Here is a 72,089-nt window from a genome sequence, read left to right on the forward strand (position 1 = left end):
CTTCGAGGGAAGTAAAACCCAAATTTATTGATTCGACACAAGGGGAGGTAAAGAATACTTATAAGCCTTAACAACCGAGTTGTCAATTCAGCTGCACCTGGAAAAGCACTAGTAACAGGGGTGATGTGAAAGTAGCAGTAATATGAGAGCAATAGTAACAGTAACACAACAACAGTAACAGTAACACAGAGGCAATGGCACCATAAAATAGTTGATACTACTTCCAATGACATGTAGAACGAGTATATGATGATGAGAGATGGACCGGGGTTCCCAGCTATCTACACTAGTGGTAACTCTCCAATAACAAGTGTTGGGTGAACAAATTACAGTTGGGCAATTGATAGGATTGAAATAGCATTAAGACAGAACATCAAGATTATTAATCATGTAGGCATGTTTTCCATATATAGTCATACGTGCTCGCAATGAGAAACTTGTACAACATCTTTTGTCCAACCAGCCGGTGGCAGCCGGGCCTCAAGGGAATCTACTCGGCAATTAAGGTACTCCTTTTAATAGAGCACCGGAGCAAAGCATTAACACTTGGTGAAAACATGTGATCCTCATACCTAAGCCTTCCCCTCCAGCTTATCCCGCTTCGTTGTCACTCTGGGGCCTTGGGTTCCGGACATAGACATGTGCAAACAACTTATAGATACAATCTAAGCAATAACTATAGAGCTTAAATCTAAGACCATGCCACTCGGGCCCTAGTGACAAGCATTAAACACAACAAGATTGCAGCAACAATAACTTCATAAACTTTATAGATAGACTAATCATAATGTAACAATCCATCGGATCCCAACAAACACAACACCGATTACATCAGATGAATCTCAATCATGTAAGGCAGCTCATGAGATCATTGTATTGAAGTACATGGAGGAGAGAGTACCAACTAGCTACAGCTAGAACCCGTAGTCCATGGAGGAACTACTCACGTAGCATGATGGAGGCGGTGGCGTTGATGGAGATGGCTTCCGGGGGCACTTCCCCGTCCCGGCAGGGTGCCGGAACAGAGACTTCTGTCCCCCGAAACGGAGTTTCGCGATGGCGGCGGCGCCCCTGGATACTTTCTGGAGTTTCGTCAATTCGTGTCGCGTTTTTAGGTCTAAAGGGGTCTTATAGGCGAAGAGGCGACGCAGGGAGGTGCCTGGGGCCTCCTCACCATAGGCTGGCGCGGTGATACGTCTCAAACGTATCTATAATTTCTTATGTTCCATGCTACTTTTATGATGATACTCACATGTTTTATACACATTATATGTCATTATTATGCATTTTACGGCACTAATCTATTGACGAGATGCCGAAGAGCCGCTCATCGTTTTCTGCTGTTTTTGGTTTCAGAAATCCTAGTAAGGAAATATTCTCGAATTGGACGAAATCAACGCCCGGGTCTTATTTTTCCACGAAGCTTCCAGAAGACCGAGGGAGATACGAAGTGGGGCCACGAGGTGGCGACACACTAGGGCGGCGCGGCCCAGGCCCTGGCCGCGCGGCCCTAGCGTGTGGGGCCCCCGTGCCTCTCTCGACTCTGCCCTTCCGCCTACTTAAAGCCTTCGTCGCGAAAACCCCAGTACCGAGAGCCACGATACGGAAAACCTTCCAAAGACGCCGCCGCCGCCAATCCCATCTCGGGGGATTCAGGAGATCGCCTCCGGCACCCTGCCGGAGAGGGGAATCATCTCCCGGAGGTATCTTCATCACCATGATCGCCTCCGGATCGATGTGTGAGTAGTTCACCCCTGGACTATGGGTCCATAGCAGTAGCTAGATGGTTGTCTTCTCCTCTTGTGCTATCATGTTAGATCTTGTGAGCTGCCTATCATGATCAAGATCATCTATTTGTAATGCTACATGTTGTGTTTGTTGGGATCCGATGAATATTGAATACTATGTCAAGTTGATTATCAATCTATCATATATGTTGTTTATGTTCTTGCATGCTCTCCGTTGCTAGTAGAGGCTCTGGCCAAGTTGATACTTGTGACTCCAAGAGGGAGTATTTATGCTCGATAGTGGGTTCATGCCTCCATTGAATCTGGGACAGTGATAGAAAGTTCTAAGGTTGTGGATGTGCTGTTACCACTAGGGATAAAACATCGATGCTTTGTCTAAGGATATTTGTGTTGATTACATTACGCACCATACTTAATGCAATTGTCTGTTGTTTGCAACTTAATACTGGAAGGGGTTCGGATGATAACCTGAAGGTGGACTTTTTAGGCATAGATGCATGCTCGGATAGCGGTCTATGTACTTTGTCGTAATGCCCTGATTAAGTCTCATAGTACTCATCATGATATATGTATGTGCATTGTTATGCCTTCTTTATTTGTCAATTTCCCAACTGTAATTTGTTCACCCAACATCCATTTATCTTATGGGAGAGACACCACTAGTGAACTGTGGACCCCGGTCCATTCTTTACATCTGAAATACAATCTACTGCAATTGTTCTTTACTGTTCTTCGCAAACAACCATCATCTTCCACACTATACATCTAATCCTTTGTTTACAGCAAGCCGGTGAGATTGACAACCTCACTGTTACGTTGGGGCAAAGTACTTTGATTGTGTTGTGCAGGTTCCACGTTGGCGCCGGAATCCCTGGTGTTGCGCCGCACTACACTCCGTCACCAACAACCTTCACGTGTTCCTTGACTCCTACCGGTTCGATAACCTTGGTTTCATACTGAGGGAAAACTCGCTGCTGTACGCATCACACCTTCCTCTTGGGGTTCCCAACGGACGTGTGTTAACTACTACCACGCCAACAGCAAGGATTTTTCTGGCGCCGTTGCGGGTGATCTGAAGAAAAGTTACTCCATAAAGATTTCTAACTCCCACGTCAACTGCACGCCAGCAGGATTTTTTTGGCGCCGTTGCCGGGGAGATCAAGACACGCTGCAAGGGGAGTCTCCCACATCCAATCTCTTTACTTTGTTTTTGTCTTGCTTTACTTTATTTTATTTACTGCTTTGTTTGCTCTCATATCAAAAACACAAAAAAATTAGTTGCTAGCTTTACTTTATTTACTGTCTTGTTCTCCATATTAAAAACACAAAAAAATTAGTTACTTGCATTTACTTTATTTTATTATCATGACTAGTCCTGTAGTTGTTACTCTATCACCTGAGGAATCGATCTTTACCTTTAAACAAGGTGGTGAAGAGAGTTTTAAAGAAGTTTGGTCTAGAATTTTTGATTCTTATAGTAAAACTGAACCTAAAATGACTTTAAGTTTGCTTCTTAGTAACTTTTATTTCGGGCTTATTCTTCGCTATAGATATGCCTTAGATGCTGTAGTGGGAGGAGATTTCCTTCACTATGATGGGGATCAAGATTTTAATGCCATAAAAAAATTGGTTACATCATCTAGCTCCGCTAATAATTTTGATCCATCTCTTGTTAGCATTTATAATAGATTAAACACTCTTGAGACAAATGTATCTTGTTTAAAAGAAGGTTATAGTCGGATTCGTGAGCATTTTGATTATGTTCCAATAAACTCTGAACCTTCAATGTGGGACCCTACTATTAAAGTTACTATTGATGGTAAAAAAAATTTATGCCCGTTGTGATATTATGACTGAATTTTGCCTTATGCCTAAAAGTATTTATGAATCTTTGACACTCTGGGGACTTACTGAAGGTGGAGAAGGAATAACTCTTACTGATAACTCTGTTATAATTCCTAAAGGAATAGCTGAAGGAGTGTTCACAACCCTTCTTGGAAGAACGGTATCCACTGATTATCTCGTTATTGAATGTATAGGGACAGGACAAATCACACTTGGAAGATCCCTGCTGAAACTCTTGGGAGCAATCATAGATGTGGGGAAAGGCACTCTAAATTCCTCGATACCTGGATGCGGGCACATATTACCTAAACCAAAGAGTAAGAATAAGAGTAAGAAAGGTAGGCGCAACGCCCCCGGTGTAATATCCCAGGTATTGGGGTTGCAAAAATAGAGGAAACAGATGTGTGCATTGCATTCATGCATAGAAAATCTGGGGAATTTTCACGCTTTAAAGTAAAACAGTCACAGTAACTGAAGTTTCACTTGACCCTGGTGGAATTGAAGTAGCTCATCAAGTCAAGTGCTATAAACCTCAATGTGACTTTGCTAAAACCTTGTTTTGGGTAGAGATAAGTTGATCTAAGGGGTTAGATCAAATGGAATTAAAACCAACACAAGAACATATGAATCAAGGATCAACTACTTGATCTTATTAAAGATCACAACATGGTACTCCTTGCCATAACATATGAACACCCATTTAAATGGAAATCAAGTAACAATAAATGAAGAAACCATTCTTCACTCATCTTTTCCATGTCCTAAGACTAATCTATGATCCTACCATGAAACCTCATGGTATTCATTCCACTTCAACATTGGAATTATAACAAGAAGATCCACCCCAGAAATAGATATTCTTCTCTATTCCAAGTTAATACACATCAAACCTAGAGAGGTGAGAGTTCTATAGTATTTATTAGAGAATCAATGGAAAACCTTAAGCTAAAACCTTGGATATATATCCAAGTATTCAAATCATCATCTTTAAGAGGAACATCAGAATATTATTCAAGACAATTCCTAGAGAGAGAACCTAATTATGTTAAACCTAGATATTGATGATCACATCAACCTCTAGGGAGCCTAACCTTAGGTTATCATTGAATTCCTTCCCAAATGAGAGAGACCATTCATACTAACCTTAGCTTTACCTACTTAAGAATCAAGGACACCATTGAACTAAAATATTGGGTTGTAAACCATTTCATCTCGGAGTGGTGAGATAACCAAATACCAAGTGGAATAGGACTATATCCATGAATTAGTGAAATAAGGGTTGGACTAATCCAACTAAGTTAGACAATTGAATCTTTAGCTCAGCAACCTAAATAAATATTAGGAGTACACCATAAACCCTAGAATAAAGCATTCCTATATGAGAGAACTCAAGCTATGGAGTTACACTCAAGATAGATGAGGCAACACCTGGATTTGAGGGAGAGAACTATTCTTATAACCAGATGACCATATCATCATTGTTGAGTAGAACCCTAACATAATATCTCAGGCATTCTCCTGGGATATAAACTTTAGAGGCAACCATAGTAGTCCCATCCAAGAAAGTAAAGCATAAGTACTATACCTTAGCTGATCAAGACAATGCTTGATCATGGAAGTGAGAACCCCATTTAATGAGAGATCCTTAGGAAGCCAAACCTTGATCATTATAAATTGAGTGATGATCATAAACCCTAAGAACTTGAGGTATTGAGAATAAACCCTAATAGGATAAGTAGATGTAACATCCGGATTTTTGTGAGCTGAAATTTTTTTTTAGGAACGGATGTTGCAGCAAAATAAAATAAAGAAATATTTTATTTGGAGTTCTTAAAATTGATCTTCTGAATTGAATTTCTATTCGAAGCCAGAGATTGTGTTGTCTTAAATACATATCTGAATCTTTGGTCAAATTGCCTATTTGTTTCTTATTGGTTCTTTTGGTTTTGGTCTTGCACTAAATACATGCACGCACGTGCATGCTTGGCTGTAGCCATGCACGATACATGCACGGCATGGTTTGGCCGGAAGCACGTTGGTCTCCATTCTATTCTCTTCTTTCTTTTCTATACTTCACAAGCCCATCAACTGACCTTCTCGCAGCCCAAACGCCCAGCCGAACCAGCGTAGGCAGCCCAGCAAGGCCAGCTCTCGTTTGTCGCACGCCAGGGGTCTGTGAATCGCACGTATAGCGTCGCGTATACGTTTTCTGTTTCGATTCTTTTGCAGCACGATACCGCCTCGCCCAGCTGCCTATAAAGCCTCAGGTTGGCGTCCCTGCCTCTCCTTTTCCACCCCACGCCGCCACCCAAAGCCCTAGCGGCTCAAACCGATCTAATCTCGCGAAGCTCCGCGAGGCCGCCGCCGAACGCCGCTCACGTTCCCGGCGATTCAGGGCACTAGAGGCGGAGCTGCTGCGCCAGGAGGATCACCGGGACGTGGGGAGTTCATCCACGGAGCTAGAAGGCCGAGTTGCTGACCACAGACGACACCCACAGCACCAACGCCAACTCTGGACACCGACTTCAACCACGAACTGCGTCGCGCTCGGTGAGCACCAGTAGAAATCCTTGCACACACGCGCTACACATCTATATGCCTACCTCCTAGACATGGTTTCCAGCCTTAGTTTTACAGTTTGTCGAGTTGCCGGTGAACCGAATGCCATCCGGTGGCATCATCAGTTTAACCCACCTAAAACGTGTTTTCTGTTTTGTTTCTAACACATGATACGTACCTGATACTAGTGTTGTTAGTTGGCAAATACATCTGATGTTTATCAAACTATTCGTGAAGATTAAGTTGAACTCGTTGCATTACTACGGGCATACATACATATACATGTAGTTGCATTTTTCTCATGTACTGCTAGTTCTGCTTGTCTAGTTGAACACGTACGATGCATTGTTTTGAACTGAACGCCATCTTCTAGTCGCATATGTTAGCTAGGTAGTAAATTTGCATGTTTGATTATGTATGTACGTACTCGGTAGAATCAGATGATATCGTTTCTGTATGGTTTACATTTGTTTACATATGCTAGCTATAGCTGTAATTTCTGAATTTAATTATTGCTTTACATGTACCTCTTCCAGGGTTAATAAACTAGTTTGGTTCTTATCAGTAAAAGATTGCCGGTCGTGGTAAATATTAAGATCATACTGTTGCTCGGCACGTTAGGTGTTGAATTAGCATATAGTTCTTTTGTTAGCTTAATATGGTCAATTGATAATTCCTTATTATGTTAATATCATTGTTACCTGCTGCAAGCATGCTGATTATTAGCTGTTGATCATTGTTGCACGTATAACATATTCTAATCTTAGATTACTCTTTAATTGTATATGTCTAGCTATTATAGTTTGTTTGTGCATTGCATACCAAAAATTATGCCGGTTACATATGTTGGCTTAATATGTTTTTCTAAAATATTTCGTTACCCGATATAGAGCGATCACCATGCGTTGTACCCTAGTTAACCCAAATCCCGCTCGAGCCATTTCAGTCTCTTTCTTGTACTATGTATTCCGAACGACCGACACACACTTTTTATTGGATCTTTTCATTTGGACTTTATTGGTGTTTATCCGAAGTTGGTATTTATTGTGGTTCATCGTTATGACGAGTAGGGAGTGACGGGTACGGGTCGAACCAAGACAACGAAGGAGGGTTTTTCGACGACAACGAAGGCATGCCCTCTCATCATATTTATCCCAGTTTTACAACTTGCATGTTATTTTATGTTTTACAAATATATGCTATTTTATTCCCGTAGCTAGCGTGTCGATTGACACACCAACTTGATCTGCTTGTCGCCTTTTACTTGATACCCTGAGTAGTGATTATATATAATCCTGATAGAGTAGAATGCTTAGTCATGCTAAATAATCTTTAGGAAACTTCATGTTGCCTCTCCGGAGGAATTGATCGACCTACGGGTCAAAACACCCCTTTGAACATTGTTGAGCTCGTTGAGCTGGGCTAGTTAGCCATTGTTGTTTCCTCTACTCTATGCTACTCTGGGTGAAACTTACCATCTAAACATGGCGCGGGCGACAGCTGGATCAGATGTTGAAGGAGCGGTTGGCTGCCCTTCATTTGTTGGAGGGGGCAATCCGTCGTCCGTGCCGCATAAGGGTCCTAACAAGTCTTGGATTTGAAGATTGTGACAACCGTACAACCACATGCTATATGGGCACTGGCTTGGTTGAGTATGTTAGTCAGCCTTAGGTGTCGATGTCGCCATACCGCTGATGAGGTGTCTGCCTACGGGGAAACCTTCGGCACAGATGGGGGGACCGGTTTGGGGACGTACTCTCAGTTCCGTGCGCCATACCCGGTGGGCATGTCACATCTTTGGGGGATCTAGCTAAAAGACCTCGTCACAGACTCCCTATTGCTATGCTAGCGACGGCTGGTTGCAACAAGGCGAGATTGTGACATGTGGTGAAAGTGTACCACCTCTGCAGAGTTAAACCTATTCGAATAGCCGTGTCCACGGTCATGGACGACACATGAATCCTTCTTGACATACAGGAACCTGTTTTGCTATTTCCCTCTTTGCTTCCATCCTTTCCTTGGAATCTGAATCCTATGATATATGTGAGTTGTCGTGGACAGTCACATTGATGAGAAATATTACACTGAATATAAAACATGTTTTCGTCTAAAACCGCTTTTATCAAATCTGGTGTAGTATTGCAAATAAAATTGGCTTTTCTGCAAAATAACCATATAGCCTTTCTTTGAAGCCTCATGTAGATTTAGTAGGTTTGCACGAGGGGGCATGTTGAGTACGAAATGTACTCATGGCAAAACTTTTGTTGATATTCAGAGTACTATGAAGATGGTGAAGACTATGGCGACTACGACGACGTCGAGGAGTGAGGCCTCGTGGACTACATCGATCGCCTGTGGCTGAGATGGAGCTACTTCGCATTTTATTATCCGCTGTGCTTTCTGGTTGTAATAAATGTCACAAGACATTACACTTTGTGGCTCAAACTTTGTAATAATTATTTTTTTTGCACGTTCTGCAATGATATTTATTTCGCTGTGTCGTCAAGTTAATCCTGGATTGACGAGTAACACAGGGGGGTCGGAATGTTAAGTTCCGGTTCTCACAGTAGATCTCATTCACCACATGAAATCATACGTCTCGAACGTATCTATAATTTCTTATGTTCCATGCTACTTTTATGATGATACTCACATGTTTTATACACATTATATGTCATTATTATGCATTTTCCGGCACTAACCTATTGACGAGATGCCGAAGAGCCAGTTGCTGTTTTCTGCTGTTTTTGGTTTCAGAAATCCTAGTAAGGAAATATTCTCGGAATTGGACGAAATCAACGCCCAGGGTCTTATTTTCCGGCATCTTGTTAATAGGTTAGTTCCGAAAAATGCATGAAATCATCATAAAGTGCGAGCAAAACATGTAGGTATTGTAATAAAACAAGCATGGAACATCAGAAATTATAGGTACATTGGAGACGTATCACCGGGGTGTAGGATGCTGGAGGCATTGAACTGGATCCCCTGCGCACAATGACCAGGACCGCCTCGGAGAATGGCTACCTACGATGGCGGAGTTCCCCAGTTAGATTGACTCATGGAATAGGCGAAGCAAGGGAAAGGTTTTGGTTGACCACCCTCTGCCGGCACACCAATTAAGGAAGTGTGTAACGTACGGCGCTAAGAGTCGGTCGGCGCGTGTGGGTAAACTTGTACACCCCTGCAGGGTAAATCTTTTCGAAAAGCCGTGTCCACGGTTACGGATGACTTGGTGATGGATTCTGTGATCATATACAACATGAACCTAATCGTAAAACTTGACAAATGTGTGATAAGGATCCCTTCTCAGGGTATCGAGGGGGTGATCCTAGTTGATAGGTTCAACATATGATGAAGATTTGGTGGATTCAATATGATGATCAGTAGAGCTAGTGATATCACTCTCTTATCCCCTTTTAAAATGATATGAATAGCCGAGATTATGCTCCCTCTTGTTTTACAAAGGAAAACTGGCTTTCCGCAAAATAAGCTCCACATAAAGCCTCGCATACGAGCTTTGCTAAAAGGTTGTACTAAGTCTTGCTGAGTCCCTGTACTCAGCTTTGCATGCTTTGTTTCAGACGAATACGCTCCAACAAATGGTGGTTTCTAGGTCGACATCGACGAGTAGCTTGGGATTCCTAGGTGGCAGCCTAGAATCTATGGGCTGGGACGTCACCGTTATGCTCCTGGCCTCTTAGACCTTTTGCTATCTTGCTATTAAGAATATCATAATTTTGCTTCCGTTGATTTGATGAATTGTTAGGTCAGTGACCTCTGCTTGTAATACTTTGGTTTTTCGCTCAGTTATGAGCTTGTTTTACTCTTTGAGTCGTAGAGTCACTGTTGTGTTACCGATTCTCACCCGACCTGTAGGCCCTAGAGATCTAGGTTAGGCTTATGCCAGATGGAGATCTTGGTTTGTCTAGCCGACGACCCCCGGGGTCGCCGACAGGGCCTCCCCTTCTGGCTTCCTCCATCATCTGGAAAATATGATTTTTTGTATCTTTGTTGGGAATTGTTGGTCTTCAGAAATATGGTCCCTTGACGGTCCTTTTTCCAGCAGATTCCTGGCTCTGGTGGTTAATTCTCCAATAATCATCATCCATGCAAAAATAGATGGAATGACATAAGTATCACCTCTAAATATGAAATATATCAATGAATAACAGTAAATTATGATATAAAATAGTGATGCAAATTGGACGTATCAGCGTGCAACTGTGAAGAAGACTAAGGCAAATAATGTAAAGAGTCTCCTCTGGTGGATGTTGGATTAAGAAGGCGCACTAGAGGTTCAGCAGCTAAAGAAGGTTACAGAGTTCCACCCATCACTGACATTGCACCAAAGCCAAGGAAGAGAGCAAGGAAAGTTGTCCCTACCACAAGAGGTGATCAAGGACAAGAGAAGAAGAATGATGCTGACCCAGCAATCACTCCACAAATCCCAGTAAAAATGATGCAGCTCATTAGTGAACTGCTAGATATTGAGCCTGAATTGTTGACAACTGACAAACTTACAACTGTGTTAGTGGATGAAGCTCCTACAAGTGGCTAGATTTTGTGCACTCAGATGTTGTCATGGGGAGGAAATGCCCCCTCTCATTTCCTTTATCTTAGGTGCTTTTGTTTTGGCTTTTGCTGTCAGTTGTCTCTGGATGTAGGCTGTGTCTGCATTGTTATGGTTAAACTCTATTTGTATTTTTATGGATTGTATTCGTAAGTTTAAATTTTTTGGAAGGTTCTGGATTGGAATATTCGTGGAATTAATTCAGAGGCTAAGCAGTTAGTGTGAAAAAATGGAAGAAACTGGCTGTGTTGTGATGTGCATACAGGAAACCAAGAAAGAATCATTTGACAACATATTCATTAGATCCTTTTGACCAAAGAACTTTGATAATTTTGCTTTCTCCCCGTCGGTTGGTGCATCTGGTGGCATCTTGGTTGTGTGGAATTCTTCAGTGTTCAAAGGAACTTTAATTCAAGGTAATAGATTTGCTGTTGTAATTAAATTTGAATCAGCCCACACTGACCAAAATGGACTCTGGTTTCTGCATATGGACCTTGTCAGGGTGATTTGAGTTATGAATTTATTCAATGAATTTTCAACTTAATAATACCTGATGATGAATTATGGCTGGTCGTGGGAGATTTCAATTTTATACGTTCACAAGAAAACATAAATTTACCTGGTGGTGACATGAATGATATTTTTATCTTTAATGAATTAATCAGTCACTTGGGCCTCTTGGAATTGCCTTTCAAAGGAAGGTCATACACATGGTCAAATATGGAGCAGAATCATTTGCTTGTACAACTTGATTGGTTCTTCACTACTCCAAATTAGACTTCTGTTTATCATAACACAATGGTGCTTCCTCTTGCTAAGCCCACCTTGGATCATGTGCCCCGTGTAGTAAATATTGATATTTTTATTCCTCATGCAAATATCTTTCGTTTTGATAATTATTGGGTGGATCAGAAGGGTTTTATGGAGTGTGTTTCAGTTGCTTGGAATCTAGATTGTTGGGGAAGAAATGCTGCTGCATTATTGTGAAGGAAAATAAAAAATACCGAGGGGAGCATTGAAGCTTTGGAAGACTGGTTTATCTAAATTTAAGCAGCAAATTGTCAGATGTAATATTGTTAGGGCCTTTCTGGATAATTTGGAGGAAGAAAGGCCTTTATCTATCACTGAGAGTAATTTTAGGAAAGTGGTCAAGAATCACTATGAGAAATTATTACATGCCCAGTATCTTTATTGGAAGAAAAGATGCACTGCAAGATGGATAAAGGTAGGAGAAGAAAATACCAAGTATTTCCATTCAATGGCAACAATAAGATATAAAGGAATTCAATTGTTAGTCTCATAACTGAAGATGGATGAACTGTGATAGAACATAATGAGATGGCTGCTGTTGCATGGAATTTCTACAGGCAAAGGATGGGTACACAGAGAGGAATTGAGATGTCTGGATTTACAGAATTTGCTGCACATAGTAGATGGGTTGAATGCCCATACAGATCCTTTCACCCATGAAGAAATGGACAAGATAATAGCAAAAATTCCCCCTGATAAAGCTCCAGGGCCTGATGGTTTTAATGGATTATTTCTCAAAAAATGCTAGCCTATTATTAAGGAGAGCTTCTATAAGTTGGCAGAAGATTTTCATGCAAATTTTACAAACTTGGAGAGTATAAATACTCCCTATATTACACTGGTGCCCAATGTCATAGCCTTGAGAAGATTAATGACTAGAGGCCAATATCCTTGACAAATTGTTGCCTGGAATTTCTTACAAAATTGGCAGCAGATAGATTGCAGGAGGTGATTATTCAGCGTATTCACAAGAACCAATATGGGTTTATCAAAAGCAGAACTATTCATGATTGTGTGGCATGGGCTTTTGAGTATATTTTTCAATGTAAATCATCTGGTGCACCTTGTATTATTTTGAATCTGGATTTTGAAAAAGCCTTTGATACTATTGAGCATGAAGCTTTATTAGAAATTTTTAAATATAAAGGTTTGAATGAGAAATGCATAAATTGGGACAAGGAATTCTTGAGCTCTGGTTCTTCTTCTGTTTTGCCTTTCACTTATCTGGGACTTCCATTGGGAACTACTAGGCCTAAAATTCAAGATTTAATGCCTCTGGTCGACAGATTGGAAAGAAGATTGGTCGCCACTTCACCATTTTTGGCTTATGGAGGAAGCTTACAGTTAATAAGATCTTGTCTGAGCTCCATGCCAATATTTTTCATGTGCTCTTGGGATATTCCTCCTAGTATCATAAAGCAACTCAATAGGATTATCAGACAATGTCTAAGGAGTGATAGAAAATCTGATTCAAAGGGAAAGTCCCTTGCTGCATGGGATATGATTTGTAAACCCAAACAGAAAGGTGGTTTGGGAATTCTGGATTTCATGAAACAAAATGAGGCTCTATTATGGAACATTTGCGTAAATTTTATAATAAGGAGAACCTCCCATGGGTGAAGCTAGTATGAAATTATTATCCTAATGGAGTACCACGAGCAACAAATCTGTGTGGATCTTTTTGGTGGAGGGATATCATGAAATTAGTGGATAAATATAGAGCAGTCTGTATTGCAACCGCTGGTTCTGGTGATACTATTCTTTTTTGGAATGACACTTGGAGTGGGATGCTTTTCTCAAAGCAATACCCAAGATTGCACTCTTTTGCATTGGATACTCTGCTCTCAGTCAAGGAGGTGGTTCAGTGTGAGGATAGGTCCACTCTATTTTATTTGCCTCTCTCACAACAAGCTTATGAGGGATATATTCATATGCAACATTTTCTAGAATATGTGCAACTTAATAATTCAGAGAAGGATGTGTGGGCAACAATATGGAAGGAGGGAATTTTTTCAGCTCAGCTTTATTATCACCACTGTTTCTCTCATCTGCCAAATATCACGCTTCATTCCTGGATTTGGAAAAGTAAGGTTGTGTTGAGGATCAAGATATTTGCATGGTTCCTAGTAAGTGACAGATTGAATACTAGAGACATGCTGCGAGAAGAAACTGGAATGCTATCAATGATTTCACATGTGTCTTATGCCCAACTCATCTGACTGAAGATTGGATACATCTTTTTTTTACTGCAACTTTAGCAGAAGAATTTGGGCTTATTTACAAGTGGACTGGACACAAGAGGATATGCTTATTAAAGCAAGGAAATCGTTCTCCAAGCCATTTTTTACTGACGTGGTTATTCTGGCATGCTGGCATATATGTAAGCAAAGAAATGGGGCAATTTTTGAAAATATCAGACCTTCCTTTGCATCTTCGAAAAGACAGTTTATGCATGTGGCCTCTTTGCATGTGCATAGAGTCAAGGATAAGCATACTGACATATTCAAATCATGAATTGACAACCTAATGTAATTTTTTCTCTCTTTTCTGTAAATAACCTTCTTTTTGTACAGTTTGTAAAGTTTTAATAAATTGTTGTGGGGGTTTTCCCTACAGTTTATGGTCAAAACAAAAGCATGCGATTCGCAAACACCTTGTTGGAGGGCATGACACCCAACAGGTTTGCTTAAAAATAAAAATCAACGCCTATCAACTATTATTGATGATCATGAGGCGTTGGCGGAGGTCTATTCGCTGTCTGCACAAAAAAATGATCTCAAAAGCCAAACTAATGCACAAGTACCAAGACAACTACGTGAAGAAGAGTTAAAATGATAGCGATGTTCGCCCAATTCATTTTCAAGGATATTTGAATACAAGATACTTTCATAGTATTGCCAATGGCAGACATAGGAATAAACTTATTTGTTCACTCCTTCAAGATGAGGGAACGATTGATGGCCATGAACAACTCAAAATGTATATTACAAATTAATATAAGAGTTTGTTCGGTGCGCCCGGGGAGAGCAACATTTCCTTGGATAAAACACAATAGACAATGTCCCCCAGGTTACTGTGGACGAGAATAACTTTCTCTCTACAGCTTACTCTGAGGAGGAAGTAAAAAGGGTTGTTTTCCTCATGGAACATAACACGGCCGTTGCCAGTTTTACCCAACTTCTAGGATGTCATTAAATCAGACCTTCTAGATTTGTTCGACTTTCTTCATAGCGGACAACTAGAATTGTTCCGCCTAAATTTTGGCGAGGTAATCTTATTACCTAAGGTTAATGGAGCATAAAGGATTCAACATGTCATATATGTCTTCTTAACGTTAGTCTTAAGATTTTCACTAAAGTTGCCACAATTAGGCCAAACACAGCGGCTGATCATGTGGTTCGTCCCTCTCATACTGTCCTTATGCAAGGTCGTAACATACTTGATGGAGTGGTTACTCTTCATGAAACAGTCCATGAACTACATAGGAAAAAGTTGAATGGTGTTATTTTAAAGATTGATTTAGAAAGCATATGACAAGGTCAAGTCGTATGTTCTTCAACAAACAATCAGAATGAAATACTTCTCGACTGAGTAGCGTGCTTTGATAGACAGCTTTGTGGCGGTGGTAGTGTTGACATTAAAGACAATGATAACATTGGTAAATACTTCTAGACAAAGAAATGGTTAATACAAGGTTGCCCTCTTTTCCCAATGCATTTTAATATTGTGGAAGTTATGCTCACTATCATGATTGAGTGTACGAAGTCCGATGACCAAATTGTAGGTGTGGTGTCGCATCTTGTTGATGGCGGTTTATCCATCATACAATATGCCAATGACACAGTTATATTTATGGAACATGGTGTCAAAAAGCTAGAAATCTGAAGTATATTCTCTTAGCATTCGAGCAACTTTTGGGTCTACAAATAAATTTCCATTAGAGAAAATTGTTGTGTTTCGTTTAGGCTCAAGACGACATTAATCAATACGCTGAGTTGTTTGGTTGTACCCAAGGCCAAATTCCGATTAGATATTTGGGTATCTTGATTTACTATCGGAGAATACAGATGGTTAGTGGAAATTGGTTGAGTAACGGTTACAACTATGTTTATCTAGCTGGAAAGGTAAACTATTATCCTCGGGAGGGGGGGGAGATTTGTACTTATTAATTCAATACTAACTAATATGGTACTATACATGATACCATTCTTCCAACTTTCGAAAGGAGTCTTAAAACCGGTCGATTATTTCTGATCTAGATTTTTTTGGCATAAGGATAGTGAGAAGAAGAAATATCGACTGGATAAATGGAGTGTGATTTTCCGTCCTAAGGTTAAGGAGGCATCGGTATTCATGACCTTCGGGCCAAGAACATGGCTCGTCTAGGTAAATGGCTGTACAACCTTCTGACCAAAGGATGGAATCTGGCAAACCCTCCTAAGGAGGAAATACATTAGTTCTCGTCCATTGTCTCGGGTTCTTTGGAAACTACGGGATTCACACTTTTGGGATGACCTTATGGCAGAAAAGAAATTCTTCTTCCAATATGGTTCTTTCTCCATTAGAGATGGCTCGGAGATAAGGTTTTGGGAGGACAAATGGGTGGTAAATGCCACACTCCATCATTCCAAGAACAATATCATACTCTGTACCATATTGTGCGTCACAAAGGCGATACACTCGCGGCGGTGCTGCAAACCTCACCACATGTGACGTTCATACGAGATCTTGCTGGTCCAAGGTTAGCATCTTGGAATGTTTTGCTACATTGTCTAGATTTGATCCATTTGACGCAAGGCAAAGACGAATTTTGATGGAATATTCAACAAAATGGTCTTTTCTCTATGGATTCTATGTACAAATTTTTAATTTAGCCTGAAGTGCCTATTAATAATAATAGTAAGATTTAGAAGATGAAGATTCCACTAAAAACTAAGGTTTTTGGCGTGGTATCTTCATCAAAGAGTAATCCTCACCGAAGACAACCTTGCTAGATGTAATTGGCATGGAAGTAAAAAGTGTGTGTTCTACCAGGATGAGACAACTAATCACTTGTTCTTCCAATGTCGTAAGTTTGCTAGAACTATATGATCAGGTTCTACCTTATATCCACCACGTACCGTTTTGAATATTTTTGGCAATTAGCTCAATGGTGTGAACCATAGGTTAAGCTACTTATTATGGTGGGAGAGATTGCCGTTATGACTATGTAGAAATGACAAAGTTTTTAATAACAAGATTCTTCTCTTATGCAGGTTATCTACCGGTGCATGGATACGCTTCATTCATGGTCGTCTATACATCGTGTGGAGCATTTTGATCTAATTAAGGAGGTGTATACATGGTTGGAGGATACATCGAAGAATTTTTCCTCACATGAATGACAACGTAATCTAAGGATTGGTATCAGCAGTGGTGATGTAGTTATCTTTGTTGCATCTTGTAATGCTTTGAGCTGCTTTTCCATCCTTCGTACTTATGGATTTTATGTGGTAATGCAGAGAACCATAACGAGTGTGATACTTAAATCTTTTAAAGTAACTAGGAAATTTGCCCGTGCGTTGCATCGGGTGAGAAAATAAAATTGAAAGCCATGCCCTAAATTTTGCTTGAAATCAATAGACCATTGTAAACTTGGCCAACGGAACTCCAACGGAAGCAAACTTGACTCTACATATCAAATTGAAGATCTCTCTAAAAATAATCACTTAACATTATGATGGATATAGTCCAATTGTCACACTCTAAATTTAACAATTGGTATGTATTGATTGAAAACCATACAACATTATTTTATGTTGCCAAAACCAACCACAAGTATGCCGATTTCTTGTCGAGTAGTCCCTTATCAATTGAAAAGATGCACCTTATACAACATTTCTTTTGGATGCTATTTTCCACCATATTTTATATATATATGCAATTATGATCTTAATATGCCAGATTAGTCAGATCTAATAAGTAAAGCATTCCTGTCTAAATAGGCAAATTATGCCGGTTTCAGTCGACAAGCATTAGCGCTTACTGGATCTGTACCTTTTTTAGATATTTTCCAGCACAAACTACAGTGCACGCAGATTGTATTAGGAAAAAAAGAGAAACCCGTTACACGAGTATAAATGTATGAAGGTTGTCTCCAGCTTAGTCTGAATGAACGTTGCAAGCAAAACTCGAGAAGTGTGAAGGCAACGAATGGAGTCACGTGTTCAAGGTCCATCAATTTCCACCGTTCTTCATTTTCTTTTTGGTCTTTGCTTTCTTTTCTTGTTTCTTCCATCTGAACCAAATATGCAGAGCATGAGCATGGGCAGCATTGCATATTTGCATGCCAATCTTCTTTTGAAGGATTTAAGACGCATAAGGAGTAAGGCTGGCCAGAGCTTGTAATCTCCGCTGCCTGGCCCTGGGGTGCCGTGACAGAAGGGCACTACTGCTTAGAGCAGCTGATCTCCTGTAGCTCGAGGATTCTGTGCTTGAGCAGCCTGAAGTCCCCAGGTCTCTACTGTTGGCTATTGCCGCCGCTCATCTGCCAGTCGTGCACTCCCTAATGCCCGTACACAGGCGGCCAAGTGAAGACGGGGAATTTTCCTTCGGCCGGCGGCAGTGATGATTGACCAGATCAGGGCAGGAGCGTCATGAGACTTTCCGGCCGTAACAGAAGGTGCATACGGAAACTGAACAACCGGACGCGCGAATTCAGGTGGAGTTTGGGGCTGGTAGGTTGGGACTGGCTCCTCGATGGGATCCGATCGGATCGGCCGCGAGCGCGGGAGGACATCGTAATGTGCCGAATATGCTTCTCGAAACTCTTGTTACCGGCGGCATAGCCGCCTCTCCGTGACAGCCCAAGGGAAAGAGGACAATGACACGGAGGAAGGACGCGAGTGCGAGCTTCGCGGATGAGCGGACGCCGTCTAGCTTCTTCGAGTGCTGGTCGTCCCCGCTGCTGCCCCGCCGCTGCAGGCGCATCATGTTTGGCGTCACCGATTGGGGTGCGATGATGGTTGCCGGTGGATGCATCGCTTTTTTCTTTCTACCATCGCATGATTCTTAACCCGCCGCGGCTAGCGATTTCGATGTCAGGTTTTGAGCGTCCCGCGTATATAAAGGCAGGGCAGTGAGACGTATGGTTCGTGAGCTCCCGAGCCTACTCGGTACGGATTGGATTGGATGCACCGTACCCGGAACAGATTCTAATTAACGCGGCCACAACCAAAATTAGCCTTGACTAAAACGTAGAGACCAAAGATGCCAGACAGAGGACGGAAAGAGGAGATACCTACTATACGATGACCAACGGACGAAGTGGACGGACGAAAATCTAGTTGACGAACCAAACCACGGAAACCTTATTTTCTTTATTATTAGGTATAGATAAAGCGCCTGTTATAAAAAATAACAATATGTATATATACATGTACACCAGGGAGTGGTGCTGCACGTTGGGCAAGCGATCCACTTATATAGGAACTACTGCTAGACTAGGGAGGTCTATGGAGGTCTAGTTACAGGTTACAAGCGTACAGGTTATATACGTGATAGAGTTACCATATATATATATGTTCAGCAGGGTCAACCAGCCGGATCAGCATGGCGTGCCCCGGACAGCCAGAATGATCGCCAACAACACCGACCATCTCGATCCGTGATTAAGGATGATGAACAAGGAAGCCACGTGAATCAGGTTCACGCCAACAGGCAAAACCGACTTGTTGAATTTAACATCTCCTATTGGACCCCTGTATGTGTTCTCATATTCATAGTTGTTGTGTGGAGCCTTAGGGGTGTGATGGAAAATGTCTTTGAAGCCGTTGATCAGAGGAGCATGTTAACTCAATAAAATCAATTGTCCACTGAATTCCCCCATCATCAATAAGATCCACTGTAGGGTGGATTCAAGGTATAAAACGATTATTCAAGTGGAAGCGATTGCAGTTGTATGGTCGCTCTGGCTGTGTAGGAACGACAAAGTTTTTATGACAAAAATTCTTCTATTATGCAGGTTATCTACAGATGTACAACTATGCTTCGTTCATGGTCACCGTTTTAACGCTTCGAGGACCGAGATCTATTTATGAAGGTGTCTACACGGTTGGAGAACACGGCTAAGAACTTTATTTTCCAACATGGGTGACTGCATAACCGTAGGATAGAAGCCAATGAAACTGTTGACTAGTTGGCTTTTTTCCTTTTATCCTTTATGTACTATTTTTGTTTGGATACTAGATTCTTAAACGGCTTTGTACATTTTAGTTATGCAGATGCTGGGTGTAATGCTTGATACTTCGAGTAATAAAGCGTTTTTTATCGAATTTTTTTTAATAAGATCTACCAATTCTTGAAGCGAGACATCTATGATCATGTTGTCGATATAGTCTATGCCAAATAGCTACTTATAAATTAACATGGCAACTTTCCAAAAAATAGTTGAAATTACACACTTTCGTGGAGGGAGGGACTATCATGAACGAGATATGCTCTGTTGGGCCTGGCAGGATACACGCTACCAACGCGACAAAGAGATCTCTCATGCAACATCACACATCTTCATTACCAGCTTAAGTAGTTCTGCTTGTGCTCATTCTCGCTGAATTTTGCTCATCTTCAAAAAGTAAATGTATATAAAACAAATAAGTAGATGCAATCACACGTTTTCAGAAAAATGCAAAATTACGGCAATAAAACAAACAAGCTGATAGCGCATTCTTCTTAGAAACAGTGCTGTCTAGAACACCGGATGCCACATCCCGTGGGTTAAATCCTGGTTGCTCGGTCGCACACTCCATGCCCCCACCACCCGGATCAACAGGTGAACATGGCATGGTGGAAGCAAAATGCGTTTTGCTCTATGAAAGAGCAAGAGCTGGAGACTGTGTAATCTTGGCAATCATGTCAAGTGCAATGCAAGGCTGATCAACAGGCACCTATATATAGTTGCAGCTTGTCAGGAATTTGAACCTTAGATGGAAAACGATACACTTTTAACTAGAAGAATCTCCACAACATCTCATAAACTATTGAATTGAAAGGAAAAACAGAAGAGTTGCTTACAAAGTGCCCTGCTCCAAGGATCCAGTAGAAATGCAGGTTCTTGTAAGATCTAACAAAGCCCTTGGTGGCTTCAACAGAGCCACAGTACAGAGGTTGCCTTGGCAAGCTCAAAAAGTTCTTCAGCCCATCCCATCTGAAAGAAGTGATCAGATGAGGAGTTGATCGAGGGGTATTCTCATTAGTTATATTACTGAATGAAGTTCAAAGGTAACATAGAAAACTAGAAACTCTTACTTGAGTTTCTGCACCCACGTTTCTGCGCCGATGGTGGAGCAGATTACATCAAGCTACAGATAAAAATAATTCCACTGTATTAGTACTGAGGGTATGTCGAAGCTGCAAATATGGACAACGCAGTATTTCGCTGGTCAAGTCTACATCTTCTTCCCCTGAAGAAAAAATCTACCTATTCCTAGTTTTCAGCCATCAATCCTGATTTGCGTGGTCTAACGTACGGGACAACCAAGCAGGGAAAAGAAAGTTATCTTTCTGGGAAGCGGACAAATATGCAGGCTTGTCATGGTCTGAAGATGATGTGATGACTGATGATCCAAATACGTCTGAAGAAGCGGACGAAAGAGAGGCAGCTCACTGACGTTGGATAGTTGAACCGAAGCAGCAGACCATGTGCAGGCGAAGCTTCTTGCCTTCCCCCACCTCGTTCAAGTGAATCCAGGAGCAATACCCGCAAGTCTTTTGACCACTATTTTTCCCAATTATACACTAGCAGAGGTATATGTGAAAACTATGAAAGGCTAGGCAGTAATCTTCTGACAATGTCCAAATACTTTGTACATTCAATGGGACAATGGGTCAGTTCTTTTTAACAAGCTGAGTACATGCGTCATAACAATGAGTATGGCATCTAATTGGAACTGATGAACTTGCATCGATAGAGTATACCTGGCCATTGTACACCGTGACATTGACACCATACGACAGGAGCTTGTCGACCTGTATGCAGCAGATGAGACGAGTCTCAGTTTATAAAACTCGGAATGTCTAGCGAGAAATGCTTTGTCATTTTCGAGAAGCAAAATGTGAGTCCTGCAACATCTGTGGTGGGTTCCAACTTCCAACTGACCTCTTCAATCCTCGGCTTCATGAAATCGTTGATCAGCGCGTAGTAAACCGCATAGGATTGTGCCTGCCATCTGTAAAATGATTTCAGAAACATCTATCATGTGTTTTGTTTGTCGAGATCATGGTCTGTTTGAAAGGGGTTCACTCACACTACGTCCTTGGGGATGATCTTGAGCTTTTGCTTGATGGCTCCATTCATGGCGCCCACAATGGAGTCCCCCACGGACTTGCTCTCCAGGTACCTGGAGTACTCCGGCGCCGAAGTTGAGCCCGCAGAAGCATCCGCCACCGGGTCCATCCCAGCGTCCAGCAAGAAGTTGTACACGTCCTACATGCATGTAAGATGTAACACAACCATTGTCCATCAAGAGAGCGGACGAACAAGATATCCCAGGGTTAGCATCGTTTCGCGGCGCGTTGCTTACCACGTGGCCGCTGTTGACGACGATCCAGTTGAGCATTTTGCTGAGCGTGATCTGTGCTTTCCTGAACTGCCTCGCCGCAATCTGCTGCTTCACCACCTGTGCGTCTCTGTTGAGCAATGGTGATTTTAGGTAAGAACATATGTGTGGTAAAAATCAAAGAAGATACAAGGAGACAACTTATGTGCCTACTTGTTTGCGTGGTCCGCGCCGTTGCTGTCCAGCCTCGACACCTCTAACAGAAGTGTCCCGTAAGAAGACTGCAATGCATACGCTTCTGTATCGATATTTAGGACACGACAAATGCAATGGCAGAAGAATCGGTAGTTTTTTTTTACCGCGAAATCCTCCGGCGAAATCCAGCTATCTCCGAGCGCCACGCCCCCGAGCATGAGCTTGAGGTCGCCGGCATGGACGGCCCTGACGATGGAGACGCCGAGCGTGGCGGCGTACTTGCCGCCGTACGACTCGCCGACGAGGAACAGCGGGCTGCTTTCCAAGGTTTTCACTTCCTTGACGAGCGCCTTGAGGAGCGTGATCATGTCCCCCGCCGCCTCCAGGTCGGTCGTCACCAGCAGGCTGTCGTCCTCCACGTAGCTGTACCCGACCCCCACGGGGTTGTCCTGGCACATAGCACTAGCTCAATTTAGCACAAAATGTACCAGTACTACACAAGAAACCCAGAGAACGATAGAGCAAAGCGTAACGATGTCTTTATCTCCTGACCACGAAGATGAGGTCGGCCTTGTGCAGCCACGTCGAGTTGCGTGGTTTCAGGTTGCCGTCGAGCGGCCCGACCTCCAGGAAGTTGCCAAGCCCGACACCTGACGCTCCCTGAGAAAGAGGAGAACGGCATGCTGATTTGCTGAGCATGAGCAAGTTCTTTCAGACTAGCTAAAAAATGTCGGCGTGAGGTTGAGGAAAAAGAGGGATGAACGTACCGGGCCACCCTGCAGCCACAGGACGGTCGGCCATGGCTTGGTCGGCGTCGAAACCCTGTGGGGGCTCTTGTAGTACCACCAGAACAGGTGAGCCTCTGCAACGGCGCTCCATGCAGCAGCATCAGCGATTAGGCGAGAAAAGGGAGATGAATGAAGTCGCAGATAGAAACTAGCTAGCGGAGCTTGTTACAGTATCGGACTTACTCGGCCGCACTTCCACGTATCCCCAACGCTCCGTGCCGTCGGAGTTTCCGGCGGTGGTGGCATGTGCGGCACCAAGCACAGAGAGGCAGAGGACGGGGAAGACGAGAGCAAGAGGACGGAACTCCATTTGCGGAGGATTAAGCGGGAGCTAACGAGCTCGGGTGGTTCTCAGTTTACCGGATACTACTCTACATACTATACCCAGGGTAACATCTGATCATTTTCCTTTGAAGATTCAAGCATCTACTACTATTCCAAAGTCCAAGATTTTTCGTTATGAAAATAATTGGAAGTTCAGAGCTGGCTTCACTGGGTTGGTCACCGAAGCTTGGAGTCACTTCCCCTCCTACAGGGACACTGCAAAATGTCTTTGCCATAACCTGAAACTGTTGAGGAAAAATATTGGGACGTGGAGAAAAACCCTTCAAGCTGATAGGGTAGTGTTGGAGGCAAATAAATTCACCCTGGCCTTTTTAGATTGGCTTGAGGAAGGACGCCCACTGACAAAGCTTGAGTGTTTCTTCAGAGAAATGGTCAAACAGAAAATAGAAACCTTGATTCATTCCATTGCAGTGGCAGCCAGGCAACGAGGAAAAGTCAACTGGTGTGTCCTGGGGGATGAAGATACTAGATTTTTCCATGCCAGAGCGTCGGCAAGGCTGAGAACTAATCAGATCAAAGTGATTCAGCTCGATGGACATCCGCAGTACACCCAGGAGGCGAAACAAAAAATCATGACTGATTATTTCAGAAACATCATGGGAACGGAAGTGAGGACTACTCCGCAAATTGATATTCAGGGGTTGTACCCCCACGTTATTAACTTAGCACAGCTGACTTTACCTTTCAGTGAACAGGAAATCTTGAGTGCTATTAGAGATATTCCTAGGGACAAAAGTCCTGGACCGGATGGTTTTGGGTCGGGATTCTATCAAGATTTTTGGCCTCTTATCAAAGAAGATATTCTGAAATTCTTTGATCAATTCTTCTGTGGCAATACTAAACTGGAAGGAATTAACAGATCATATATGATTCTACTTCGCAAAAAGGAAAATGATAGCTCTCCGAGCATTTACAGGCCTATTTCTCTCCTTAATTGCACGGTTAAATGGATCACCAAAATCTTAGCGGCACGGCTGCAATCTTTGATCAAACTACTTGTGGATGAGGACCAGACGGGTTTTGTCAAGACAAGATGCATTGCAGACAATTTTATGTATGCAATGGATTTAGTTCAGACCTGTAAAAAAAGGAAGAAAAAAGCTATGATTCTCAAACTAGATTTCAGCAAAGCTTTCGACACGGTTTCTTGGGATGCTCTTTTTACCATCATGCAGATCAGAGGTTTTGATAACAAATGGATCTTATGGATGAAGGAGCTTCTTACATCGGCTAAAACAGCAATTTTACTTAATGGAATTCCAGGGAACTGGATCAATATCAAAAGGGGGCTGCGGCAAGGGGATCCTTTATCGCCTCTTCTCTTCATTGTGGTGGTTGATGTTCTCCAACAAGCTATAAAGAAATCTGCAGCTAGTGGATCTCTTCGACACCCGATGATTAGAAGACCAGCCCCTGCCCAGTTTTACAATATGCGGACGATACTTTGATCGTCATACAAGGGGACGTGGAACAGGCAAAAATTCTGAAGCAAATCTTAGATGACTTTGCAAGCACTACTGGACTAAAAATAAACTTCAGTAAATCAACGTTTGTTCCAATTAATCTTACAGTGCCGGAAAGTGAGGAGATTGCTAATGCTCTAAACTGTGATGTGGCCTCTTTCCCACAGGTATACCTGGGCCTTCCACTCTCTGACTCTAAGCTCCCAAAAGAGGTCTTTCTACCATATATTTCGGCTGTTGAAAGCAGAATTGGCTTCTCACTTCATTTCATTACACGTGGTGGGAGACTCACTTTGACAAAATCTGTTCTGTCAGCCCTGCCAGCCTACCTCATGTCTTGTATCAAATTACCACAGTGGGTTATTGATGAGCTTGAAAGATTGATGAGAGCTTTCTTCTGGAAAGGAAAAAATTCTGTAAGTGGTAGCGACTGTCTTGTTGCCTGGGACTATGTTTGCAGAAGCTATGAAGAAGGTGGGCTTGGTATCAAGAATTTGCGAATTCAAAATGATTGCTTACTGACAAAATTTGTCCACCGAATTTTAACTCAGCCCAACTCGCCTTGGGCCAGATGGGTGCTGGCTACACACCTGCAAGGTAAAGATTTTGGAGACAGGCCGACCACCCAAACCAGAGTGTGGAAACAGATGTGGGGGCTGATTGACACCTACAGAAATGCTACATGTGTTCAGCTGGGTGATGGGATTACTACCTCTTTATGGAAAGACAAATGGACGTCTGATGGCCCTCTTTGCTTCCAATTTCCAGCTTTGTTTTCACACACATCTAGGCCAAATATTTCAGTTGCGGATTGCTGGAGGGACGGAGTTTGGACTATCCCTTTTAACCACATCACCTCTGACCGGGCCGATCATGAAAGGGAAGCGTTGTTTCGGTTCTTGGGCACGTGTAATTTGCAAAACCAGCAAGGTGATAAGAGGGGATGGCGCTTAGACAAGACAGACTGTTTTTCAGTTAGCAACCTCTACAACATCATGAACTGGGGCGGTATCAGGCAGGAAAGTGCTGAATCTATTTGGAGATGTGCAGCACCTAAAAAAGGTAAAATTTTTGCCTGGCTTCTGATCAAAGGAAGGATCAAAGTGAGAGTTGTTTTACTCCGTCAAAATATTGTGGATGACGAGAGATGTCCCTTTGGCTGCAACGAAAGGGAGACTACTGAACATTTTGCTCTGAATTGTGGTAGAACAATTCAAATCCTTGCGCTCTTAGGGATTAATTTAACCAGCTGCGAGAAGCTTACAAATATCTTTGACACCGTAAGAGAGAGGTGCCCGCCTCAGAAAAAGAAAGCCTGGACTTTAGTCATTACAGCTGCTTTGTGGAGTACTTGGTTGGCAAGAAACCGGAAAGTTTTTGATGATGTTGAAATTCCAGTTCACATAGTTGCCAAGCAATGCATAGACACTCGCAAGCTTTGGACTCTTAGAGCCAAACATGAGGAGAAGGCTTCTATCCAACATTGGCTAGCAGATTGGACTCGTTTAATTTCCCTTCTCCGTGTGTTTTTGATTTTCCTCTAGATGTTCTCTCTCCCTGTAATCTCTTGCATGTATAACTTTGAGCTGCCTTAGCTCCCCCTTATTTAATAAAAGTTTTTAGGTAGGGGGAAACCCCTTCCGAAGTTCTCAAAAAAAAAGCTCGGGTGGTTCGTTGCTGGAGTGCATGGATCGCTATAAATAAACCTCCCAGCCAGCAGGTATAAAATTTCTTTCCGAGTTTGTTCTGTTTTTTTTAGCTCCTGGTTGTAGTTGTGGCATTGTGTGATTTGGGGATGAATCAGCCGACCACATATCCGATCCATTTAAATGAAGCAATCTGAGGATCAATGCAACAAAAAAATTCGAGTGCCTTATTTTCTTTGTGTGTAACATCGTTTGCAACAGGTTACAACAAATTTTAAAAATCTCATGTAGCACGAAGCAACAGCATATGCAACAAATTTCTACTGTGTTGCAGTAAAATGTTGGCATAGTGTGTCATCGTAAAAAAAAATGCATCCAACATATGTGGCGGTGGGCGCAGAAACCATCACATAAGCACATTTGCAACATTAAAGAAATCCTCTTGAAGAATACACACATACATCGTTGCAATGAGACAACATTATGCATGCAACAAATGTCATGTGTGCTCCAAGCATATCGAACCTCCGATTGCGATAGAAGAAAATTAGATTTCACTGACAGATGTCAGCAATGGAGGCTTGAAAAACTTCGCCGATTCAACATCGCAGGCAAAGAAATCCTGCATGACGGAGGCATGTTAAAGCTAGACAAGGTCGGTGCCTCCCATGCCGCCACATGTATCTTATCTTCCCCAGGGTCGCCTCCGTGTGGGACCTCTGAATTTTGGGCCTCACTCTCAAATCTTTTCCATGCCGTTGTCAACGGCGAGCTCGGCCTTCACTTGTGGCAACACAATATGAGATACAAAACATGTGGGATAGAGAAGAAGAAGGAGGAGCGGCGGTCGATTACGCAAGGAGGAGCATCACCGATAAAGCCTGGATGTGTAACAACATCTCTTACAGTGCAATATTAGGTGAAGGCACAGGGCCAGGGCACAAGGGGGATGACCGACTGATGATTTTGTTTGTTGTTTTTAGGCATTTTCCTTGTGTCCGTACTTAAATTATCTTTTAAGGTTTATCCCTAGCTAGTTATGATCTTAAGGCTGTATTTTAACTCCTAACCATTTATTTGACAGCTAATTGGATGGACATAAGGGACCAAGATTTTATATAGCGCCAAAGAAGTGTGATTCAGCTAATCACACCTTTAACGAGAATCCAACCCGATCTAATAAAATTTGAAAGAATTTACATTATTAAGTACATCTCTAACGAATACCCACGTGAGATATCATGCATGATATCTCTTTTATCTCCATCACCCTAAGAAGAGACCAACTAATAAAGAAAATTAATTAATTATAGGATAAAAGATATCACAAGGTTAGAAATAAAGGGTGGAGTATGAGAATATTTTCAAATGATGTAAATGCCGACACAATTAAGGGGTATAAAACTGAATTAAAATTTTGTTTTATAAAACATGGAGTGCAACACTTGGACACACTTGCAACCAAAAATACACAAACCCACATTCAAGCAATGTCTAATGAAAATTGGAAACATCACTAGAATATGAGAAATCATCATAGACGCCTCACTGTTGACAGGGTTGTACAATGTACCTAAGAAATTGGAGCTCCCTACCAAGACATAGATCGGGGGCCATATATAGGTAGGAGAAATTTTCTGAAAATTCAGCACTACACTTTGCTGACCTAGTTCTTAGTTATTGTTGCCACTCATTACTTCTCGAGGGCCTTCATCCATTGATATTTTTTTTGTATTTAAGGTAAAAAAGTAAATATAATTTGAAAACAATAACTCCTTAATATGTAGTTTCCAAAATTAATTCTCGTAACCACTGTAACTAAATACTTGAAAATGCCTTCCCAACTTCTAGAATGCCTTTACGACAGTCACTTTCATAAAATTGCTTTTCCAAATAGCATGACACTTCACTGGAAATGATAGTTGAATTCTCATATCCTTCAAAATAAATTTTCAATAGGAAACTAGATAGAAATACTTCGTTAATATGCTCATCAATAAAGTTAAAAGATAATTTAATATATATAAATGAAATGAACTGGCTAGATATGCGGGTTTCTGGGTAAACCGTTGCAGACTAATAGATGAAACTAAAGGTGAACAAATTGAGCTGCCGAGATCAAGTCCAACATAAGTGGTAAATTTCACTCTATACATCTCCATTAGCAGGTCTTCTCCAATAGATTTTCTCTGTTTTATGTGTACCCCAACACACTCTTCAAATCCCACTCTCCAAATTCCATCGAGGATTATATTTATTGATATTATCTAACTACCAAACTGATACAAAACAACAATCCACGTATAGGAAATACTGATAATCACAAGAAGACAATAACATCTTTAATATGTTCACTAAGTTTTTTATTTAATCACTATTAACTGTGATTTTATTTTATTATATTTTCATATTATATACTCAAATCTAGTTTCTAATGTGTTAAGATTTATTTAAATCTCTCTTTGTCTCTCTCTCTCTCTCTCTCTCTCTCTCTCTCTCTCTCTCTAACACACTAGGTCACTCGGACATCACCATCTCAAGCTGATCTACAACAACCACACCATGAAAAATTCCAATGCTTCAAATTACAAGAGCTTGAGCAAGAGCCTTACAAGCCAACATGAATCTATTTCTTAATATGTCTGATCCTCTTATCTCTAAGAATGGCTTGATACCTCATGCATATACTTTATGTGTACTTAGTTATTAAGCCCAAGACCTACTAAACGTAGGGGAAGAACTCAAAGCCAAGAAGGGGGAGGACAACTTCAAGAAGAAGAGGAGAAGATCAAGCCTTGGGCTGGCAGGCTGTACACTCCTGCAACACCATACTTTCCAAATACTAAGAAACAACCAACTAGGAGGAGACCTAGCCCAAAGGCTTGGCCAACCCTAGGCTGCTTGGTTGTCCGACATGACCAATAGAAAGTCACCGAACATAGCAGGGACAATGTGCATCCCACCGGACTATCAAGGTGGGATCCGTAGGACTGTATGGCTATGATCCACCAATTTTTACAACACCTAGAGAAGGTGTCATGAAAACCCAGCTCAAGCACCTGCCTCAAGTCATCTAGCATTGGACTATTTGTTGGATATAGTGCCCTAGAGGAAAATAATAAAGAGTGCTTATTATTATTATATATAAATAGTTCATAATAGTTTCGTGTCATGCTATAACTGCATTAATCGGAAACGTTAATACATGTGTGGTATTGTAAATAAACCAAGGGTCCTCCCAGTGAGCATTCGTAAACTAGTTCATTAATGTCAATCGATGGTTTCCTGATCATGGACACACGTCAGTGACAATGGAGTCATATCATTAAATAAATGATATGATGGAAATTTCCAAATATAAGTATTTTAACAAAATCAAGTCGCGATGTTTACTTGTGATATTTATGAAAGAGTAGTAACCTAATATTTAGACCATGAGACCATATTATAATCACTATCACCGGCGGCTGCTTTGACATCATCAATCACCACACCGTAACATGGTGGTCATAAAGGTATTCCAATAGGATGGGTTGATGTATATGTGTCAACAATGGGATTTGTTCATCCATGTGACGGAAGATACTAAGGGCCCACTTGGTGAGATTACATCCAAGTCGCAACACATGATTGGGTCATGAGGATAGAATCGAACAGAATGAGTTGAATAGCCTTGTCGGTAACGAGATCGAACTAGGTATAATGATACCAATGATCAAGTCTCGAACGAGTACTAGTATCGAAGTAGCAAGGGAATGGGATTCGACATAATGGTTCAAACAACGATCACATCTTCGTAGAATACACAAGGGTCATTATTGTTCTGCAGAACACCCTGGCGATCATTTATTGGAGATTATCTCGATCATGTCTATGTTATTCTCGAATCGTAGGGAAACACACTTAAGTGTTCAACGAAACCTAAGATTGTTTTGGATTCATTGGAAACACCGGAGAATAGAGAAGAGCGAACCGGAGAGGGTTTCGGGAAAATCCGAAGGATGCTCGGAGTAATTCTAGAGGTGTCTCGGATCATCGGGAATTAAATAATATGTATTATATATTAATTAATTTAATTAATATTAATTATATTAATTTATTTAGTAAAATAAAGGCAGCCTGCCCTTAATGGGCCCCTCCCGAAGGGGAGCACATTAAGAGGTTGGCCCCTTCCCCGTGGGCTGATGGGTGGGGGAGCTAGGGTTTTGTGGAGGGGTCATGGGCCCTTGTGGCCCAGCCGGCCACCCTCCCCATGGCCCAACCGGTGACCCCATTTAGGGTTTGGGATTGACCCCACCTCTCCTCCGCCTCCCCCTATATAAGGTGGAGGCATTTAGGAGGAGAGCACACAATTCCCTCTCTTGGGAAAAGGAGAGCCTATTTGGGTGCCTCCTCCCCTCTATCCAACGTTCTCTCTCCCATACATGGTTCCTCGAACATTTGCGTACGGAGGGAGTACTCCATCCGGTATGCGGGAGCACTGCCGGGATTCAGATCCAGAATATCTTCTTTCATACCTTAGCTGGATCTGAGGCCGAGAGCGTCGTTGAGCACCGTATGTGTACGCAACTAAAAGGTGCTGCCCTTGTGGTACTCAAGGTCGTAAGGGAGGACTACTAATCTACCCTGAGGTCGGCGACGAGTACGACCACATCAACCACATTCTAGCGGAACGTTAACCGCTTTCGTCTACGAGGGTACGTCACCAAAACCTTCTCCGTTACTGCATTACTCCTAGATAGATTTGTGCAACCGGGTTGCGTTAGTTAGATTTTTTTTTTGTTTTCTGCTACGATTCCCCAACACTGTTGTGCTCCAAAGATACCAAATTGTCCGGCATCCCACCTCTATGTAGAGCGGGGCTCCAAGCCCTATCTTTCTTCATCCGATTGCTAGAATGTAAATAACCCATATTCTCGAGATCTAGGCTTAGCATGAACTGAGATTAGAGTTTTTCCCCCAAAAAATCCACATGAGGAAACCAAGACACTTCCCTTGTGGAGCCTAAGACTCTAACTAGGTTGGCCTATACAATCTTTTCTTTGTATGGAGTACTGGATCTATGGATCGACCGTTTCAAAAGTTAGTTTAAGTTTAAGTTAAAGTTGGGTTGGTTTATGTTTTATGACTTGAAGTCTTCACAAGTGTGTTGTTGTTTGATTTGGCCCACTCATGGGATAATATAGTTATATTTGTTTTTCTTTCCAATTGTTAGTGTTTTAAGATTTGGGTTATCCTTGTCTCCCTTCATGTTGTTTATCAATTCATGACAAAGCATGACAAACTTGTATATCTTTATTTCTCTCTTTTGGGAGGAAGCCTCATACAAAGATTGAGATGTCGCCCAGAAAGAGGTTTTAAGCAGGTGTTTAAAACAATACATATTTGGATGTAATAAATGTGAAACTAAACTATAAATTTAGATTCAAAACAAACATTCTAAATATGTTAGGCGTCGCGAACAATATGAGAACAAGTATATCATAAGATAAACAACCCTTGGATGGTTATATGACTTGAAGCACAAATACTATTATAAGGAAATTAACTCAGGTATAGGGATAAATGGAAGCACATGGAGACAAAGATGTATTTCTATGTTCACTTCCTCGTAAGAAAGCTTATCACAATTGAAAAGGTGTGAGTTACCTCAAAAGACTCAGAACAATATAAATTTCCATCTTCTGAAGCCACCACCACGAAGTTAGGGCTCCTTCTCTTCTATTGTTAGATTATCCTCCACTCCAGAGTAGGTAAGCTCCACAATCTCTTCCCAAATCCAATCAAGACGAATCTTTGGACTCTTCATGATCTTCCGTAAAGAGGTCACCATGACACCAACAACCAAGAAGTCTAGGAGAGACACCCTCCAAGTGTAATAAGATCACAGGTTCCCACTCGAACGAATTGACATAGAGAACTCGAGTTAATGCACCAAATGGAAAGAAAGAACACAAAAAACTTAAATACCACTCTCTCAACTCCCACCAATAAGAAACAAATGTTGTGGAATTGGGGAAGGGAATAATGGATGAGGTCACAGAACGATACTAAGATCTAGATCCATACATTTTCGTTCACATATATAGAAGAAAATTTTAGTTAGGTGGAAATTTAGATCTTGTTTCCCTAAAAAAGGTGCAAGTACCATACGGAATGATGAGGAGGAACCAAAATTCACAAGGTTAAACATGGTCGCGATGGGGGGGGTGGGGGGAGAGGGAGGGAGCTTGCTAAAAACCATTGCTTTAAGTGGAAAAGAAAACCCCATTTATAGATCATGTTACAGATGATCACTTTGTAGTGCAAATAAAAGTAACGCTAGCGGACAAGACGATGGAGAAAAAATAGAAGCTCGGTAAAATCATCTATACAAAAATGAGTGTCATTTGCATACAAACTCCATTTTCATGAACTTAAGACTTGTTTTTGAGCTAACAACAAGATCTATCTCCGCACATATAAAAAAAATGAAGATCAACAAACCAGGAAGGATGCGAAATACGTAAAGGTCGAGCTCTATAAAAAATGAAGACCCGGCAAAACCTCCAACACCAAAAATGCACTATGCTTTGCGTATGGACTCCAATTTTGATGAATGTGAGCTTGTTGAGAAAATAAAGTAAACATTGAGAAAAAATAAATATCAAACATAGAGGACCAAGCCAAGAATGCAAAGGACTGGGCTAAAAGCTTCCGAAGTGATCAAGTGATACAAATCAATGCCCATGTTGGTAGTGCGGCTATGAAACCTATAGTCTGGTCTCTCACCAAGCGCATTGAGACCAGTAAAACTAGAAAACATAGCTAACTTACATTCCTATTGAGATTTAAGATGCCATTTCATGCTAACTTCATGCCTGGAGAGTTCACATGATCACTATTTCTTAGTGAAGACTTATAATTTACCCCTCCATAATTACTATTAGAAAGCTTCCACTAAGCACAACTTCATAAGCACATTAACACAAAACGAACAATAAGATTCAAGCATAGATCACTTTGATATGATCATTGCTTGAACTATCACCTCCCAATCTTGACGACAATCACCACTTGATGTCATCCTCTCGTAGGCTATATGAAATATTCCTTTTGATTCAATCCCTGGTAAGATGCCTAAACCCAATAGAAACAATAAACACATAGATCATGCATTAGTTCACAAGAAGAAATTGAAAAATGTTTGCCATACCACTAGATAAAATGATCTCACACCTAGACCATTCATGTTTTCTGTATTTACCAACTTAAATCCACTAGTTGCTCCTGTATTGACCAGCCTTGTATCTTCTTAATGCTCTCTCATAATATCGTGAGGTACATAACAAATTCTTATTTTGATTGCATGTTTCAAGCCTTGATTCTCCAAGGCTTAACTAAACATATGATTTTACCATGACCTTGATTTAAAGCCAAATCTTGATTTTTTCTCTTAAAATCAAGGAATTCCTATTTTTGTGTCCCTCCTTCATTAGACATACTTAGTTTTCCCTATCCTCTAAACTTTCCTCATGTTTTCCCAAGCTCATGTCTCAAACTCTCATAAACGCTCAGACAGAGGGTTGCCATCCGTTCAAAGGACTTGACATGGTGGCGAGGGGGGACGCGTTAGGTCGGGTTGTGTAGTGAAACCTATGACCTCCAATATCTCTCACCCGAAGCATTTGACTGTTACCCGCTGACTAGTGAGCCACTTTATAAGAGAATGGTTACGTTGGTGCAACCAATGCTAAGTGGGGATGGTGCATGGGTACGAGGAGATCATGAAAAATGGCTCCACAATGATTGCATGGACAAGTGGCCTTTGACGGTGCCAAGATGCGAGCGACTACCACGTAGCACTATAAGAACCGAGACCATATGAGTTAGATAGATACTACCTCCATTTCAATGAATAAGGCTTATATTTTTTTGAAGTCAACTACGTAAATTTTGATCGAGTTTTTAGGAAAATATTAATATGTACAATCTAAACTCAACACCATTAGATTCATCATGAAATATATTTTCATATGACATCTACATTAGTTTTTTATAAAATTTTGGTCAAAATGTACTTAGCTTAGCTTTTCCAAAAAAAAGGCTTTATTCTATGGAACGGAGGTGGGATTGTAGGAAAGGGACGGGTTCGACGGTACCAACAAGAGAAAAATGGTGTTGGACATCGATGGCAACCTCCATTCTCCTGTGACGGTGTTGGAGACGAATGCGAGCAATGGAGAGAGAACTGGTATCTCTCCGTTCTGGCGTGCACATACGGGTGCTAGGCGAATGTGGTGGGGCATGCAAAGAGTGTGAGGTGTTCTGTGCGTATGCGTGTGCGTGTTTTGGACCATGTCAAGTTGTTCAAGTCTGATGACGCTCGCGTACAAGTATAGAATGTGGAGGTTTAGAGTATTTAGGAAATGAATTCATGACAAGACACCTAGTCTCATGCATATGCCTAGCCTCAACTCTTTAAATGAAACCAGCAAGGTATACATATATATTTATGTCTCATGCATAAACCAAACTTATACAACTCTTGAACACTTTCAAATTACACTTAATATTTGTTAATGTCGTCTTATGAAATCTTGATCTTATATATTCCACACTCAACTCGACATGTTCCTAATTTTTTATTGCAAGATTTGTCCACCATTCTATATTTTTGCCGAGGTATTGTACATCCAACATCAAATTATTTCTCATAGTGGAGGTGGCCACGATAGGACGATAGAGGGAACTGGTGGCCCACTGGCCACGATCTGCTGACACACAGGGGTGAGGGGGTAGGGGTGCATCCACGATCATGTCCGTTAGATCACAGAGAATCAACGGTGGGTTGCCACGATCCGCATGACAACGGTCTCAACTAATCAGGGCGCAACATCCAAGGAGAGCACACATTTGAGATTTTGTGAGAGTTTGAGACAAGAGATAGGGAAAAACTGATCACAAGTTTACATCTGGGAAAAAACTGAGTACAACTAAGATACCAAGGGCACGAATATAGAAAACAGACTAATAAGTTAAAAAAATTGGGACCTAAAAAAGCAAAATGTGTGTTTTTTACAAAGCAATCCATGTTGGCATATATGAAATTGTTTGCAATTCAACGATACATGTGTGTGTGCCAAATATGAGACTATGTTTTGGGTTGCCGATTTTGGGAAGGGGGGATTGAGTTAAATGTCATGCATCTTCATAGCTAGTAGCTCATTTTGAGAGCTAGTAGCTCATTTTGAGAAGTGGTTTTGATAAAAACTTTATTACTCTATGTTCCTTATTTTTCCTATGTGGTGGGTCACATAACAAGGCTCCATGCGAACGTGTCACTATATTTTGATTTTTTTCAAATTAGTTGTGCCTAAATTGAATCCACACTAACCATAAACCCAATGAGATTGGCACAATTTATGGAAAATATTTGGAATACCTAGAATTTTTTTTTATCTTGGCCTACATCAAAGTGTTTGTAACTCAAAGATACACACATGTGCCAAAATTTGGCTCATTATGACAAGGTTTGCTATGTTTTATAAGCCATTGATCCCATGTTGACCACCCCTCGAGGTTAAGACTGAGTATAGATAACTAACCAGGGGTAGTACCAAACAAGTGTCGACGGATGCACTTGTGACATACGCGTGTAAACAGTGCAGTATGTACGTCTGTCCGCGGTGCACTGTGCAGCAACGTGTATGCGTGTACGCGTATTCTGGGGAGCATGAACATTGTCCGTAATATTATATGAATATATTGCCCCTCTCTCTCAGCCCATCCAGTCTCATTCGTGCAAGATAAAAACCCTCGTTCAAATAAAAAAGGTAAGAACCCTCGCTCACTCTCATTCGCTCACACAACCGCCCCCCACTGACGAAGATGGAGAAGTAGAACACGGTATCTATCGCCGCCTCCGAATCCATCTGCGCAGCTGATGGAGTGGGCCAATCGTACGTCCCCGTCATTGTAGCCGTTGGAGTACAGGTCCCCCGTCCCCACTGCAGACAGATTCAAGGCAACCATCCCCACCAGAGATGAATAAGACGGTTGCGGGAAGCGGCTGCTGGATTGGGCACACGAGGAGGAGCCCTACGTTGCTCCGTCGAACCCCTACGACACAAACATCATTGACGATCGGCCAGAGGTAACTAGGGTTTGGTCTCTTCATTTTGTGTTAGATTCCGTTCGGCCGTGCTCGCATCTGGTACCTAGGGTTAGTCCGTGCTTGCATGTGGTGCCTAGGGTTACTGCTATCCTAGATCTTTAGTTTCGATTAATAGTTGATATTTTTGGATTTCAGGATTTGGGATTTATACTCACTCGATTAATTTATGTGAGTAATTAAACTCACTCGGTTAATTTATGCAAGTAATTAAACTCACTTGGTTAATTTATGCAAGTTAGACATGCAAATACTTAAACTTACTCGATCTATTATTTTTTAAGATCTGGGGATTGTGGTCGTGCCTTTGATGATTTTTCACCGATGATGAATATTTGGGCTTCAAATGATTCATATGTTTAGGGTGATGTGTACAAATTCGTTGTGCATGATATTTGGTTTACTAACCCCGTCCCTGAAAATAAGTGTATCCACTGTTAAACCGAGGTTGCCTTATTTTTTTGGTGTTCATATTAGGATCATCTTTTGGTTGACCCTATCCATCACGTTGCAATTCAGTCATACTTGATTGTTTCTATGTAACAGGAAGACAACGACGAGGTTTGTAGAGACGTCGAGTCTTTTCACACAAAGGCTCATCACGTCTTGAGTGGCTCGAGTCGCGCAAATTTGACGTCCGCTAGGCTAGAGACGTGTAAAGTTGCCCCTTCTGCCAGAGGTCTATCGGCACCGACTTCGACAACATCATGATGCATGCTGAATCCCTTGGCTCCACCCGCCTAAAGGTGGGATAGAACGTCAACGTGTATGCCTCCATGGCTAAGCTCAAGGCGTTTGAGATTCACCTGCGTCGCCCACACAACCATACCGATACCATTGACCCGATGGCAATGGTCCGAAACCCCATGTCCCCACACACCGCGGTCCCACACGTCAGCATAACGGTCAATACCATTGATGTGGGCATTACCCTTCGGGTAACTAATATTATGCTACCTCCGATGGCCCAACCAGGGGCCCATGAAGATCACCTACCAACCAAGGTGGGACAATATGTCGGTTCCGAAGAAGGATTCTTGGCGGACAAGGCAGGAATACGTTAAACAAGAAAAGATTAGAAATAGAACTCTTTGTAACACAGTCGAACCTGGACATAACTCTTGAGACCTGACCTGCAATATAAGGGCTAGGAAAGGGTCTGCCGAGGGACACACAATTACAACATATAGATTCATCCCAAGCCTAGAGCTAGGTCACTAGAGTCTTAGCCTCTCGACGAGATCTTAGTCATATCCTTCGGCTACCCCATTATAACCCGATATACTCGATCAAGATCAGACAAGCAGGAAGTAAGGGTTTTACCTCATCGAGGGCCCCGAAGCTGGGTAAATCTCTCTCCTTGTCTGTTTGGTATCCGATGTCTCGTGTCAGCCTGCAGGATTCCGTCAACCCTAAGCCCCAAAAGGTGGGCCTTGCCGAGGAGCACCATCGTCAATTGGCGCCGTCTGTGGGAAGCCTGTTGGCACAAGGCTCGTCATCGAATGCTTCGGCTATGTCGTCCACGACTCCATCAGCGTCGCCGACGATATCGTCGGCCCCTTCATCACCAAGCTTGGGGAACTCGATTCGATTCGGGTCCTTCGAGTTTACTCTGCACAGCGACTCATCTCGTCCGATCTTTTTGGATCTGCAAGTCAGGCTGGATATGGCGTTCGGGAGCGTCCACTACTGCATCAACGCCGAGGGAATTCTTCGGCTACCTGATCCGCTCACTCCCAGCACAACAAGGACTACATCGTCATCGGCAACTGGATCGACCACATCGACTTCGGTCTCGGTCGGCCTATCGGCTGCGCAATCGGCATCACCAACATCTTCGCCATCATCAACTCCGCGCCGTTCAACATCATCTATGTCTGTTGGATCCGATGACTCTGCATCATCCAATCAGACATCTTACTATTGTATCAACAGCGACACTAGGCATGGGCTGGGTTCGGATGAAATGCCTTTCGTCTGCAGTGCCAATTATTTTGGATGAGGAAAGTATCAACAGTATCGCCAGGGCAGCTACCTGGAAAGTGGCGCATCATCGGATCTACGTTATCCTCAACCCGGTTGACGGAGAAGAAGGAGAACACACCCTGCGCGCCAATCATAGGCGTCGCAACGTTGAAAATAGCTCTAGTAATGATAATAGTGACTACACTATCACCGAGGAAGAATGGGAAATTGCTCGTGCTGCTATAACCAATAATACTCGAATCCCTTCTGGAGCTTCGGCAGGGCCCTTAATGCATATCATACTATCTTGGAAAGAAATCGAATGTGATTGTCAAACAAGCAAGTAGGTCTCGATCGACGCTGCCACGCAACCAATCAGTCCAGTGAGCGATGATACGTCTCAAACGTATCTATAATTTCTTATGTTCCATGCTACTTTTATGATGATACTCACATGTTTTATACACACTTTATGTCATTATTATGCATTTTCCGGCACTAACCTATTGACGAGATGCCGAAGAGCCGCTTGTCTGTTTTCTGCTGTTTTTGGTTTCGTAAATCCTACAAAGGAAATATTCTCGGAATTGGACGAAATCAACGCCCAGGGTCTTATTTTTCCACGAAGCTTCCAGAAGACCGAAAGGGATACGAAGTGGGGCGACGAGGCGCCGCCACAATAGGGTCGTGCGGCCAGAGGGGGTCCCGCGCCGCCCTATGGTGTGGGCCCCTCGTCAGCCCTCCGACTCTGCCCTTCCACCTACTTATAGCCTTCGTCGCGAAAACCCCTGTACCGAGAGCCACGATACGGAAAACCTTCCAGAGACGCCGCCACCGCTAATCCCATCTCGGGGGATTCAGGAGATCGCCTCCGGCACCCTGCCGGAGAGGGGAATCATCTCCCGGAGGACTCTTCATCACCATGATCGCCTCCGGATTGATGTGTGAGTAGTTCACCCCTGGACTATGGGTCCATAGCGAGTAGCTAGATGGTCGTCTTCTCCTCATTGTGCTATCATGTTAGATCTTGTGAGCTGCCTATCATGATCAAGATCGTCTATTTGTAATGCTACATGTTGTGTTTGTTGGGATCCGATGAATATGGAATACTATGTCAAGTTGATTATCAATCTATCATATATGTGTTGTTTATGTTCTTGCATGCTCTCCGTTGCTAGTAGAGGCTCCGGCCAAGTTGATACTTGTAACTCCAAGAGGGAGTATTTATGCTCGATAGTGGGTTCATGCCTCCATTGAATCCGGGACGATGTGACGAAAGTTCTAAGGTTGTGGATGTGCTTGTTGCCACTAGGGATAAAACATCAATGCTTTGTCTAAGGATATTTGTGTTGATTACATTACGCACCATACTTAATGCAATTGTCCGTTGTTTGCAACTTAATGCGGAAGGGGTGCGGATGCTAACCCGAAGGTGGACTTTTTAGGCATAGATGCATGCTGGATAGCGGTCTATGTACTTTGTCGTAATGCCCTGATTAAATCTCATAGTAGTCACCGTGATATGTATGTGCATTGTTATGCCCTCTCTATTTGTCAATTGCCCAACTGTAATTTGTTCACCCAACATGCTATTTCTTATCGGAGAGACACCACTAGTGCACTGTGGACCCCGGTCCATTCTTTTACATCTGAAATACAATCTACTGGCAATACTTGTTCTTTACTCGTTCTTCGCAAACAAACATCATCTTCCACACTATACATCTAATCCTTTGTTTATAGCAAGCCGGTGAGATTGACAACCTCACTGTTACGTTGGGGCAAAGTACTTTGATTGTGTTGTGCAGGTTCCACGTTGGCGCCGGAATCCCTGGTGTTGCGCCGCACTACACTCCGTCACCAATGACCTTCACGTGATCCTTGACTCCTACTGGTTCGATAAACCTTGGTTTCTTACTGAGGGAAACTTGCTGCTGTACGCATCACACCTTCCACTTGGAGTTCCCAACGGGCGTGTGCTTTACGCGTCATCAAGCTAAATTTCTGGCGCCGTTGCCGGGGAGATCAAGACACGCTGCAAGGGGAGTCTCCCACATCCAATCTCTTTACTTTGTTTTTGTCTTGCTTTATTTTATTTTATTTACTGCTTTGTTTGCTCTCTATATCAAAAATACAAAAAAATTAGTTACTAGTTTTTCTTTATTTACTGTCTTGTTCTCTATATTAAAAACACAAAAAAATTAGTTACTTGCACAAATAATAATGATTTCCTATGCACACCTATTGCTCCACCTGCTACTACAGCAATTTTTTTTGAAATTAAACCTGCTTTACTAAATCTTGTTATGAGAGAGCACTTTTCTGGTGTTAGTTCTGATGATGCTGCTGCCCATCTTAATAATTTTGTTGAACTATGTGAAATGCAAAATTATAAGGATGTAGATGGTGACATTATAAAATTGAAATTGTTTCCTTTCTCCTTAAGAGGAAGAGCTAAAGATTGGTTGCTATCTTTGCCTAAGAATTGTATTGATTCATGGACTAAATGTAAAGATGCTTTCATTGGTAGATATTATCCTCCCGCTAAAATTATATCTTTGAGAAGTAGCATAATGAATTTTAAGCAATTGGATAATGAACATGTTGCTCAAGCATGGGAGAGAATGAAATCTTTGGTAAAGAATTGCCCTACCCATGGACTGACTACTTGGATGATCATCCAAACCTTCTATGTAGGATTGAATTTTTCTTCGCGGAACCTATTGGATTCAGCTGCTGGAAGTACTTTTATGTCCATCACCTTAGGCGCGGCGACAAAGCTTCTTGATAATATGATGATCAATTACTCCGAATGGCACACTGAAAGGGCTCCACAAGGTAAGAAGGTAAATTTTGTTGAAGAAACCTCCTCCTTGAGTGATAAGATTGATGCTATTATGTCTATGCTTGTGAATGGTAGATCTAATGTTGATCCTAATAATGTTCCTTTAGCTTCATTGGTTGCTCAAGAAGAGCATGTTGATGTGAACTTCATTAAAAATAATAATTTCAACAACAATGCTTATAGGAATAATTCTGGTAACAACTATAGGCCATATCCTTCTAATAATGGTAATGGTTATGGTAATTCTTATGGTAATTCTTATGGTAATTCTTATGGTAATTCTTACAACAATAATAGGAGTGTACCCCCTGGTCTTGAAGACATGCTTAAAGAATTTATTAGTACACAAACTGCTTTTAACAAATCTGTTGAAGAAAATCTTGATAAAATTGATGTTCTTGCTTCTAAGGTTGATAGTCTTGCCGCTGATGTTGATCTTTTAAAATTGAAAGTTATGCCTAATGAAGATAAAGATATTAAGTCATTTGCTACAGCAAACGCCATCCAAGTTCGAATTAATGAAAATATTAGATTGATGGCTGAATTGCATGCTAGGTGGGAAAAAGAAGAAAAACTAGCTAAAGAGAATAATGTAGCTAAAGTTTGGACTATTACCACCACTAGTAATGTTGATGCTTCACATGATGCTAAACCTTCTACTATCAATGGTAAAATAATTGGTCTTGGCAATGTTTCTACTCCTAGTGCAAAGCGTGCAAAATTGCCTGAAACTACTGAAACTGCTGAAACTGCTTGTGATAAAACTGCTGAAATTTTTCAAAATATTGGGGACAATGATCCCATTGCTGTAGATCATAATGGTTTAGATTTTGATGATTTTCATATCTCTGAAGTTATTAAGTTCTTACAAAAACTTGCTAGAAGTCCCAGTGCTAGTGCTATAAATTTGGCCTTTACAAAACATATTACAAATGCTCTCATAAAAGGTAGAGAAGAGAAATTAAAACTTGAAACTTCTATTCCTAGGAAGTTAGAAGATGGTTGGGAGCCCATCATTAAGATTAAGGTCAATGATTTTAATTGTAATGCTTTATGTGATCTTGGTGCAAGTATTTCTGTTATGCCTAAGAAAATTTATGATATGCTTGACTTGCCACCATTGAAAAATTGTTATTTGGATGTTAATCTTGCTGATAATGCTATAAAGAAACCTTTGGGGAGTATTTATAATATTCGCATTATGGTTAACAATAACCTTGTCCCCGTTGATTTTTTTGTCTTGGATATTGAATGCAATGCATCTTGTCCCATTATTTTGGGAAGACCTTTTCTTCGAACTGTTGGTGCTATTATTGATATGAAGGAAGGTAATATTAAGTATCAATTTCCTCTCAAGAAAGGTATGGAACACTTCCCTAGAAAGAGAATGAAGTTACCTTTTGATTCTATTATTAGAACAAATTATGATGTTGATGCTTCATCTCTTGATAATACTTGATTCACACTTTTTGCGCCTAGCTGAAAGGCGTTAAAGAAAAGCGCTTATGGGAGACAACCCATTATTTTACTTCTGCACTTTTGTTTTATATTTGAGTCTTGGAAGTTGTTACTACTGTAGCAACCTTTCCATCTTTATTTTATTGCATTGTTGTGCCAAGTAAAGTCTTTGATAGTAGGGTTGATACTAGATTTGGATTACTGCGCAGAAACAGATTTCTTACTGTCACGAAATTGAGCAGCCCCGTCTGTAGGTAACCCAGAAAAATCTGCCAATTTACGAGTGTGATCCTCAGATATGTACGCAACTTTCATTCAATTTGAGCATTTTCATCTGAGCAAGTTAAGTGCCCCAGAAAAATTCGTCTTTACGGACTGTTCTGTTTTGACAAATTGTGCCTTTTATTTCACATTGCCTGTTTTGCTATGTTTGATGGATTTCTTTGTTCCATTAACTTTCAGTAGCTTTGTGCAATGTCCAGAAGTGTTAAGAATGATTATGTCACCTCTGAATATGTGAATTTTCGATTATGCACTAACCCTCTAATGAGTTTGTTTTGAGTTTGGTGTGGAGGAAGTTTTCAAGGGTCAAGAGAGGAGGATGATACAATATGATCAAGAAGAGTGAAAAGTCTAAGCTTGGGGATGCCCCCGTGGTTCATCCCTGCATATTTTAAGAAGACTCAAGCATATAAGCTTTGGGATGCCCAAGGCATCCCTTCTTCATCGACAACTTATCAGGTCACCTCTAGTGAAACTATATTTTTATTCCGTCACATCTTATGTGCTTTACTTGGAGCGTCTGTTTGTTTTTGTTTTTGTTTTTGTTTTTGTTTGAATAAAATCGGATCCTAGCATTCCTTGTTTGGGAGAAAGACACGCTCCGCTGTTGCGTATGAACACATGTGTTCTTAGCTTTACTTTTAATGTTCATGGCGAAGGTTGAAACTGCTTCGTTCATCATTATTATGGTTGGAAACAGAAAATGCTTCATGTGGTAATTGGTATAATGTCTTGAATAATTTGATACTTGGCAATTGTTGTTCTCATATAGATCATGTTTAAGCTCTTGCATCATGTACTTTGCACCTATTAATGAAGAACTACATAGAGCTTGTTAAAATTTGGTTTGCATGATTGGTCTCTCTAGAGTCTAGATATTTTCTGGTTAAGATGTTTGAACAACAAGGAAGACAGTGTAGAGTCTTATAATGCTTGCAATATGTTCTTATGTAAGTTTTGCTGTACCAGTTTATACTTGAGTTTGCTTCAAACAACCTTGCTAGCGTAGCCTTGTATTGAGAGGAATTCTTCTCGTGCATCCAAATCCTTGAGCCAAAAACCATGCCATATGTGTCCATCATACCTACCTACTACATGGTATTTCTCTGCCATTCCAAAGTAAATTACTTGAGTGCTACCTTTAAAATTCTATCCTTTGTCTTTGCAATATATAGCTCATGGGAAAATAGCCTTAAAAACTATTGTGGTAAAGAATATGTAGCTTATGTATCTTATTTCTTATAAGTTGCTTGTTGAGCGGTAACCATGTTTCTGGGGACGCCACCAACTATTACACCTTTGTTGAATATCATGTGAGTTGCTATGCATGTTCGTCTTGTCTCGAAGTAAGGGTGATTTATCATGATCAAATGGTTTGAGTATGCATATTGTTAGAGAAGAACATTGGGCCGCTAACTAAAGCCATGAATCATGGTGGAAGTTTCAGTTTGGACATCAATCCTCAATCTCTTATGAGAATATTATCTGTTGTTGAATGCTTATGCAGTAAAGAGGAGTCCATTACCTGTTGTCTATGTTGTCCCGATATGGATGTCTAAGTTGAGAATAATCAAAAGCGAGAAATCCAATGCGAACTTTCTCCTTAGACCTTTGTACAGGCGGCATAGAGGTACCCCTTTGTGACACTTGGTTGAAACATATGTTATGCAATGATAATCCATGTAAATCCAAGCTAATTAGGACAAGGTGCGAGCACTATTGGTAATCTATGCATGAGGCTTGCAACTTATAGGATGTCTTATACATAACACATATGATTTATTACTACCGTTGACAATATTGTTTCTATGTTTTCAAAATAAAAGCTCTAGCACAAAAATAATAATCCATGCTTCCCTCTGCGAAGGGCCTATCTTTTACTTTATGTTGAGTCAGTTTACCTACTTCTTTCTATCTTAGAAGCAAACACTTGTATCAACTGTGTGCATTGATTCCTACATACTTGCTTATTTGCATTCATCATATTACTTTGTGTTGACAATTATCCATGAGATAAACATGTTGAAGTTGAAAGCAACCGCTGAAACTTATATCTTCCTTTGTGTTGCTTCAAAGTTTTCTACTAAGAATTTATTGCTTTATGAGTTAACTCTTATGCAAGTCTTATTGATGCTTGTCTTGAAAGTACTATTCATGAAAAGTCTTTGCTATATGATTCAGTTGTTTACTCATTGTCTTTACCATTGCTTCGAATCGCTGCATGCATCTCATATGCTTTACAATAGTATTGATCAAGATTATGATAGCATGTCACTTCAGAAATTATCCTTGTTATCGTTTACCTACTCGAGGGCGAGTAGGAACTAAGCTTGGGGATGCTTGATACGTCTCAAACGTATCTATAATTTCTTATGTTCCATGCTACTTTTATGATGATACTCACATGTTTTATACACATTTTATGTCATTATTATGCATTTTCCGGCACTAACCTATTGACGAGATGCCGAAGAGCCGGTTGTTGTTTTTCGCTCTTTTTGGTTTCAGAAATCCTACAAAGGAAATATTCTCGGAATTGGACGAAATCAACGCCCAGGGTCTTATTTTTCCACGAAGCTTCCAGAAGACCGAAAGGGATACGAAGTGGGGCGACGAGGCACCGCCACCATAGGGTCGCGCGGCCAGAGGGGGTCCCGCGCCGCCCTATGGTGTGGGCCCCTCGTCAGCCCTCCGACTCTGCCCTTCCGCCTACTTATAGCCTTCGTCGCGAAAACCCCTGTACCGAGAGCCACGATACGGAAAACCTTCCAGAGACGCCGCCGCCGCCAATCCCATCTCGGGGGATTCGGGAGATCGCCTCCGGCACCCTGCCGGAGAGGGGAATCATCTCCCGGAGGACTCTTCATCACCATGATCGCCTCCGGATTGATGTGTGAGTAGTTCACCCCTGGACTATGGGTCCATAGCAGTAGCTAGATGGTCGTCTTCTCATCATTGTGCTATCATGTTAGATCTTGTGAGCTGCCTATCATGATCAAGATCGTCTATTTGTAATGCTACATGTTGTGTTTGTTGGGATCCGATGAATATGAAATACTATGTCAAGTTGATTATCAATCTATCATATATGTGTTGTTTATGTTCTTGCATGCTCTCCGTTGCTAGTAGAGGCTCTGGCCAAGTTGATACTTGTAACTCCAAGAGGGAGTATTTATGCTCGATAGTGGGTTCATGCCTCCATTGAATGCGGGACGAGTGACGGAAAGTTCTAAGGTTGTGGATGTGCTTGTTGCCACTAGGGATAAAACATCAATGCTTTGTCTAAGGATATTTGTGTTGATTACATTACGCACCATACTTAATGCAATTGTCTGTTGTTTGCAACTTAATGCGAAAGGGGTGCGGATGCTAACCCGAAGGTGGACTTTTTAGGCATAGATGCATGCTTTGGATAGCGGTCTATGTACTTTGTCGTAATGCCCTGATTAAATCTCATAGTAGTCATCGTGATATGTATGTGCATTGTTATGCCCTCTCTATTTGTCAATTGCCCAACTGTAATTTGTTCACCCAACATGCTATTTCTTATCGGAGAGACACCACTAGTGAACTGTGGACCCCAGTCCATTCTTTTACATCTGAAATACAATCTACTGCAATACTTGTTCTTTACTGTTCTTCGTAAACAAACATCATCTTCCACACTATACATTTAATCCTTTGTTTACAGCAAGCCGGTGAGATTGACAACCCCACTGTTACATTGGGGCAAAGTACTTTGATTGTGTTGTGCAGGTTCCACGTTGGCGCCGGAATCCCTGGTGTTGCGCCGCACTACACTCCGTCACCAACGACCTTCACGTGATCCTTGACTCCTACTGGTTCGATAAACCTTGGTTTCTTACTGAGGGAAACTTGCTGCTGTACGCATCACACCTTCCACTTGGCGTTCCCAACGGGCGTGTGCTTTACGCGTCATCAAGCGACGTAGAGCATGACATTGAAGTGCATCCCGTAGCAATCAAGGTTCAGGAAGATATTGACTGAGGATGCCTCGACTTTCGGAAGATGATGCAAGGGAGATAACTTCAAACTTGTCCAATTCCTTTATGACCATGGACACCACATGCATGCTCAGGCCGAAAACTGGCGAAGGAGCAACTTCTAACCTCGCAGCCTACTTGATCAATCACCAGTCGACACCCAATGGGCCCATGACACAAGCACATCGAGGTGGGTTGGAAAGTCTCGCGATCCTTGGAGATAAGCTCGCCCCTAGGAAGGAGAAAACTGCGCATCAGGACAGTGGATCCAAGCATCATTCGAAAGACGCTCGCGATGATATTACACAGAGCAGAATCGACAAAGCTCGACGTCGACGTGCTGCAAGAGAAGGATATGATAGCGAAGATTCCGAGGAAAACCAGGAATATGATGGCAAACTTCGAGGAGCCGATTGCTTAAGTTATAAGATTCGGGAGAAGATGCCACCAAAGAGATTCAAGCCTACTCCCAATGATGCTACTAAATATGACAGACAGCAAGACCGAGGTCTTGGATAGATGATTACTTACAAACTGTGATATTACACAAGAGAAATCAAATAGCAGCAAAGCAATGTCTGCAGCTTTACCTGAAAGATTCAGCATGAGCGTGGTTGAGAGGCATGCCGAAGGGATCTATCAGATCTTGGGAAGATTTAGTCGACGCCTTCGTAAAAAACTTTCAGGCCACATACAAGAGACCGGTCGGAATCGAAGAACTACGTCACTGTCAGCAGAAGTCGAAGGAATCAATGCGCACGTACATTGGGCGCTTTACTAAGCTCCTAAACGCTGCCGAAGATGTTTTCATCGACAGAGCAATTGATGCATTCAGTGATGGCATCCGACGAGAATCCTATATCGAAGAACTTGGTCGAAAAAGGCAAAAACTATTACTAAGCTTATGGAGATTGCCAACAGTTGGGCTGATGGAGAAGATCACGTAAGGAAAATTCGTCCACGCAGTGACGATGAAGATGCCGTAAGAAGAAGAAAGACCGTGGATACGATGATACTAACATTGTAGCTGCCGGATATTCCGATCAGCATGACGATCGATACGATGATCAACGTGGTGATATGCATGCTGATCGTGGGGACATCAATGGTAATAACTCAGGAGGAAATCATGGCAATTACAGGGAGCGATCTTCAAGGGTCCCAGAGTTACCCTTTGCTGAACAGCTAAATGCTCCCCGTTACATACACACGTACATTGATCCCAAGGATAATACCAAAAAGTCGAGTCATTGTCTCAGAGATTGTCGGTAGTTTATGGATATTCGGAAGTTCTACGAAACATGCAGGGGACAGCCGAGCAGCCGAACCCACCACCACCTCCGCCTCAGCACCAAGTTCAGCAAGTTCAAACTCGTAATTCTAATGAAGCTTTTCCCCCACCACGGGACAGATGAGCATGATTCACAAAACTGGTGTTTCTAGAAGAGAGATGAACAAGCTTACGCAAGAAATCAACCTCGCGGAAAGTACCATGGTGAACATTCCACAACATGTCGATTGGTCGTCACAGAGCATCCTATTTAGCAGGTCCGACCATCCGATGTCTATCCCAAGACCAGGTCATGCTGCCTTGATAGTCGAAGCACAAATCAGAGGATTCAATATGAGCAAAGTGTTCATGGATGGTGGAAGCGGATTAAATCTGATATTCGCAAGCATAGTAAAAAATATGGGCATCGCAACCAATATGTTGGAGGAGTTTGACACATGTTTCCATGGCATTGTCCCTACTTTGCCAGCATACCCTCTTGGCAGAATTTCCTTGAATGTCGTCTTCGGGAAACCCGACAATTTCAGGAAAGAAAGAATCGAGTTTGAGGTAGTGAATTGGGAATCACAGTACCACGCCATACTCGGGAGACCAGCTTATGCCAAGTTCATGGCTGTTCCACATTATGCATACCTAAAGCTCAAAATGTCAGGCAACAATGGGACCAATGTCACAGTCCATGGAAGTTTCTCTCGGTCAGATAATTGCGGCCACGAGTTTCAGAAGATTGCTGCTAAGTTTGGAGTAAAACAGGAAACTATTGACTTCCCCTCTAAGCAGTTAGCTTCTCGTGACAAAGATCCCAAGCTTAAGGAGAATGATAGCATTAAGAAGTCGAAGAAGAAACCAGATGATTCTGCAATGGCAGTTCCATCTATTGCACCTTCGGCAGTTGATGACAAGGTCTCAGTCGAAGGCGCTAATACTATGGCGATAATCGCAAGTATTCCTAAGGAAACCATTGAAACTACACCAGAAATCATCGGCACCTCGAGACCTACCGGCTCCTTAGGCATGGATCAAGATAAGAATGACCCTCCTCTTACTTAAGAAGACGAGCGGTGGCATGCATCTTTATTTACATAGAATTTTACTTTCAATAAAGCTTTTTTAGTCATAGCAGTATTAGGTTATCTTATCGTCATAAACTCATTAGTAAAGATCCAAGTTTCGTTATTCGAGTATTGAGTTGATTCGGGACACCCGAACAATTTTTTCAAGACTATTTCGCATAATACCGCGAACATTGACTTCAACAAGTGAACCCGATAAAAAAGATCGAGGGTCGCTTGTAATGGTTATACCCGAAATTATCATCTAAAGCCTCAGGAAAAATACGAGCGCTGCAATGGATGGTAATCAACGGGACTTACAAAATAACAATATACAATTATCATTAGCCGAAGCCTCAGGGAACATGCGAGTGCTATTGATGGCAAGGATAAAACTACTTATGGAAGACCCATGCCGGTACATCGAGCAAGGAGGTACTAAGAGCGACGGAGTCGATGGCATGCATAGTTCCCTTGATTTACTCGGGGGCTGCTGATACGTCTCCGACGTATCGATAATTTCTTATGTTCCATGCCATATTATTGATGATACCTACATGTTTTATGCACACTTTATGTCATATTCGTGCATTTTCTGGAACTAACCTATTAACAAGATGCCGAAGTGCCAGTTGCTGTTTTCTGCTGTTTTTGGTTCCAGAAATCCTAGTAATGAAATATTCTCGGAATTGGACAAAATCAAGACCCAGGGGCCTATTTTGCCACGAACCTTCCAGAAGACCGAAGAGCATACGAAGTGGGGCCACGAGGTGGCGACACCACAAGGCGGCGCGGCCAAGGAGGGGCCCGCGCCGCCCGTGGTGTGGGCCCCTCGTCGGCCCTCCGACTCTGCCCTTCCGCCTACTTAAAGCCTCCGTCGCGAAACCCACGATGCGAAAAACCACGATACGGAAAACCTTCCAGAGACGCCGCCGCCGCCAATCCCATCTCGGGGGATTCTGGAGATCTCCTCCGGCACCCTGCCGGAGAGGAGATTCATCTCCCGGAGGACTCTACACCGCCATGGTCGCCTCCGGAGTGATGAGTGAGTAGTTCACCCCTGGACTATGGGTCCATAGCAGTAGCTAGATGGTTGTCTTCTCCTCATTGTGCTTCATTGTTGGATCTTGTGAGCTGCCTAACATGATCAAGATCATCTATCCGTAATACTCTATGTTGTGTTTGTCGGGATCCGATGGATAGAGAATACCATGTTATGTTAATTATCAAGTTATTACATATGTGTTGTTTATGATCTTGCATGCTCTCCGTTATTAGTAGAGGCTCTGGCCATGTTTTTGCTCTTAACTCCAAGAGGGGGAGTATTTATGCTCGATAGTGGGTTCATGCCTGCATTGACACCGGGACGATGACGAGAAAGTTCTAAGGTTGTGTTGTGCTTGTTGCCACTAGGGATAAAACATTGATGCTATGTCCGAGGATGTAGTTATTGATTACATTACGCACCATACTTAATGAAATTGTCTCGTTGTTAGCAACTTAATACTGGAAGGGGTTCGGACGATAACTCTGAAGGTGGACTTTTTAGGCATAGATGCGGTTGGATGGCGGTCTATGTACTTTGTCGTAATGCCCAATTAAATCTCACTATACTTATCATGACATGTATGTGCATTGTTATGCCCTCTTTATTTGTCAATTGCCCGACTGTAATTTGTTCACCCAACATGCTTTTATCTTATGGGAGAGACACCTCTAGTGAGCTGTGGACCCCGGTCCATTCTTTAATACTGAAATACAAATCTGCTGCAATACTTGTTTTACTCGTTTTCTCTCGCAAACAATCATCTTCCACACAATACGGTTAATCCTTTGTTACAGCAAGCCGGTGAGATTGACAACCTCACTTGTTTCGTTGGGGCAAAGTACTTTGGTTGTGTTGTGCGGGTTCCACGTTGGCGCCGGAATCTACGGTGTTGCGCCGCACTACATCCCGCCGCCATCAACCTTCAACGTGCTTCTTGGCTCCTCCTGGTTCGATAAACCTTGGTTTCTTACTGAGCGAAAACTTGCTGCTGTGCGCATCATACCTTCCTCTTGGGGTTCCCCAACGAACGTGTGAAATACACGCCATCAAGCTCTTTTTCTGGCGCAGTTGCCGGGGAGATCAAGACACGCTGCAGGGGAGTCTCCACTTCTCAATCTCTTTACTTTGTTTTTGTCTTGCTTTATTTTATTTACTACTTTGTTTGTTGCATTATATCAAAACACAAAAAAATTAGTTGCTAGTTTTACTTTATTTACTGTCTTGTTTGCTATATCGAAAACACAAAAAAATTAGTTACTTGCATTTACTTTATCTAGTTTGCTTTATTTACTACTGCTAAAATGGCTACCCCTGAAAATACTAAGTTGTGTGACTTCACTAGCACAAATAATAATGATTTCCTATGCACACCTATTGCTCCACCTGCTACTACAGCAGAATTCTTTGAAATTAAACCCGCTTTACTGAATCTTGTTATGCGAGAGCAATTTTCTGGTGTTAGTTCTGATGATGTTGCTGCCCATCTCAATAATTTTGTTGAACTATGCGAAATGCAAAAGTATAAAGATGTAGATGGTGATATTATAAAATTAAAATTGTTCCCTTTCTCATTAAGAGGAAGAGCTAAAGATTGGTTGCTATCTCTGCCTAAGAATAGTATTGATTCCTGGACTAAATGCAAGGATGCTTTTATTGGTAGATATTATCCCCTGCTAAAATTATATCTTTGAGGAGTAGCATAATGAATTTTAAACAATTGGATAATGAACATGTTGCTCAAGCTTGGGAAAGAATGAAATCTTTGGTTAAAAATTGCCCAACCCATGGACTGACTACTTGGATGATCATCCAAACCTTCTATGCAGGACTAAATTTTTCTTCGCGGAATTTATTGGATTCAGCTGCTGGAGGTACCTTTATGTCCATCACTCTTGGTGAAGCAACAAAGCTCCTTGATAATATGATGATTAATTACTCTGAATGGCACACGGAAAGAGCTCCACAAGGTAAGAAGGTAAATTCTGTTGAAGAATCCTCTTCCTTGAATGATAAGGTTGATGCTATTATGTCTATGCTTGTGAATGATAGGACTAATGTTGATCCTAATAATGTTCCGTTAGCTTCATTGGTTGCCCAAGAAGAACATGTTGATGTAAACTTCATTAAAAATAATAATTTCAACAACAATGCTTATCGGAACAATTCTAGTAATAACTATAGGCCATATCCTTATAATAATGGTAACGGTTATGCTAATTCTTATGGGAATTCTTACAACAATAATAGGAATACACCCCCTGGACTTGAAGCTATGCTTAAAGAATTTATTAGTACGCAAACTGCCTTTAACAAATCTGTTGAGGAAAAGCTCAATAAAATTAATATTCTTGCTTCTAAGGTTGATAGTCTTGCCTCTGATGTTGATCTTTTGAAATCGAAAGTTATGCCTAATAGGGATATTGAAAATAAAATTATTACTACAGCAAATGCCATCCAAGTTAGAATTAATGAGAATATAAGATTAATGGCTGAACTGCGTGCTAGGTGGGATATAGAAGAAAATGAAAAACTAGCTAAAGAGAAAAATGTAGCTAAAGTTTGGACTATTACCACCACTAGCAATGCTAATGATTCACATGTTGCTGCACCTCCTACTATCAATGGTAAAATAATTGGTGTTGGCAATGCTTCTACTCCTAGTGCAAAGCGCGCAAAATTACCCGAAGCTGCTAAAGCTAGCTGAAACTGCTTGTGATAAAACTGCTGAAATTTTTTCCAACCTTGGGGATGATAATCCCATTGCTTTAGATTGTAATGATTTAGATTTTGATGATTGCCACATCTCTGAAGTTATAAAGTTCTTACAAAAACTTGCTAAGAGTCCCAATGCTAGCGCTTGTAAACTTGGCTTTCACAAAACATATTACAAATGCTCTCATAAAAGCTAGAGAAGAGAAACTAAAACTTGAAACTTCTATTCCTAGAAAGCTAGAGGATGGTTGGGAGCCCATCATTAAAATGAGAGTCAAATATTTTGATTGTAATGCTTTATGTGATCTTGGTGCAAGTATTTTTGTTATGCCTAAAAAAGTCTATGATATGCTCGACTTGCCACCATTGAAAAATTGTTATTTGGATGTTAATCTCGCTGATAATGCTAAAAAGAAACCTTTGGGGAAAGTTGATAATGTTCATATTATGGTTAACAATAACCTTGTCCCCGTTGATTTTGTTGTCTTGGATATTGAATGCAATGCATCTTGCCCCATTATATTGGGAAGACCTTTTCTTCGAACCGTTGGTGCTACTATTGATATGAAGGAAGGTAATATTAAATATCAATTTCCTCTCAAGAAAGGTATGGAACACTTCCCTAGAAAGAGAATGAAGTTACCTTATGATTCTATTATTAGAACAAATTATGATGTTGATGCTTCGTCTCTTGATGTTACTTGAGTTACACTTTATGCGCCTAGCTGAAAGGCGTTAAAGAAAAGCGCTTATGGGAGACAACCCATGTTTTTACTACAGTATTTTTGTTTTATATTTGAGTCTTGGAAGTTGTTTACTACTGTAGCAACCTCTCCTTATCTTAGTTTTATGTTTTGTTGTGCCAAGTAAAGTCTTTGATAGTAAAGTAAGTACAAGATTTGGATTAATGCGCAGTTCCAGATTTCTTTGCTGTCACGAATCTGGGTCTACCTCCCTGTAGGTAGCTCATAAAATTAAGCCAATTTACATGCATGATCCTCAGATATGTACGCAACTTTCATTCAATTTGAGCATTTTCATTTGAGCAAGTCTGGTGGCCTAATAAAATCCATCTTTACGGACTGTTCTGTTTTGACAGATTCTGCCTTTTATTTCGCATTGCCTCTTTTGCTATGTCGGATGAATTTCTTTGATCCATTAATGTCCAGTAGCTTTATGCAATGTCCAGAAGTGTTAAGAATGATTGTGTCACCTCTGAACATGTGAATTTTTATTGTGCACTAACCCTCTAATGAGTTGTTTCGAGTTTGGTGTGGAGGAAGTTTTCAAGGATCAAGAGAGGAGTATGATGCAATATGATCAAGGAGAGTGAAAGCTCTAAGCTTGGGGATGCCCCGGTGGTTCACCCCTGCATATTCTAAGAAGACTCAAGCGTCTAAGCTTGGGGATGCCCAAGGCATCCCCTTCTTCATCGACAACATTATCGGGTTCCTCCCCTGAAACTATATTTTTATTCCGTCACATCTTATGCACTTTGCTTGGAGCGTCGGTTTGTTTTTGTTTTTTGTTTTGTTTGAATAAAATGGATCCTAGCATTCACTTTATGGGAGAGAGACACGCTCCGCTGTAGCATATGGACAAGTATGTCCTTAGGCTCTACTCATAGTATTCATGGCGAAGTTTCTTCTTCGTTAAATTGTTATATGGTTGGAATTGGAAAATGCTACATGTAGTAATTCTAAAATGTCTTGAATAATTTGATACTTGGCAATTGTTGTGCTCATGTTTAAGCTCTTGCATCATATACTTTGCACCCATTAATGAAGAAACACTTAGAGCTTGCTAATTTGGTTTGCATATTTGGTTTCTCTAGAGTCTAGATAACATCTAGTATTGTGTTTTGAACAACAAGGAAGACGGTGTAGAGTCTTATAATGTTTACAATATGTCTTTTATGTGAGTTTTGCTGCACCGTTCATCCTTGTGTTTGTTTCAAATAACCTTGCTAGCCTAAACCCTGTATCGAGAGGGAATACTTCTCATGCATCCAAAATCCTTGAGCCAACCACTATGCCATTTGAGTCCACCATACCTACCTACTACATGGTATTTATCCGCCATTCCAAAGTAAATTGCTTGAGTGCTACCTTTAAAATTCCATCATTCACCTTTGCAATATATAGCTCATGGGACAAATAGCTTAAAAACTATTGTGGTATTGAATATGTACTTATGCACTTTATCTTTTATTAAGTTGCTTGTTGTGCGATAACCATGTTTTACGGGGACGCCATCAACTATTCTTTGTTGAATATCATGTGAGTTGCTATGCATGTCCGTCTTGTCTGAAGTAATAGAGATCTACCACCTTAATGGTTGGAGCATGCATATTGTTAGAGAAGAACATTGGGCCGCTAACTAGAGCCATGAATCATGGTGGAAGTTTCAGTTTTGGACATATATCCTCAATCTCATATGAGAATAATAATTGTTGCCACATGCTTATGCATTAAAGAGGAGTCCATTATCTGTTGTCCATGTTGTCCCGGTATGGATGTCTAAGTTGAGAATAATCAAAAGCGAGAAATCCAAAATGCGAGTTTTCTCCTTAGACCTTTGTACAGGCGGCATGGAGGTACCCCATTGTGACACTTGGTTAAAACATGTGCATTGCAAAGATCCGGTAGTCCAAGCTAATTAGAACAAGGTGCGGGCACTATTAGTATACTATACATGAGGCTTGCAACTTGTAAGATATAATTTACATAACTCATATGCTTTATTACTACCGTTGACAAAACTGTTTCATGTTTTCAAAATAAAAGCTCTAGCACAAATATAGCAATCGATGCTTTCCTCTTTGAAGGACCATTCTTTTTACTTTTATGTTGAGTCAGTTCACCTATCTCTCTCCACCTCAAGAAGCAAACACTTGTGTGAACTGTGCATTGATTCCTACATACTTGCATATTGCACTTGTTATATTACTCTATGTTGACAATTATCCATGAGATATACATGTTACAAGTTGAAAGCAACCGCTGAAACTTAATCTTCCTTTGTGTTGCTTCAATACCTTTACTTTGATTTATTGCTTTATGAGTTAACTCTTATGCAAGACTTATTGATGCTTGTCTTGAAGTACTATTCATGAAAAGTCTTTGCTTTATGATTCACTTGTTTACTCATGTCATTACCATTGTTTTGATCGCTGCATTCACTACATATGTTTACAAATAGTATGATCAAGGTTATGATGGCATGTCACTTCAGAAATTATCTTTGTTATCGTTTTACCTGCTTGGGACGAGCAGAACTAAGCTTGGGGATGCTTGATACGTCTCCGACGTATCGATAATTTCTTATGTTCCATGCCATATTATTGATGATACCTACATGTTTTATGCACACTTTATGTCATATTCGTGCATTTTACGGAACTAACCTATTAACAAGATGCCGAAGTGCCGATTCTTGTTTTACTGCTGTTTTTGGTTCCGAAATCCTAGTAACGAAATATTCTCGGAATTGGACGAAATCAAGACCCGGGGGCCTATTTTGCCACGAACCATCCGGAAGACCGAAGAGCATACGAAGTGGGGCCACGAGGTGGCGACACCACAAGGCGGCGCGGCCAAGGAGGGGCCCGCGCCGCCCTGTGGTGTGGGCCCCTCGTCAGCCCTCCGACTCTGCCCTTCCGCCTACTTAAAGCCTCCGTCGCGAAACCCCTGATGCGAAAAACCACGATACGGAAAACATTCCAGAGACGCCGCCGCCGCCAATCCCATCTCGGGGGATTCTGGAGATCTCCTCCGGCACCCTGCCGGAGAGGGGATTCATCTCCCGGAGGACTCTACACCGCCATGGTCGCCTCCGGAGTGATGAGCGAGTAGTTCACCCCTGGACTATGGGTCCATAGCAGTAGCTAGATGGTTGTCTTCTCCTCATTGTGCTTCATTGTTGGATCTTGTGAGCTGCCTAACATGATCAAGATCATCTATCCGTAATACTCTATGTTGTGTTTGTCGGGATCCGATGGATAGAGAATACCATGTTATGTTAATTATCAAGTTATTGCATATGTGTTGTTTATGATCTTGCATGCTCTCCGTTATTAGTAGAGGCTGCGGCGAAGTTTTTGCTCTTAACTCCAAGAGGGAGTATTTATGCTCGATAGTGGGTTCATGCCGCATTGACACCAGGACGATGACGAGAAAGTTCTAAGGTTGTGTTGTGCTTGTTGCCACTAGGGATAAAACATTGATGCTATGTCCGAGGATGTAGTTATTGATTACATTACGCACCATACTTAATGCAATTGTCCGTTGTTAGCAACTTAATACTGGAAGGGGTTCGGACGATAACCTCGAAGGTGGACTTTTTAGGCATAGATGCGGTTGGATGACGGTCTATGTACTTTGTCGTAATGCCCAATTAAATCTCACTATACTTATCATGACATGTATGTGCATTGTTATGCCCTCTCTATTTGTCAATTGCCCGACTGTAATTTGTTCACCCAACATGCTTTTATCTTATGGGAGAGACACCTCTAGTGAACTGTGGACCCCGGTCCATTCTTTAATACTTGAAATACAAATCTGCTGCAATACTTGTTTTACTTGTTTTCTCTGCAAACAATCATCTTCCACACAATACGGTTAATCCTTTGTTACAGCAAGCCGGTGAGATTGACAACCTCACCTGTTTCGTTGGGGCAAAGTACTTTTGTTGTGTTGTGCGGGTTCCACGTTGGCGCCGGAATCTCCGGTGTTGCGCCGCACTACATCCCGCCGCCATCAACCTTCAACGTGCTTCTTGGCTCCTCCTGGTTCGATAAACCTTGGTTTCTTTCTGAGGGAAAACTTGCTGCTGTGCGCATCATACCTTCCTCTTGGGGTTCCCCAACGAATGTGTGAAATACACGCCATCAGCTGCCGCTAAAACATACATCATCGGTTGAGGCAAAGTTGCGATTACTACGGGTTCATCGAACCCACAACATGAGCTGATCACTCAAAAAATTTGCCGCCGATAACTTTCATAAAAAAACATCACAATACGGATGCCTAAAAAAAAGGCTAAGAGCATCAAGAATTACATCTTAGTCAACAAATACATCGGAAAATCTGCCACCGGCATTTAAAGATAAGTTGTGAGGAAGTGATATTTTGCCAAAAGTGGCAAATGTGTCGTCTCCAACAAGTTATTTAAGATTGGGTAAGAAAAGTTACATCATACACATGAGTAAACTTGTACCTAATGCACCCGAATATTCGGGTGCAAGAAAATTTCGGATGCATAAAGTTATCATTACAGTAGGAGTACAACATCATCAAAGTTATTTTTACGGAATTCCTACTAGGTTGTCTACTTCCGTGCTGTCTTCTAGCCTATTAATTACAATAGAATCAGGGACTTTTACTGCCGGATAAAATTTGCTTACATGACCATCAGCATTCGCAATTGCCATCAAGTCCAATGAAGGGTATTGCGACAGCACAAAAGCAAAAGCTAATTTGGCTCCTGCAAGAAGTTGATTGTGAACCAATTTGTGCACCTTTTTAGCATTTTTGAAGTTTACTATCAAGGCCAAAAATGATGGTGGAATTGGGTTGAGGGGAAACATCATTTTCCAGGTCATCTTCATACATGCATGGAACTTGTTAAAGAACCGATGCACTTGTTGCACCCGATCTTAAATTTTGCGACAGTAGCGGCCTTCGAGTTATTCGTCCAGAAGACTTCATTGAAATGTGCCAGATTGGTTAAAGCGTCTACACGTTCATGCACTCGCTTGTTCTCTTCCGATAAATTCAGAGATATGACTGACAAAAGCAATGACAAAGATGAAATCTGAAAGAAATTATCGACAACATCGAAGAAAACAAGGAAGGGATAGGAACTTACAGTTCAAGCTTTCTATTACTTTTTGCAGCTCACTTAGTACATATCGTTTTGCATCAATAGCTAGCTCGCCTTTCTTCTTAATAATAGCAGCCATGGCGTGGATACCATGCATATCTTTTTCCATTTGAAGGATGCAGGCCTTCATGTGTTGAAGCCGATCACTTTCAAAATCATTAGCCGAAGAACCTTCGACAAAGGAAGGTACATGAGCCACATGCAAAATACATCATCGAGTGTGTCAAGGAATATATACAATGCCAATTGATTTCACTCCCATCGGGAGCATGCATTCAAAAGCCAGGAAGATCACAATTAAACAGGGAAAAACCGGCAACATTGCCAGCATGGAATTCATTACAATCAAAAGGCCTTAGAAAAGGCATTGTTTGAGCCAAAGGATAAGATTACAACTTGACAAAGGAAAATTCAAGGGGCTTGAGTCTGCATCGATAAACTTGGGCCAGTTCTTTCGGCAGTTGATTTATTAGCCAATACCAATTCAAGAAGCTGCAGTGCACATTTGCGAGTTGATACTTTGAAAAGTCTGAGGTCGATAGCTTGCCCATCCTGATCCTTCGGTAGCTCTTTCGTCATCAGCTCCATATCAGCTTTAAAGCCGTGCCCCATCAGAAGCTGGAAAGCAAGGAGAGCACCATAGGTACGCGAGGTACGTTTGAATACCTCGATGGTGCCTTCGGTTTCGACGGAGAAAGTGTCCGTCAGCTGCCCCAATGACTTCTCCTGATTGGCTTTTGGAAAGATCATGGCATGAAGTCTCGACATAACTCCCTTGTTCTTCTGGAGAAGAGCTCGGATGAGGTCGCTGGATTCAATTGCCATAGACACAGCATCAGCAGAAGAACCATCCGGGAGCTTGCCCACAGAACCAGCAGGAATACCGGCAGCATCTGCAGAAGATAAGTAATGGAAGTTGAAACACAATGAAGTTAAGTAAAGTGGATTCAAGGATAAGACAGTAAGAATTACCAAGCAGAGCCAAGGTGGATTACTAAAGAAAATCCTCATTTTCCTTCCTTCGGGCTTCGACTTCGGCCTTCTCCCTCTCCTCTTCATTCAACTTCTTCTTGAGTTGAACAAGTTCCTTTTTCAAGGAATCTGCATTTTGACGGGCAGCAACAACCATTTTTATTGTTTGATCAAACTTTGAGGAAGTCGATTGCACCTCCTCTTGAAGTCAAGCCTTTTCGGCTTCGAGTGAAGAGAACTAGGAGGCGAAACCTTTCAAAATAGTGATGGCAGTTTGAATGCCCTATAAAAAAGAAGACAAAGTCAAGATAGCACCTTAATAACAATGCATCTTATGAAGTTCACACTCGATTGCAAGCAGTCGAATATAGACTCGGGGGTTGGTAGAAGGAGAACCATCATCAATAAAAGAAAAAATCAAAACACTTACAGGTTTCTTGCTGGAAGAAGGGGAGACATCAGCTGCCGAAGGAACTTCTTTCCCCTTTGAAAGAGAAGAGGCAGTCGAAGGTTGAGCACCCGTAGCTGCTGGCAGAGCAGAAGCCTCGGAGGCTGCGGGAGTTGGCCTATTGGGGCTCGCCTTCGCCTTCTTCGAAGGAGGCTCTATAAAGCCTTCATCTCTATAGGCATATAAATCATTCAGAATAAGTAAAATAATACAAAGCAACTTTGAGAATAATAGAAGCAACTTACAAGTCGAGCAGATCGTCTTCATCCGCAAAGCCGCCAGAAGGTCTCTTCGGCGGTTGCACGCTGGTTTTCTCCGGAGCTGCATCAACAAAGGGAGCACGATCAACATCATTGTCATGATTCGACTCCGCTGTATCGCTTAAGTCATCAGCAAAGGATCTATGATCTATAGAAAAAGCTTCAGGATTGGCAGGATCATTGTCTTCTTCTTTAAGAACTTTGTTATCTTCAACACAAGATTCTATGTTGATAGTAGAGTCACCTTCTTCGAGATTTTCTTTAGACACAGCTGGAAACATTCGACAGTTGATGGAACCTGTCAGATTAGATGAAGATTTAATAAAGAGGAATAGAAAGTATCGAGTGCAAATATAAGCATGAACAGGAAAGAGATTCACCTCAGTTGGTTGATGGTCAAAGTCGTAAGGCTCCTGAAGGGCCAGAAGTGGAATCGAGTCCTCTTGACTAAAATGAGTCAAACGTCTAACTTCATCTAGTAGTTCTTTCTCAGACAATTCTGCAACGTTGATACTAGTCTCGTCCTTAGGACCCGAATATAACCACATCTGGTGAGCTCTGGACATAACTGGTTGGATGCGGTGTTTCAGGAACACAGCCACAATTTCAGTGCCCATCATAGTTTGGACGCCAGACTCCTTAATCCGAAGAATTCTATCAAACAACTTGTCGACCACAGGCTTTTCTTCGGATGCCAATATATTCTTCCAAGACTTCTTTGGCACAGCTTCAAGGACATCGACGAACTTCGGCAGTCGCATGTTAGCTGCCGATGAATCTTTGAGGTAGAACCACTTCAATCTCCACCCCTGGACTGACTCTCTCATTGGAAAATTGAAGTAATTCGCCTCCTTACGGACGACAAACCCAAATTCCCCGGTGACAAAGGATCCACTGCTACTGTTGTAGCGTTTGACAAAGAAGATCTTCTTCCACAGACCCCAGCGAGGATCAATGACAAGAAAAGCCTCACAAAGGGTGATAAAGATAGCAAGGTGAAGGATGGAGTTGGGAGTTAGCTGCCATAACTGGATCCCGTACATATGCAGAAGACGCCGGAGAAACTCATGGGCAGACAAAGATAATCCTCGATACAAGTATGATATAAACATCACGGTAAAACTGGCAGGAGGATTGGGGTGTGAGGCCAAACCTGGTAATATGACATTCCCTCTTCGGGGGAGATCAAGCCAAGGCTGCGTGCCTTCTTCTTGTCGCGCTTCGTCAGTGTCGAAGCGGGCCAGTCGCCGGGGGCATCCTTGGGTGTCGCGGCGGAAACCTCCGGCGCAACCCTTTTCATTGCGTTGGTAGTTGCCTTGACAACGGCGCTGCTTGAGGCAATGCCGGCGGTGGCGGCGGAGCTTTTCTTCTTCACCATCTTTGGATGTGTTTGAAGAGTGAAACGGTGGATTGAAAAACGGCGGTGGCGGCGCGGTAGCTGTGAGAAGGAAGAACAAAGGAGGAAGAAAGCTGGGAAAGAGAAGAACGGGGAAGTAAAATCTGCTTTTCTCCTTTATAAAAGGGAATTTACCAAGGGATTGAACTGGGGAACCAGCTATTAGGTCACCACGTGTCATCAAATCCGTCATTTCAAAGGACATTTCACCCCCCACTACGCGCAGAAATCGAGGAGGCGCCTCGGTCAGCACACAAGGATCAGTCATTTCCTAACTGACCGCGTAGAAGTAGAGTGGGCCCGTAAAGTCACATCTTGTCAATCGAGCCGCCTCAGAGACCACGTCATTGATGATGTCACCAAAAGTATCGACTCCTCGTAGAGCAATAGAATGAATCTGTGATATTGAGTTGCTCGACTTGAGTCTACGCACGGTTGCAAGCACCCGTCCCTAGACTCGGGGGCTACTCCCATCGGGAGCGCTGGACGCGCACCCGATAGAAATTATTGAAGATAAGAGAAAATGGACCCGAAGATTTCATAAGATCCAAGATCATGCCCGGGGACTTGATTCTGAGTAGGGTAACATTGTTTTGCCATCGGCAGTTAACCAACATCGATTCATCGAGTAAGACCGGCACGTTACTCCAATCCCTTACGTACTATCATCTAGCATGACTTCACTCGAAGTTTTGAAGGACCCAATATAGAAGAAGATATCGGATGATTACGACAACTTGCAGAAAACATAGCCATCAGATCATTCGACTAGTACAACTTGAGTCTACACACGGTTGAAAGAATCCGTGCCATCCCATCGAGAGCGCTGGACGCGCACCCGATAAAAATGTGCTCTTGATTTCAAAATGATGAGAAAGGATTAAGACTTTCCGGCAACTATGGACATTCGACAGAAGACAATTTTAGTCCCTGCCCGAAGCTTTACTTCGGCCAGTCACTCAGGGGCTACTGATGTGGGCATTACCCTTCGGGTAACTAGTATTATGCTACCTCCTATGGCCCAACCAGGGGCCCATGAAGATCACCTACCGACCAAGGTGGGCCAATATGTCGGTTCCGAAGAAGGATTCTTGACGGACAAGGCATGAAGACGTTAAACAAGGAAAGATTAGAAATATAACTCTTTGTAACACAGTCGAACCCGGACATAACTCTTGAGACCTGGCCTGCAATATAAGGGCTAGGAGAGGGTCTACCGAGGGACACACAATTACAACAGATATATTCATTACAGATCTAGAGCTAGGTCATTAGAGTCTTAGCCTCTCAACGAGATCTTAGTCATAGCCTTCGGCTACCCCATTGTAACCCGATATACTCGATAATCAAGATTAGACAAGCAGGAAGTAAGGGTTTTACCTGATCGAGGGCCCCGAACCTGGGTAAATCTCTCTCCATGTCTGTTTGGTATACGATGTCTTGTGTCAGCCTGCAGAATTCCGTCAACCCTAAGCCCCAAAAGGTGGGCATTTCCGAGGAGCACCCTCATCAACCATTGACCCGATGGCAACATCCGTTTGTGCTTCGTACGAGAGTTCGAGGCAAGAGTTTGGGGGAAAGTGATGAAAAATTCAGAGGCTGAGGAAAACTGAGTAGAACTAACGAACGAAGGGAACATAGATAGAAATCCCTAAAATTAATGTATCAAGATATTGATCCGCCATGGCTTATCTCATAATCTAGAGAAAGACTTTCTTTGAGTTCCAGACAAGAACTTCATCTTTATTTCTTACTCTTGATCACATTATTTTCATCTGTTCAAATCGATGATTTTGATGCCAATACTCAATATATATATTTATCTTCACGACTCCCAACCTTTAATCCAACACGTGGTATTCAAATATTACATGGATAATTTTTTCATACAAAACTCAATTATAAGTGTATCAATATTTTTGATCATTAACTATCAAAACAGACACTTAGGGGCTAGACGCACTTCCACTTGCGGATGAGCATGGTGCTCGAAGGTGGGGAATGTTTCCTAGAGCACTACAATATCATCTGTGAGTTCGGCCTAGAGCGAGCTCAATGGCGGAGGAGTGGCACACATGATTGTCTCCCCGTAGGCATGCAAGGGTGTCGCATACTGCAAGCACGGCGGCACTAGAGTCCATAACTTAACCCTCCTATCCTCTTCTTATGTTGACCAACATGTGAAATGTTTCTGGCACGGAGGAGCGAGACCGCGATATGGTTGTTGGCTTCGCCTAGTCTTTTTCCTCTCGGTAGAGTTGTTGAGTGTGCTAGTATTTTTCCAATTTTCGTTTCCACATCCGTTGGAGCTATTTTTTAACCAAAGGAATATATTAATATAAAGAAGATACGAATTACATCCAGCCTCTTCACCAACATTTACTACCATGTTGAGGTAGATATAAAGGCCGGTGGACTTGCTCTCATCATTGCATCCTTCTCCTTTTTCAATGGGACATTGAGGAAGGATGAAATCAACTAATGTTAAGGTTCCAGTGTTGGTAACGAGAGAACCAAGAAAATCATGGGAACCAAGAAGGAGATCGGGGCTGCGAGGGAGTTCGACTCCGGTGGAAAATTGGGTACCAGCCAAAAAATGTGCAATTCATGTGAAAAGTCACTGCAATTTAGAGTGAAGGTTGACGATTCAGTTTTTCAAGATGCCTCACCCCACGACCTAGCTGGAGTGTCGTGTTCCAGAAGGCTCTACCGACGAAATCTACAGGACAATTCATGCATGGAGATTGCTAGATCGGGTGAGATTCGGTCGTGTGCACCCATGTTTTTCTCCGACCGTTTGGTTCCAGAGTGGGCGATGCTAAGCTCTGCACGCTGTTACCATCATGGGGGAGAATGTCATGGAAACCGAGACCTGAGGACTATCAATGGTGATTCGAGTCTTCGTGGAGATGAGAAATTGGCTTGGTGATTTGTGACTAGGAGCAGGAGAGCAGCGGTATAGTAAGAGGGGGCAACAACACATGAGAAGTTCAAAGTCTACCTTTAAGGGTGAAAATCCAAGATCTTGTCTAATTGGTTCTGCCTGACAGTGGCCTTGTTGAAGGCATTGTTTTGTCAGGAGGACTTTCTCCAGGGTGAAAACCTATGATCTATGATCGGGCAACACGTCGCTTGTGCACTGTTCCCTTTTTTGAGGTGTCGCTTTTGGTGGTGTCTTGATGTTGTTGGTACGGTTGCCAAAATGAATAGATCACGGTAGCTGGATTTTTTTTATAATATTTTTTTTGGGTTGTGTGCATCTTTAATGCCGCTAGAGCAATACGTTGTTGCAAATGATGGGTGTAATTGATATATTCACAATATTAATATATACTCTTTGTAAACAAAATAGTATTTCGCAAGCAAGATCAATTGTAACATGTAAATTCCTAGTGGGGTTGGCTTCCAAGAGGGTTTATTTTTATTTCTGAACCAGTATGGTCAAAACTTTGTAGTATGTCGACCAAATGTATTAATCATTCATTCATTCTAGAGGCCGGTGTTCCTTCATTTCGAAATAAAATACTGACTCAATCATATTATTTAATAAGTCTTGGTGTGAGTATTGGATCTTGGTCTTGCTGCGAGTCTGTCCACAATGTCTACTTCATATCGGTTGTTAGAACCATCGATCCAAACTACTTGCTCTGATAAGCGGACAATAAACAGCTAGGCACTTGTGATTTCGATAATGTACGGATAAAGACAATCCACACGATACTAGTCATTGCAAGAAACGGACAGAGCTGCAAGTGAAACGGACAGAGCTGCAAGTTTGTCGTGTTACATGCGGCTCATTGGAAAACCCAATAGCAGCAGATATTTGAGCAGAAATGCAAGTCCATCTTATGCACATTGAGATGTCTTGCTTCCTGGAAATGAACCAGGAAGTAGAACCACCATTCTATGAAAAATGTTTACTGTGCATCCTGCTACTTTTTTTCTTCGATAAAGGAGCTTTATTACGAAACACCCGGTCTCTGGCATAACTAAGATGCGCACATCCGTCCCAACATAGTACAAGTTTTCAGTAAGTAAATACAATAGTTTCAAAATGGGGAGAATTTCACTTCCCGGCCTATGCACCAACTAGAGATGCACACAGCTATTTGACATGAGTACTAAAATTAAAGCATAGTTCTCAAAATAAATTACATGAGTACCAGGATTAGCCTGGGCCTCAAGTATAAATAGGAACCTAAATTGTGAGGATTTAAACTCAAGTGTTGGGTTGTTGGGTTTGTACATCCACTCCCCCAACCATAAATAGCTTCCGACACATGATTATCTAACTCTAATTCCCTTGCCGCATGCCCATGAAAAGTAGTTTATTCATCATTGTGTATATGCTCTATGAAACAAAAGTTTTGGTGGGTCGTTTTAACTTTTGATGCAGAGGCCGGGGGTACAAAATGTATACTCACCAAAATTTGTCAAATTACTCTCTCTGTCACTCTAATCAGAACTTGTATGTTTCTGATTGCGCCAATATTGTTTGCTTACAACAATATTATGTAGAAAAACTATAATAGTTTATTAATTATTTGACATGATTTGTGCTTTGAACTTTTGCTGTTTTTTTCTGGCGAGATTGGAACCTTTATTATTTCTTCTATGACACCATATTTCGACCTATGCATGCTAAGCTGGCTCCCAGACATAGCACATTGGCATTGATTTGTCTATCTTTTTTACAACTTCACCGCAGGGAAACCCTTACGGCCTTACGTAGTAATTTTATATATTAAAGGGAGCGGATACTGTACAAAAAGGAAACACCCAAGTGGGTTTATTACATCAAGGCGGCCAGAAATAGAAATAAAAAAGCATCAGATATTGAGTAATCAGTCAATGAATGAGAGATTGACTAGCTGCTTTCACTCTAAATTGATGAAGCATGAGATCACTTTGGAGACAAACTCTCCAACGTCCAAAGGAAGCTGGTTGATTTTGGAAGATCAAACTATTTGAATTTTCCAAACATTCGATGCTGTATAGGCTACCACCTTGATTTTTTTTTCCAATAAAGGGTGTTTTATTACTCAAAAGTTTTAAACATTACTCCCAGCCTCTGCATAACTAAGATGCACACAACCGTTTGAGTATCAAAAGTATTCAAACAAAGTACTCCTAGATGAAAGAAAAAAACAAAAGACGATCCCGACTAAGCTTCATTGGCTTCAATACGCCCATTATGTAGCCACCCATGTTAGGAAATAAACTCATTCGCCGTGTTCTCCAATCGTGTAGACACCTCCGTAAAGAGGTCGCGATCCTCGAAATGTTGGAGTGGCGACCATGAACAGAGCAAAACCGCAACGCGGTAAACAACCTGAAACAGAGAGGAATTTTTATCATTAAAAACCTTGTCATTTCTACATAGCCAAAGCGACCATACAACAACAATCACGCCCACCTTGATAAACGTTTTATACCTAGAGTCAACCCCGTCTAGCCAATTGCCAAAAATATTTTCAATGCTGCAAGGTGGATATAAGGTAGAAAATATCTGAATGATTGACCATATAGACCATATAGACCTAGAACCTATCTGAATGATTGCTACCACCTTTAGAAAGCATGGGCCCATAAAGTTTTGCTTTGCCAATAAAATTGGTCTTGAAATTGGCTGAGAAAGATCCCAATGGATACCATTCGTCCGTTCTTCTTGCTACGTCAAAATCTATGTATACATACATAAACTCTCTGGTGCTTCTCAATCTGCTAAATCTCGGTAACTTTAAGCAACCATGAACTCGAGACATGTTACAATAATCTTTTTCCTCCTTATTACATAGCATGTTATCAAATGAAGTCAAATTACTGTTTCCTAATTTCACCATGGTTCAATATCATCACCATGGTTCAGATCACCAAGGAAATGGTTTTAAGTTTATATTTAGTATACAGTCATGGCCTACTATGTAAATTAACGATTATATTGATTGAATTTCAAAAGCATCCCATTTCATTTGCTCCCATCACATGGACAATTTGGAATGAAGTCATGGGCAGTCCTAAGTACCTCATTTGGTATTTTTTTTATCTTCCTGTGTGCTCCTTTGTGTACTCCATATTTCTTACGGTATGTTACATTAGAAAACGCTATTCCCATTTCGAAGAAAATGTTACACTAGAGAAAGTTAAACCAGTTTCTTTAGGAAGAGATGATATGTTATGACCAACGAAAAAAATAGCGCGCTATTTCACGCTAATAGCGGCGCTATAGCGTATTTGCGAGTTGAACGCTACGCTATGCATTCTAGGCATTCTATGACGCTACGCACGCTAAAGACGCGCTATTTCATGCTATTTGGTGCTATTCGCTATTCCGCATAGCACGCTATTTTGCAGAGTAGTTTTTAGTAGCTCATTCCATATTTTGAACCACTTATGTATCCTAAATCCCTATAATCCAGGCAACCCTAGACTAAGAAACTCAGATCGCGCACTCCCCAACTCCTTGTCACCTGCTCTGCCTGGCAGGCGACGACATGACGGCGTAGCTCCGTCCCCCTTCTCCTCGGTCAATCGGTGGTAAGCGACCACGCCTAGCTTCACCTTCACGCCTTCACCCCGTGCCTCCGTTCCCCTCCTCCAATCCTTGTAGTTCGGGACAATGTGGATATGAACTATGGTTTGTGATTTTGAGACTATGTCATATCAAGTTATGGACTATGTGAACAATCTCTGGTTGAGGTTTGGCTGCAAAATATCATATCTGAGATTTTATAGCTGCAGAGTGCTATATCTATTATTATATATATGCTGAAATTCTGAATTTTCATTTTTTTTGTTAAACGCTATTTTGAAAAATAGCACGCTATAGCGTCTATAGCGTTTTTCTGAAGCCCACGCTATTTGTGTTAGCTCGCTATTTTTTTTCATTGGTTATGACCGGCCTGTCATATGCTAGGAGGGGGCCCAACCGTGGGCCCAATTAGGGGCTTAGCCCAATTATCTTAATCTCTTTTTAGCTCATAAACACCAGATGTAATTGTACGTTGAAAGTTAAGCAATACTAATCTCATTATTGCCGACTCCCAAAGGAGTCGGTCTCCCCTAGCCCTAGCCGCCGCCGCCTCCCTGCTCGGCCATCACGGCGCCCTGTCGCCGGCGCCCTCCTCTCCGGCCGCACAAGTCTCCCTCCTTCCCCTACAACCTACGTCCTAGATACGGTAGAACCCTAGCTCCTACCATGATATGATCTTCTCATCACAAAAGCAGCCTGAAATTTCTAAACAATTTTTAGATTCCGTTATGCATAGCATTCATAAAATGGGATAATTATACGTCGGGACACGGTAACATGTCTCGTATTATATTTACGCACAGTTTCAGAAGCATATATTTTGCAAACATCTGAAAAACAAGACATAAACTTTGCAGTTAAATTGTGAAATTACCTAAGAAAGGTTTCATCTTTATTCTCAGAATCGAACAGACTAGCTTTAATCACATAACACACCAATGCACTTTTATCGTCAATTTCATTGCTCTTTAAAGTATACAACCTTTCTATACTTTTGTCATCAATTTCATTGTCCTATCCAGAAAGCATCTGCTCCAAGCCTCCTTTTTGTTCACCCTTTTTCTATAGATCACCAAGCAGAGTCACAGTATCTAACTAGCTGGAGACTGGGTTATGCTGCCAATCATGCTCAGCGCAATGCAAGGCTGGTCGGCAGGCACCTGCGAAGGAAAGACCATACGGGAAATTAACAAAGTCAGTTTGATTAAGAGCCTCAATGTTGGATCTGGGACTTAATCAATAGAAGCAGAGTGACAGGTGTTTTGTCACTACTTACGAAGTGGCCAGCTCCAAGGATCCAGTAGAAGTGCAGATTCTTGTAGGATCTGACGAAGGCCTTGGTGAGCTTGGATGATCCGCAGTAGAGAGGCTGCCGCGGCAGGTTCAGGAAATTCTTCAGCCCGTCCCATCTGAAATATAAACATACATAATTTGGAGGTACATATCACGTCTGAATCATGCAAGGATTTGAAGACGAAGGACATAGATCGAAGAAGCCTTGATTACTTGAGCTTCTGGACCCATGCTTCGGCGCCCCTCGTTGAGCAGATCACATCGAGCTTCACAAGGGATAAATGAAAATTCACCGAGTTCAGTACAAAGACGATACAGCTTTAAGTAAATGATACGCAAAGCTGTGTAGGATTAAAAGAGCATCGAGATGTTCAAGCAAAATGGACTTCTTAACTAAGGCATGGTTTGTTTCTTCCCATTGTGTTGACCATGTGAGTCGTGAGTCCTGACACATGTGAGACAATTAGATCGATGGCTGATGCGATCTGAGCATCTGACGGATTCCGACCAAGACAATCCGGGAAAAGATAGCTGTTCCTTGCACTAAACACTGCTGCACTGAACTTGGTGGTATGGACCCGCGGGAGTGGTTGTGTTTGAACTGGAAATAATGAAGATCCAGCCCAAATTCCACAAAGGACTCCGGTTTTTCTGAACAAGAACCTGTCGGCGTCACCAGCAAGAATCTATTCCGATCTACTCGCGGTTGCTTATTCGTCAAGGGTGCTTCCACTTGCTAATCTGATAGCTCGATTAAACTGACGATACACCATATGTAGTAGCGGGAGGTAAGGCTTTTATAAGTGTTTCTAGTAACATGTGTAGCTACACACGTTACTGATTTGGGCTTATGCCAGTCAAACATCTATGACTAATTGGCACGCCCATATGTTTCCAGTAACCTTATCAGAGCATTCCAAAACAAAATCCTAGAATCCCGCAAATCTGTTGAGGTTTCTTGCGAGTAGTGTATGTTACTTTACTGAAGAGTGTTGAATATAATCGGTCTATTGGGATCATGCAATTCCACAAAGAAAGTAAAAAAGAAATGCAATGCAGAGTGCAGCAATCACCTGGCCATTGTACACCGTGACATCCACACCGTACGAGAGCAGCTCGTCAACCTGGATCAAGCAGAAGGCATAGAGTATCAATCAACTGCATGGACCACGGTTTCAACAATAAAAAATAAAACAAATCGGGACCCGTGATGGCGGATGACTCGCCTCGTCGATCCTCGGCTTCATGAAGTCGTTGACCAGCGCGTTGTAGACGGGGTCTGACAGCTCATGCCACCTGCAGTTTTCGGACCGGGACGTCACGCTCAGATAGTATAAACCATGAAGGAGGCGAGCTGCTGCTAATGGCGACGCAAGCTTACTGGACGTCCTTGGGGATGATCTTGAGCTTCTCCTTGATGACCCCGTTCATGATGCCGCCGAGGGTGTTGGAGTCGGCCCCCAGGCCGCCACCGAGGTACGTCGAGTACTTCATCAGCTGGACGTTGCTCGACGTTGAAGGCGACGAGGTCGCCGGTAGGTCGGCTGCCGCCACCGGGTCCATGCCGGAGTCGAGCATGAAATTGTACACGTCCTGATGGTTGTATATTATACTCGTCGATCAGAATAAACTACGCTTGAGAAGCAGACAGAAGGCTACTTGTACTCAAGCTAGTGCTACCGGGTGTTTGAGTCAAACGGTCAACACTTACCACGCTGCCGCTTTTGGAGTCGATGAAACCCAATAGGTCTGACCACGACGCCTGCGAGTCAGCGAGCTGCCCCGCCGTGATCTGATCCTTCACCGTCTCCGCTTTCCTGAGGCCACACCGCAATTCCGTCGCCAATGTGACTCGAGTGTTCGTTTCAAGTAGTAGAGAAATTTAAGAGGACGGTGCGGCAGAGTTTACTTCTTGGCGGCGTCGCCGGCGTTGTCGTCCAGCCTCGACACCTCCAGGAGAAGCGGCGCGTAGGAGAGCTGCACCGATC

At 42.0% G+C, this 72,089-nt stretch overlaps 2 protein-coding genes across 2 annotated transcripts in view; both read right to left on the minus strand.

The window, feature by feature from the left end:
• Positions 1–20,113: 20,113 nt before the first annotated feature.
• On the minus strand, positions 20,114–23,360 carry LOC124698500 (serine carboxypeptidase-like 51). Its single transcript, XM_047230983.1, has 12 exons — positions 23,234–23,360; positions 23,030–23,124; positions 22,815–22,922; positions 22,427–22,711; positions 22,281–22,348; positions 22,092–22,197; positions 21,816–21,994; positions 21,668–21,737; positions 21,487–21,537; positions 20,818–20,870; positions 20,584–20,716; positions 20,114–20,456 (listed from the first exon to the last, which is right to left on the minus strand). Exons 1-12 carry the CDS (start codon positions 23,358–23,360, stop codon positions 20,379–20,381), a joined length of 1,353 nt encoding a protein of 450 aa, XP_047086939.1. The 3' UTR covers positions 20,114–20,378.
• A 46,318-nt stretch (positions 23,361–69,678) lies between these two features.
• LOC124702571 (serine carboxypeptidase-like 51) overlaps positions 69,679–72,089 on the minus strand; it is a 3,485-nt gene continuing 1,074 nt past the window's right edge. The window contains exons 5-12 of the mRNA XM_047234722.1: positions 72,011–72,078; positions 71,813–71,918; positions 71,483–71,694; positions 71,328–71,397; positions 71,175–71,225; positions 70,315–70,367; positions 70,085–70,217; positions 69,679–69,968 (exon numbers count right to left, since the gene is read on the minus strand). Of these exons, the coding sequence (XP_047090678.1) occupies positions 69,900–69,968; positions 70,085–70,217; positions 70,315–70,367; positions 71,175–71,225; positions 71,328–71,397; positions 71,483–71,694; positions 71,813–71,918; positions 72,011–72,078 (762 nt within the window). The 3' untranslated portion in view covers positions 69,679–69,899. The remainder of the gene's footprint in view (positions 69,969–70,084; positions 70,218–70,314; positions 70,368–71,174; positions 71,226–71,327; positions 71,398–71,482; positions 71,695–71,812; positions 71,919–72,010; positions 72,079–72,089) is intronic.

Source organism: Lolium rigidum, chromosome 3, assembly GCF_022539505.1.
Source record: "Lolium rigidum isolate FL_2022 chromosome 3, APGP_CSIRO_Lrig_0.1, whole genome shotgun sequence".
Lineage (NCBI taxonomy): Eukaryota > Viridiplantae > Streptophyta > Magnoliopsida > Poales > Poaceae > Lolium > Lolium rigidum.

Coding starts and splice junctions, on each gene's coding strand:
- LOC124698500 (XM_047230983.1), bottom strand. CDS start 23,360: ATGGAGTTCCGTCCTCTTGCTCTCGTCTTCCCCGTCCTCTGCCTCTCT. Junction 22,198..22,280: donor GGCGCGGACCACGCAAACAA/GTAGGCACATAA, acceptor ATTGCTCAACAG/AGACGCACAGGTGGTGAAGC. Junction 21,995..22,091: donor TCGTCAACAGCGGCCACGTG/GTAAGCAACGCG, acceptor ACATGCATGTAG/GACGTGTACAACTTCTTGCT.